The sequence below is a fragment of the Perognathus longimembris genome, chromosome 1 (assembly GCF_023159225.1).
Source record: "Perognathus longimembris pacificus isolate PPM17 chromosome 1, ASM2315922v1, whole genome shotgun sequence".
Taxonomy (NCBI): Eukaryota; Metazoa; Chordata; class Mammalia; order Rodentia; family Heteromyidae; genus Perognathus; species Perognathus longimembris.
The window spans coordinates 130,089,452-130,147,342 of record NC_063161.1 but is presented as its reverse complement, the minus strand read 5'-3'; the positions used below and the strand labels follow the sequence as shown (position 1 = coordinate 130,147,342).

At 45.5% G+C, this 57,891-nt stretch overlaps 2 protein-coding genes and 1 non-coding gene across 11 annotated transcripts; all 3 read right to left on the bottom strand.

Annotated features, from left to right (window-relative positions):
* Positions 1-8,387: 8,387 nt before the first annotated feature.
* Positions 8,388-18,824, bottom strand: Dnajb5 (DnaJ heat shock protein family (Hsp40) member B5). Of its 8 annotated transcripts, none has more exons than XM_048367562.1 (5): positions 18,694-18,808; positions 17,706-17,850; positions 15,196-15,440; positions 9,906-10,507; positions 8,388-9,794 (listed from the first exon to the last, which is right to left on the bottom strand). In XM_048367562.1, the coding sequence occupies exons 2-5, from the start codon at positions 17,771-17,773 to the stop codon at positions 9,561-9,563; spliced, it is 1,149 nt and encodes a 382-aa protein (XP_048223519.1). In that variant the 5' UTR covers positions 17,774-17,850; positions 18,694-18,808; the 3' UTR covers positions 8,388-9,560. The 8 variants fall into 8 exon arrangements, with proteins under 8 accessions (XP_048223519.1, XP_048223452.1, XP_048223633.1 ...); XM_048367676.1 differs by lacking the exon at positions 17,706-17,850 and adding an exon at positions 17,907-18,028 and having other exon boundaries at positions 9,323-9,794; positions 18,694-18,793; XM_048367644.1 differs by lacking the exon at positions 17,706-17,850 and adding an exon at positions 17,907-18,176 and having other exon boundaries at positions 9,323-9,794; positions 18,694-18,752.
* Positions 18,825-30,802: 11,978 nt separating this feature from the next.
* On the bottom strand, positions 30,803-36,425 carry Phf24 (PHD finger protein 24). 2 transcript variants are annotated; one of them, XM_048352324.1, is made up of 8 exons: positions 36,358-36,405; positions 36,028-36,246; positions 34,955-35,140; positions 32,826-32,904; positions 32,336-32,541; positions 31,624-31,784; positions 31,247-31,339; positions 30,803-30,981 (listed from the first exon to the last, which is right to left on the bottom strand). In XM_048352324.1, the coding sequence occupies exons 1-8, from the start codon at positions 36,403-36,405 to the stop codon at positions 30,885-30,887; spliced, it is 1,089 nt and encodes a 362-aa protein (XP_048208281.1). In that variant the 3' UTR covers positions 30,803-30,884. The 2 variants fall into 2 exon arrangements, with proteins under 2 accessions (XP_048208281.1, XP_048208272.1); XM_048352315.1 differs by having other exon boundaries at positions 36,028-36,425.
* A 19,447-nt stretch (positions 36,426-55,872) lies between these two features.
* On the bottom strand, positions 55,873-55,979 carry LOC125341151. The gene has a single exon (XR_007208890.1). It is a non-coding gene; the product is annotated as a U6 spliceosomal RNA (small nuclear RNA).
* Between the last annotated feature and the right edge of the window lie 1,912 nt (positions 55,980-57,891).

Sequence of the window (57,891 nt, the reverse complement as noted above, 5' to 3'; positions counted from 1 at the left end):
TTAAACCTTCACTTGTAATTTATTTTCTTCTACCTCAGCACATGTGGAAGATCACCACTTCTCAGAGGAACCAGAGTTATCACATGGCACTTTTCATCATCAAAAACCATTGCAAGCCTGGTTCTGGTGGCTCACACCTGTAATCCAAGCTACTCAGGAGGTTGAGATCTGAGAATCTTATCACTAATTAAGTACCAAAACCAGCCAGAAGTGGAGCTGTAGGTAAAGTGGTAGAATGCTAGTCTTGAGCAAAAAAGCTTAGGGACAGTGCCTAGGCCTTGAGTTCCAGCCCTAGAACCAGCAAACACACAAAAGAAATAAAAACAAAAAACACAATATTACAGGGCTAGGACATGGCCCAAGTTTGAGGCCCTGAGTTCAAACCCCATTACTGCCAAAAATGAAAATCAAACAAAACAAAATATCATTGCATATCATCTTCCTTGTGCTAATTTTTTTTGTTTAAGTAGTTGTACAGAGGGGTTTCAGTTCAACATGTCAGTTTAACAATATATTTTTTTTGTGCCAGTCCTGGGCTTGAACTCTGAGCTTGCTGAGCTTCTTTTGCTCAAGGCGAGCACTCTACCACTGGAGCCACTTCTAGCACTGAGTAGTTTATTGGAGATAAGAGTCTGAGTAGTTTATTGGAGATAAGAGTCTCATGGAGTTTCCTGCCTGGGCTGGCTTTGAGCCATGATCGTCAGATCTCAGTCTCCTAAAGAGCTAGGATTATAGGTGTGAGCCACCAGCACTGGGCATGAGTATAATACATCTTGATAAATGTCATCCTTTCATAATTCTCCATCTCTTCCATCCTTTCTGCTATGATTAGTGAAAAGGATCCCTCTGGGAGACTTTTGATTCTCTCAAGATAAGGTGCCCTTATCAGACATCTTCCATATAGCATTTTTCATACAAGCATTTCCTACAAGCAGTTTACATACAGCATCTTTTTCTTTTTGCCTGATTGGCTTTGAACTGGCAGTCCTTATTTTTTTCTGGCTCCTTCCTTCCTTCCTTCCTTCCTTCTTTTCCTTCCTTCCTTCCTTCCTTCCTTCCTTCCTTCCTTCCTTCCTTCCTTCCTTCCTTCTTTCCTTCCTTCCTTTCTCTTTCTCTCTTTCACCTCTTCTTTTTCCTTCTCCTCCTCTTCCTCCTCTTCCTTCTTTTGTACCAGTTATAGGGCTTGAATTCAAGGCCTAGGTCCTCTACCACTTTTTGTGCTCAAGGCCTAGTGCTCTACCACTTGAGCTATGGCTCCACTTATGGCTTTTATGGTGATTAATTGGGGATAAGAGTCTTAACAGACTTTCCTGCCTCAAACTGTGATCCTCACATCTCAGCTACCTGAGTAGTTTAGGATTACAGGCTTGAGCCACTGGAGCCTGGAAATAATATGCTTTTAATCAATATTTCTTTTTCAGTGCTGAGGATTGAACATAAAACTCCACACATGCTAGGCAAGTACTGTACCACTGACTTACACTCCAGCCCATCAATACACCTTTTTTTGTGTGTGTGTGTGCTAGTCCTAGAACTTGAACTTACAGCCTGGGTGCTGTCTTTGAGCTAACACTCTACCACTTTAGCCACAGCTCCATTTCTGGCTTTTTTTTTTTTTTTTGTGGTTAATGGGAGATAAGAACTTCATGGACTTTCCTTCGTGGTTGGCTTTGAACCACAATCCTCAGATCTCAGCCTCCTGAGTAGCTAGGATTACAGGCATGAGCCACTGGTGCCCTGATCTAAACATAAAACTTTAAGAAGTTTCCTTTCAATTTCTTTCTTTTTTGTGTGAGCGTACTGGAATTTGCTTGGCTTTTTCATCTAAGGCTAATGTTTTACTACTGAAGCCACACCTCCAGTGTAAGCCTGTGGACTTTTCCTTCTCTGCCTGAGCTTGTTTCAAACCTCAATCCTTAAATCTCATCCCCCTGAGTAGCTAGGGTTATAAGCATGAGCCACTAGAGCTTTTTTTTCTTTTCAGTTTTAGCAAAGATCTACAGAATAGAGAAAAGAAAGAAACATTTCCTACTCCCTATGCAGAAAATAGGAGTTAAAGACTCCTTGATCTTTATTTTTGTTTTGAGGTAAGATCTTTCTACATAGCTCAGGCTGATTTTGAACTCACTGTGTGTCCTAGGCTATTGTGTTTTCTTTTTCGTTGTTTGTACTGGCATTTGAGCTTAGGGCCTGGTGCTTGGTAGGAGTTGTTCTACCACTTAAGCTATATTTTGTGCTTTAGTCATTTTCCATCCACTTCAGTCTTGTATTTTTTGTTTGGGGGCTGGCTTTGAACCACAGTCCTTCTACCTACCTCATATCTGTGGTTACTGTTGAGTATCAGCAAGCCTTAAGTCCCCCCCACCCCCGCCACCCACCTCTTAAACTCTTGATCCTGTGCCTCTGCCTGCTGAGTTCTTGTATTGCCGGTGCATACCACCTCCCAAGCTTTTTTTTTCTTTTTTTTTTAATATGTATCTGTTATGTTTGAGGCCAAGCTGGCCTTCTGGATTCAAGTGATCTTCTTGCCTTGGCCTTCTAAGAAGCTGAGACTACAAGTGCATGTCATCATGTCCAGCTGAGATTTTCAAAGAAGAAAAAGAGAACATTTAATCCATTTTAAATATGAACTTCAGAGAAAGAACATGGAAATTTTATTATCCATATATAATGAATTCTTGCAACATACCTGAAAAGAGGAGAATGAGAATTAGGTCCCAACCTCTCATTCTTTTGTCTTTCAGCATCAGTGCAAAGAGAAGAAGAACAATGAGGGAGCATTTTAAGTAAGTCCAGCTTATTCAGTTCAGAGCTCTCAAGGGCTAACCTTAATTTCCTCTTTCCAGGAGAATGTCAGCTATTAGAGCCATTCTTCTTAGCAAACTTTTATTTAGTGAGGAAACTTGAAGAAATCAGAAACTAGAATCCCAGTCTCTGTTCTGCCCATCTCTACTATTGAGAGATGACCCTTTGTTTTGTTTTTTTCCCCACTAGGTGGCGGTGTAAGATGATGTGAATCCATTATCAGGAGTTAGACCTTTTGTATTTTGTAGGTCTATTGAGGCTTGAATACTAGGGCCTGGAAGTGGGGTCATGTCTTTTAATCCATATTGTCATTCTATCTCTTTTGGTTAGAGGATTGAGTCCATCACCATTTAGTGTTATTATTGAAAATATTTAGTAATTCCTGCCATTTTGTTGTTTTGCAAGGTTGTGTCTTTCCTATTCATCATTTGTTTGTCTACTAATCTGATGGTATTTATTTCCCTCCCTACTTTTCATAGTTATGTTTACCTTGTCTGTGTATAGGATTTCTTGGAGTGTTTTCTATAGTGCTGATTTAGTATCATATCTTGCTTTTTTTTTTTTTTTTGCCAGTCCTGGGGCTTGAACTCAGGGCCTGAGCCCTGTCCGTGCCTTCTTTTTGCTCAAAGCTAGCATTCTACCACTTGAGCCACAGTGCCACTTCTGACTTTTTCTGATTATGTGGTGCTGAGGAATCAAACCCAGGGCTTCATACATACTAGGCAAGCACTCTACGGCTAAGCCACATTCCCAGTCCTTGCTTTTGTTTTTTTATCATGAACATTTATTTATTTATTTATTTATTTATTTGGCCAGTCCTGGGCCTTGGACTCAGGGCCTGAGCACTGTCCCTGGCTTCTTCCGCTCAAGGCTAGCACTCTGCCACTTGAGCCACAGCGCCGCTTCTGGCCGTTTTCTGTATATGTGGTGCTGGGGAATCGAACCTAGGGCCTCGTGTATCCGAGGCAGGCACTCTTGCCACTAGGCTATATCCCCAGCCCCATTTTTTTTATTTATTACTCAGCTATGAATGATAACTTTGGGCTGGGTAGATTAATCTAAATTGGCAGTTGTTTACTTTCATTGCTTCAAATGCCATCATTTTGTAGGACAATGAAAAAAAAACTCCACTGGGAGTGTGGGTACTACCAAGATGTGGTTGAAATAATGAAGGTGAAAGAGGATGAAGATAATCAAAATAGATTATCAGCAAGTATGAAAACAGAACAAGCAAGGTGCTGGTGGCTCACACCTGTAATCTCAGCTACTCAGGAAGCTGAGATCTGAGGTTTATGGCTCAAAACCATCCTGGGCAGGAAATCTATGAGACTCTTGTCTCCAATTAACCACCCAAAAGATCCAGAAGTGTAGCTGTTGGTCAAATGGTAGAGCATCAGCCTTGAGTGGAAAAAAGCTAAGGGACAGTACCCAGGCTCAAAGCTCAAGCCCTAGAACTGGCATATAACACAAAAATAGAATAATGAAATTCCATTCATTCCTTGGAGGCTGAGTATTTAACAGTCCTCGAGCTCAGGTGCTATGAGTCACTCTTGGTTAGCAAAGGTAGGACCTGTGGCATGCAAGCCTCTAGAGTGCTTCAGCTGTCTGTACTAATGCCTCCACCAGGCGAGTCATAAATGCTTACCTCCATGAGCAACTCAAATGGAGCATTGCTCAGTCTCCACAGCATGCTTCCACAGTGTTCCAAATCACTATCATGTGTCTCTGCCATGTGTCTTGAGAAGCCACTTCTGGCACTTAAGGGGAATTGAGCTGCTTTCAATGCCCAAACATGGATGACCCAATTTCAGGCACTTAAGCTGCAGGTTCCCAGGCTTTGAACACTCATACTGTACCTGTTGATGTCCTATTCTAACAGTGTCCAAGCTGCCAGGGTGGGGCCTGTCATAGTTTCCTTCTTTTCAACCACCTATTATGACTATCTTATCCTAGTCTTTGGCAAAATGACTCAAGATTCCTTGGGTCTTAATTGTTCCTTGTTCTTAGTCTCTCCAGTAAGACTCAAGTCTCCAACAATAGGCAGCCTGTTAAGATGGCATCTTAACTATCACTATCCCAGATTTGGGAAGTTGACAGAATGCCTTTCTTCACCAGCAGCTCCTCCAGAGTAGTTGCTGTCTCATCCATGCCCAAACTGGGATTAAGCCTGATCCTTCTGTTGAATTGGTAATCTGTCACTAGGGCTATTTTACCTTGAGTCTAAAGTGTCCCTTCCTTCTCCTAGGAACCAGGCCACAGAGGCTTGGAACTCTCCTTACTGCTTTTCTTCTTTGGCTTGGTTTCTTTGTGGTTTTCTGCTGTTGTGCAATCTCCTTCGTGGTTCTTGATTCTCTTTCTCTCTTGAGAATTTAGTCTTTTCTGTTACTAGAATCTTCTTGTTCATAGAGTCAAAAGTAGATGCTTCTGGGCTGGGAATATGACCTAGTGGCAGGAGTGCTCGCCTCGTATACCTGAAGCCCTGTGTTCGATTCCCCAGCACCACATATATAGAAAGCGGCCAGAAGTGGCGCTGTGGCTCAAGCGGCAGAGTGCTAGCCTTGAGCAAAAAGAAGCCAGGGACAGTGCTCAGGCCCTGAGTCCAAGTCCCAGGACTGGCAAAAAAAAAAAAAAAAAAAGAAAGAAAAAAAGAAAGAAATGATAGGAGGTAGGAAAATATGGTAATTGGAAGCATCTACTTTTTTTTTTTTTGCCAGTCCTGGGACTTGGACTCAGGGCCTGAGCACTGTCCCTGGCTTTCTTTTTGCTCAAGGCTAGCACTGTGCCGCTTGAGCCACAGCGCCACTTCTGGCTGTTTTCTGTATATGTGGTACTGGGGAATTGAACCCAGGGCCTCATGTATACAAGGCAAGCGCTCTTGCCACTAGGCCATATCCCCAGACCTTATCATTTATTTCTTAGCTAGTCTTAATTACGTCCTTTTGTCTCCTTGCTCAGGTTTTACTTTGTTCTTATTTTTCTAGGTGTGTGCGTTCATGTATATGTCTGTGTTTGTGTGTGTATGTGCATGAACCAGTCCTCAGGCTTGAACTCAGGCCTGGGCACTGTCCCTGTCCCTGAGCCCTTTTTTGCTCAAGCCTAGAACTCTACCACTACAGCCACAGCTCCACTTTGTGTGTGTGTGTGTGTGTGTGTGTGTGTGTGTGTGTGTGTGTGTGTAACTGGAGATAAGTCTCATGGACTTTCCTACCTGGGCTGGCTTCAAGCCATGATCTTCAGATCTCAGCCTCCTGAGTAGCTAGGATTATAGGTGTGAGGTACTGGCATTGGCTTATTTTCTAGTTTTTTTTGTGTTTTGTTTTTAGATATAAATTGTTTATTTGAGATGCTTCCTTTTTCTTCTATTTCTTTCACTTTCTTTCAATATAAGCAGTTACAAGTATACATTTCCTTCTGATTACTTATGTTGCATTCCACAAATATGGTATGTTATATTTACATCTTCATTCACATCTAAATATTTTGTAGTTTTACTTGTGGTTTTTTTGACCTACTGGTTATTTAGGAATCTTTCCTCTAGTTTTCATATGTTGGTGTATTTTTTTTTCTTTCTTTTTGTTGCCAGTCCTAGGGCTTGAACTCAGGACCTGGGCACTGTCCCTGAGCTTCTTTTGCTCAAGGCTAGCACCTTACCCCTTGAGCCACAGCACCACTTCTGGCTGTTTCTGTTAGTGCAGTACTGAGGAATCGAACCCAGGGCTTTATGCATGCTATGCAAGCACTCTGCCAGTAAGTCACATTCCCAGCTTGGTGCATTTCTTTTTAATTTTTTTTTTTTTGCCAGTCTTGGGGTCTGAACTCAGAGCCTAAGCATTGTCCCTGGCTTCTTTTTGCTCAAGGCAGCACTCTACCACTTGAGCCACAGCACCACTTCTGGCTTTTTCTATATATGTGGTGCTCAGGAATCAAACCCAGGGCTTCATGTATATGAGGCAAGCACTCTACCACTAGGCCATATTCCCAGCCCTGGTGTGTTTCAACTCCCTTCTCATACTTATTTCTAATTTCATTTCATTGTGGTCAGAGAATACAGATTGTATGATTTCAGTCCCTGTTTATTGTTTTAGACCTTAATATTTGATTACCTTGAGAATATTCCGTGTGTGTGTGTGTGTGTGTGTCCTGGGCTTAAACTCAGGAGTGGGGCATTGTTCCTGAGCTTTTTTGCTCTACTTTCCAGTGACAATCTTGCGGACAATACCCCTGTTTTGACAGTAGGAGGGACAGCCTCCTGCAAAAAGTACCTCAGGTAAAAGGATGAGGATGAAGGGCTTGTTTTTGTGTCTCTATCCTAGGTTGAAAGTTAAGGCAGGAAGGTTACTGTGAAGCCAGTGCCCACCTCTGTATGGAGCCAGGTCAACCTGAAGGTAGCAGTCTTCATGGACTAGGGACAGAATTCAGAAGAGTATAGTGGTTATGGGCCATATCCCAGACATACGGCTGTCATGCTGGGAGGAAAGTCAGCCCCAAGAGGCCAGCCAGGCACTGCCAGCCTACAGACAGGCATTCCTGCTACCCCAGGGCTCCTTTCTGACCGGACTTGGAGGAAAAGATAAGGGGCACACTATGTAGTGTCACTCAGGCTCTGAGGCCAGGGTTGTCTCAGCAGGAACAGGCAGGTCAGATACCATGATAGACATCCTAGGAAAAAAAATGAGATTCAAGAAAACTAGCAACTAGATTCTAGCAAATAGTTCCATGCCTCCCAAGGAGTCATGCCCACAAGCTCAGGCTCTAACAGCATGGTCCAAGGACTCCCAAGAATTTATAGGTACCCTTTCTGCTGCTCAAGCTTTGTCTTTGGGGGTATGTCTCCTACCAGAGGTAGAAAGTCCTCCTCCATCATTTTCTAGGAGGAAAATTCCTCTAATTCAGAGAAACTTTACACAAGCAGGAAAAAAAATCTGTTATATCTCATACCCACATTATTTTTAAAACACTGGAGCTTGAACTCAGGGCCTGGGTACTGTTCCTGAGCTTTTGTGCTCAAGGCTAGCTAGCACTCTACTACTTGAGCTTCAGCTCCACTTCCAGAATAAGAGTCTTATGGACTTCCTTGCCTGGATTGGCCTTGGACCATAATCCTGAGATCTCAGCCTCCAGAGTCGCTAGGATTACAGGTATGAGCTACTGGTGCCAGGCATCAAGATAATTTCTGAAGATGGTTCTTGTTTATCATGAGTGACAAACTCTCCTTCCTTCCTTCTTTCTTTTTTTGTGCTGGTCCTGGGGTTTAAACTGAGCGGCACTTTCCTGCTCTGGCTGGCTTCACCTTGATCCTCAGACTTCAGCCTCTTGAGTAGCTAGTATTACAAGTGTGAGACACTGGGGGAGTCCAGGTCCAAACTCTTTCTTCTAATTGCTGAGTGGTATGTTCTTCGTTGTGGTTTGGGTATGTGTTATGAAATTCCTAGAAGACTTGAGCTTAGAAAAGGTGAGAGTCCACTTCAGTTTACATTGAGTCCTGTTTGTCCTCTCAAAGGTGGCCAGGATCCTGAAGAGAAGTTGACAGAGGCGCTGCATAGCTGCCCCCATCCCGGGTTCATCGCTCCTGCTCAGATGCCATATTTTTAAAATACTTTATTTTATTCCATAATACTGTCATTACAAAAAAATACAAAAAAACTACTATAAAAACATTCAGGGGCTTGTCAAAGTGAGAAAACCTAAAGACCCCACCTCAGGACCAGCTGAAGCAGTCTTCCCCCAGGACCTTTACTATTGACTTTTGTACAACTGAGGGAGTGGGTGGAGTCACAACAGGCATAAAAGGGCTGGAAAATCCTCACACAGCCTCTAAGGGTAAGAAATAAGTAGTTTCACATAGCACAAAAATGGGACTTGGAAGTTTGGGGTGGCTAGGCCCTGAGTTCAGAGGTGTGGGGAGAAACCTGTGACCCTGAATCTCTTTGTGGGAAATAGCTGCCACCTGACCCCAAAGCCCTTTCCCTCCCTGATGATGGCTGGGAGATGAGTCCTGCCCTAGCTCTTAGCCATAATGCCTCAGCCCCCCTTCCTTTCCCTCTACCCTCAAGAGCAGCAGGAAGGACGGAACCTCCAACTCCATGGTGTGTAGGCTGGGCAGCTGTTGGGGAGGCTGTTGAGGGTTGGTTTACCTCCCTGCCCCAAATGAAAGTGTCTCGTGCTCAATGGCCCTGTTCATGGGTTATGGACCTTCCCATCCTATCTCCTCTCCTCCCAGCTCCTGGAGAGGCACAGACAGCTCTAGATGAGTGCTTCATATGTATGAATATGTGTGTAATAACCTTGGACACTGAGCCTGGGGTGGGGGTGGGAGATCAGTGTCCTTTCCATCCTTTTCCTCCTCCAGTGAGAAGAAGCCAGAGGGAAGGGAGAGGAAAGGTTTTAGCAAGGCTGAGAGGGGAGGAGGACATGCTATTTACAGGCATGGACAAGGAAACTATATCTTCAAGTAGCACTCAAGTCACCAGCCACTGCAGTGAGAACTGGATTCAAAGCTAGTGACATGAAAATTGACCCCTGGCCTGGGCTAGCTCTCCCCACCTCCCCCCCCACTTCCCCAAAGCAGCCCAGCTCTGAAAGGGGTCAGGGACAGGAACTTTTTCCTGAAAACCAGTGGCTTTTTTTTTTTTTTTTTTTTTTTTTGCATTTTAGAAAAAGTTGCCAGTGTCCAGTGGACATCAAGCTGGGTGCACATGAGATGGGGTAAGTGTGGGGTATTGCTGTGGTAGACTCTGGACTAGCTGGGGCAGAGCCTAGGAACAGGGTAAGTGCTGCTTAAGGATCTGTCGTGTCTGTGGTGTTAATCTGTCTGGAAATCGAACTTTGAACTCAACAATGAGGTCTCCCCGCTGAGTAGGCACCTTGGGGAAAGGAAGGCCCTCCCCACGGAGTCTCTTCACGGTGCCTGGCTTGATGACATCATTGCAGGGCAACGGTATCACTCGGCCATCAATGGTGGGAATGTTTACGGTGCAGCCACACAGCGCCTGGGGAAAATGAGGCCGAGAGTGAGAAAAAGTGGAAAGGACACACACACACACACACACACACACACACACACACACACACACACACACACAACCTGAGCAGGCACCTACCTCCTTGAGGCTGATCAGTGCACTGTAAAGCACATTGGTGCCATCTCGGCGAAAGTGTGCATGGGGCTTGTCTTTGAGCACGAAGACAATGTCAGCCGGGATGTTGTCAGGTGTGGCATCACCTTCTTTGGGGAAAGTGATCTTGGTGCCTTCCTTCCAGCCACGCTTGATGACAATGTGCAGGATTTTGTCCTCAGTGCGCACAGTTCGCCCATCAGGGTTAAGGCGCCGCCTTGTGATCTTCATGCGCTTGGTGGAGCCATGGTAGATCTCTTCCAGGGACACCCGTAGTTCATGCACCACAGGTGGGTCCTGCACTTTGCGCCGGGGGTACAGTGGTTCTGGAGCGCGTCTTGGACCTCTACTCAGCCCATTGAAGCCAAAGCGGCCAAAGGCACCAAATGGGTCCTCATCTTCATCCACATCCATGTCATCAGGGTCAAAGCCACTGAAGGGTCTAGTGGAGCGGCTGCTGGCAAAGAAGATATCGAAGGGGTTGGAGCCACCGAAGAAGGAGGCAAAGGTGGCATGGGGGTCCCCATGAAAGGTGTAGTGAAAGGAGCCACTGGAGCCACCTGATGTACCACCGCCAGTCTTCAGGCCTAGAGGGGAGGAGAAGTTAGGGGCAGTGTGGTACATCCTGGCCCCATCCCCATCTCTTTTCCCTGACCTCTAGTGCTCACAGTTCATGGGTCTAGAGAAAGAAGCAATCCTTAACTCTTACAGAAAGCCAGACTAAAAGTGTATGAAAAGCTTCTGGCAAAATTAATTTCTACTCTTTTTTTTTTTTTTTGGCCAGTTCTGGGGCTTGGACTCAGGGCCTGGGCACTGTCCCTGGCTTCTTTTTGCTCAAGGCTAGCACTCTGCCACTTGAGCCACAGTGCCACTTCTGGCCGTTTTCTGTATATGTGGTGCTGGGGAATCAACCCAGGGCTCATGTATACAAGGCAAGCACTCTTGCCACTAGGCCATATCCCCAGCCCTTAATTTCTACTCTTAATTACATATGTAAGAATAATGTAGCCATCTGGGAATGTGGCCTAGTGGTAGAGTGCTTGCCTAGCATGCATGAAGCCCTAGATTCAATTCCTCAGTACCACATATATAGAAAAAGCCAGAAGTGGCTCTGTGGCTCAAGTGGTAGAGTGCTGGCCTTGGGCAAAAAGAAGCCAGGGACAGTTCTCAGGGCCTGAGTTCAAACCCCATGACTGGCAAAAAAAAAAAAAATAATAATGTAGCTGGGCACTGGTAGCTCATGCCTGTAATCCTAGCTACTTAGGAGGCAGAGATCTGAGGATCATGGTTTAAAGCCAGACCAGATAGGAAAGTCCATAAGACTCTTATCTCAATTAACCACAAAAATACAGAAGTGGATCTGTGGCTCAAGTGATAGAGCACTAGCCTTGAGAAAAAAAGCTCAAGGACAGCACCAAGGTCCTGAGTTTAAGGCCCAGGACCAGCACAATAAAACAAAAGGAAATGGGGCTGGGGATATAGCCTAGTGGCAAGAGTGCCTGTCTCGGATACACGAGGCCCTAGGTTCGATTCCCCAGCACCACATATACAGAAAACGGCCAGAAGCGGTGCTGTGGCTCAAGTGGCAGAGTGCTGCTACCCTTGAGCGGGAAGAAGCCAGGGACAGTGCTCAGGCCCTGAGTCCAAGGCCCAGGACTGGCCAAAAAAAAAACACAAAACAAAACAAAAAAAAAAAAAAACAAAAGGAAAAGAATAGTGTAGCTGGGCATGGTAGTACATACCTATGGGCATAATACTGGGGAGGCTGAAGCAGGAGGATCATATGTTTGTTTTGTTTTTGTTGCCAGTCCTGGGGTGTGGACTCAGGGTCTGAGCACTGTCCCTGGCTTCTTTTTGCTAAAGGCTAGCACTCTACCACTTGAGCCACAGCACCACTTCTGTTTTTCTATATATGTGGTGTTGAGGAATCGAACCCAGGGCTTCATGTATATGAGGCGAGCACTTTACCACTAGGCCATATTCCCAGCCCCAGGAGGATCATGTGTTTAAGGCAAGCTTGAGCTATATAGTGAGACTTGTCTCAAAAACAATACAGCTGGGGCACCAGTGGCTCATGTCTGTAATTCTAGCTACTTAAGAGACTGAGAGCACAGGACTGTGGTTGGATACAGCCTAGACACAAAAGTTCACAAGACCCTATCTCAAAAATAACCAGTAAGAACAAAACAAAATCAAAACAGGGTAGCTAGGCACTGGTGGCTCACACCTGTAATTCTAGCACCTCAGGAGCCTGAAATCTGAGGATTATGGTTTGAAGTCTGCCCAAGCAGCAAAGTCCATGAGCCTCTTATTTCCACTTAACCAGCACAAAACAGGAAATGGAGCTCTGGCTGAAGTATAGAGCGCTAGCCTTGAGAGAAAAAGCTAAGAGATATTCAAGCCACAGTTCCAGCACAAAACACAAAAACATAAAACAAACCCAACAAAACAGAATTGGTGGTGATGTTGTTCAAGTGGTAGGGTACCAGTCTAGCAAGCATGAAGCCCCGAGTTCAAACCCTATTACTCCCAAGCCTTCAACATGCCCCTCTCCCTTCCCCATAATACAACACAACACAACAAGAAGAATGTACATTTTGAGGTTCAGAGAAACTGGGTTACCCAATAAGGTGGAAAAACCAAGGCTAGAGATCCTAGAGGATGTGATTTTCAGTCTTGTAATTATTTCCCTTACTCATGGCCTAGACATGTTTCATAAGGCCTTGAGTGGCTAGTTTAGTGTCACCTTACAAGTCATACCTGGCTCCCAAATCTCTATTTATTTCCCAAGACACACAGGGCAAGGAGCAATCAAACACGATTTGTCCACACAGGGAGCTAGGATGAGGTAGGACATAATCCAAGAGGAAGCCCATTTTCATTCTGCTCCTGGCAGTGCGTCCTCTTTTCCCCTGACTGCCCAAATGGGAAATCAGAAGAACTCAAAAAATCAGGAAAGCTCATTAACTTGGAGATGAGGAACTGTTTTTCTAGAAAGGGTTTGCAAAAACTTTATTCCTATACTACCTGGAAGTGTCATTTGTAAGTTGTACATTCATCAACTACAATACTACAATGGGAATAAAGCTCCCTGGAGTTACATAATACTACATCCTGTACCCCACACCTAATGTTGGGCAACCTCTAGGTATAAATGGTCTTAAGGTAGTAACCCCAGTTGCTCTGTCTGGAGTCAGGTCCTATTAAGGAATTCAGTTTCTGGATAGTATCTTAACAAATGTGATAGTGGTGATGATGGGGATCACAGGCATTGTAGCAAAGAGATTAAAACTGAGAATCTATCCAGAATATACAGACTCAGGATAGGGCCCACCTAGGGAAAGGCACTTTACTTTGTGAGGCTTTGTTATTTGGGGGGAGGGGATATGGATGGGCATTAAATCCAGGACTTCACACATACTTGGCAAGTGCTCTAACACTAAACTATAATTTCCAGCCTTGAGACATTTTATCTAGAATTTCAATTGGCCAGAGAAGCCTGAGTTTAAATTAGCTGCTTATTTCCTGGGACCAAAGGGAAAATTTGGGTTTAATCAGCGAGGTCAAGTAGCAGTTAGTTTAAGGACTGTGGTAGTAGCTTCTTTACTGTTCTCAAGATCTAGCATATGTTTTCTGTCCTTACTGAGCTAATTATGAAGCAAGTTCAGGAAGCTGGGAAGAACTCTCAGAGGGAGAGAGGGAGGTTAACTGATGATGATGAGGGAGTAATTCTCACTGTGGGGATTCCTGTTCTGCCACCACCCCCTTTTCAAGCTGGGAACAACTTGTCCCAAGCCAGAGTTGCACAGTCTGTGTGCACAATTGTTCTGGCTGGATACTGAGAAGGGGGCAGGGTGGATAGAAATATAAGCAACATTTTCAAGGCTGTTCTTTCTCCTCCAGGCTCTAGAGGTACCCCAAAGGCCATGGTGCATCCTCAGAGGCCTTCCTGGGATGGGGATCTGAGACACAATAGTGTCCAGGCCAAGAGTCTAAAGTATTGCCTTTCATGTGAGTTGATCAGAAAGGAGGAGAGAAGTTTCAGAGGAAAAGGAAAAGGGCCAGCATCCCCTTTTGTAAACAAAGGTGAGGCTGAAGAGGAATGAGTGCATTTCTGAGACAGGTCACATGGAGGCATGGTATCTGCATAGCTTAACTCTTTCCCACCCCTACACTCCCCATTCTTCTATCACAGAAACATTTCCTAGCTGAAAATGCTGGGGATTCCAGCAGCCACCTGGTGTGGGAGTAGGCAAGTCTAGGACTCAGTGGGAGAAGAACGGAGCCAGCTAGCAGCATGAAGAATAAGAAGAGGGAGGTGTGAGAACTGGGGCGAACAGAGGACAGAATCAAAGAAGATAGAATCCGATGCAAGAAAGGAAGGAAAGAACAAATTTTTTGTGTGTGTCCTGCTTTGTGTCAGGTACATTATACATCATTAGTCTATTTCATTTTGAGGATAAGGTAGAAAGGATAAAGAGAGGAATGTGAAAGAAAGGTGGATGTCACTGGGAAAGAAGCATAGTTCCTCCCAGGAAGGAGAGTCCTCAGCTATGACAATGTCTCTTAATATAGCCTGACAGGTGCCTGTAGCTGGCGGGTGGCAGGCGGCCCTGAGGGGCAGGACCAGAATTAGCAGCTACATCATGCCCGTGGGATGTGCTGGGAGGGGCTACCCTCTTAGAGGCTTTATTTGGGCCTTTCCTGCTGCCTGCCTTGTGCGTGGCCACCAGCTGCCCCAGGGCGGGGGTAAGATGCCAGCAGCAGTTCCCTTTCTACTCTTGGATCCCTGCCACTTCCTCTAGGAGGTACAGCTCCACCTCTGTTCTACTGGCCTCAGTGGACAAGGATGGGGGAAGGAACAGGACAACCATTTCCACTCAGAGCTCCGGTGGTTAATTCCCAGGCTGTTTAAGGGCCAGATTTTTATGCTGATGAATGTAAATGTTGTGTCCTCAGAGAGCCACAGGCTCCCTCTTACCAACCTTTCGCATCAGCCAATGGAGCTGCCGGGACTAGAGGCAGGACTAATAAGGCTGGGAAAGAAAGAGGGAGGGGAAAAGCCTCTTTCTGGCTCTGGCTTCAAATCTTTCTAAGGCCTGAACTTGAGGAGGGGGAGATAGAGAAGTAAGCTAAGTAGTGAGTAGTCTCCTCTACCAACATTTGCCTCCCTCACCCCTCCTTTTGCATCGGTTTCTTTCTATGGGAACTGGATTACTCAGGGCTTCAGACACACACAGGGGTCTGGGATTAAGCTGCACTGCAGCCCTCTTACCTTCCTCCCCGTACTGGTCATAAAGGCTCCGTTTCTTAGGGTCACTCAGCACATCATAGGCCTCTGCAATCTCCTTAAACTTCTCTTCAGCATTGGGTTCTTTGTTCTTGTCTGGGTGGTACTTCAAGGCCATCTTCCGGTAGGCTTTCTTGATCTCATCCTCGTTGGCCCCTGACGGGATCCCAAGAATTTTGTAATAATCTTTTCCCATCACAGCCACTGGACCGGTGCTGGTCTCCTTGTTTCTGAAAGAAACACAGGGCCAATCCTTGGTGCCCTTGTTCTCTACTACCCAGCCCCACTCTTGCTGAACCTGTACTCCCTAAATGATGTCCTATGTGACCTTTAGCAGGTCATGCCTGTTCTGTGAATCTCTGTCTTCTCATCTGTAAAATGAAAGGTTTGGACTAGATGATTTCCAGCTCTGACATCTTAGGATTCGGAGATTCCTTCCTCAGTTCCTGGGCATTTCTTAGCAGAAAGCTGTAGGCTATGGCTCTCTCTCTGGGCTAGGTAGAGGCCCAGGCCCTTTGGCCAGACTGAGGACCCTTGAGAAGCCCTTCCCAGTGAAGTGGCCCTGTGGACTGACAGACTCATGTACAGAAGCTGGCGAAGGTCAGTGTGCTGGGTGAGGTCACCTGAACTTCGTGGTCTCCTACGCCACACCTCAGGCATGGTGCCCAGGCTGAGGACAGCTGGGGCAATGGGTACAGGCCTGGGTCTTCAGCCAGCTGTCTTAGCAGCCAGCCAGGCTGAGTCAGGGTATGGCTGTTTTAGATTGAAGACCCCAGGCCTCCCTGCTCCTATCCCCCAGGGTAGGCTAAGCCTCACATGTGACTCAGATCACAGGGTGACTCACAGTTTTTGGAAACTGCTGTTTTTAACGCCCTCATTAGCAGGGGGGTGACTTGGTCTTTACCTCAACCAGGGCAACAGTTGCCCTTACTCATTTCTCAGTGTCTACACACAAAATTGTATGAATTTGTCTTTGCTGCCTAAGCACCAATGTAGTGAATAAAAGCATCTGGAAGCTAGGACCTTATTCAGCTTTAGTTGCTAGGAGATAGTTGGGTACTAACCACTATTATTTCCTACATCTTCTCTGCAAGTCCCTTCCTTCCTGCCCCTGTGAGTTAGGATCTGTCCCAAAGCTAGATCCATTCTCCCTTATGACCTCTTCTAAGTGGGGGTGTTGGACATCTGTTAAATGAAAAAGATTCTTCCACTCTAATCTCATCAATGCATTGTACAGGATGTGAAGGAAAGGGGACGTTGCCTATTTCCGGGAATGGCCAGAAGCCATTTTTTTTTAGCCCTTCTGAGGTTTAGCAAATCTATTCCAAAGCTGGGAGAACCAGAATCTTTCTAGCAATGTCCGGGCTGGCAGCCACAGCTGAGCCTGCTTTTCTGTCTGTGACTGCTGCACAGCAGTTGTGTGTACAGAGTATTCTGGCAGGGGTGAGGGCTATGATTATTAAAGGGATGCCTGTGAGGCCCTAGGTAGGCAGAGACAATGACCCTACCTCCTGCTCCCACAAGGCCTGCTGCAGGTGACTAGGTTGACTCATGGTACTGGGAGTCACCTCAATGACAAAGAGAATGTACCATAAAGGCGGGTACTCCCCCATCTCCCCACACCAGTATGTCATGCCTGTGGGGGAGACTGGAGTTGGGGGAAGCAAAGAAGAAAGAGCATTTGGGGGAGAGCAGCCATTTTCGGAAGCAGCAGTAAAAGCTGTCTGAGAGGGAGCTAGGGTGGCTGGCTATCTCTGCCCCCACAGAGGACTGGGTAGGAACTCTAGCATGCCAACAGGGTGCCCGGTGAACCCTAGCAGCTTCTAGGGCGAGGACAAGTGGAGCAGCTCGCCAGTCTACCCATCCTCCTTTTGCTGTCCCTGCATTACCTCTTTACCCAGCGAGCTTCCTCCCTGCACCCACCTGCTAGCTATTATAAACTCATAATTCTCTTGCCTCCACAGACACAGGGCAAACTCTTTCAGACCTGCCTCCCTTTCCTCCTTTTCCTTTTCAACCCTCCCTCCCTCCCTCCAAGCCACGTGGTGGAATGACAAAGGATCCCCATGGCATGGCCCTGCCTTTGATGAAGAATGAAGGAGGATGAGAATATAAAGACAGGAGTGGAAAATGGGGCAACACAGCAAGAGGAACTGTCAGAAGAACAGGCAGGGGAGATGCTTGATATAGAAAATGAGGTGCTGATAGAAGGGGATGAGAGATGACAGGTGTAAATGGCCGAGGTGGAAAACCAGTTATTCGAGCGGGAGCACTGTAGAGATTTGAAACACTGGAGATGTTTGGGGGGGGGGGGAGGAGGGTTGAGAAATGATGAATGATAAACGGTACAATTCATTGAAATACATGGGTGGAGCTTGCATGTAATTGATGAAATGAAGATGGGATGGAGGAAGCAAGTAGACAATGGAGGACATAGCTGAGGTGGAGAAATTGACTTGGGATGGGTATGAGTGCCCTTCTCAGGAGGGACTTACCGAAACTTTACAAACCCATTCAGCGTCCACGCTCGAAGTTTTAAGGGCTCCAGCTGAATTTTAAACATCAAGCTGGCTAAGAAGTCTTCTCCCCAGAAGTGTGGGAAGCTCCGGAAAGCTCCTCGAGCCTGTAGTGGGGGTGCTGCTGGGGGTGGGCAGGAGAGCACTGTGCGCTTAAACATGCCCAGCCAAGCCCCTCACCTCTGATCGCTCCACCGGAGCCTGCTTGGGACGCTGCAGTTCTGGAAGCCACCTCCTCAGATTCTCAGAGGCCCTTGCCCCAGCAAGGCCTGTCTGGTGCTGCAGGAGTTCAGGAGCCGGACCTGATCCCCAGGTGCGGAGAGTGAAGGGAGAGAGAGGGTCCAGCGGCCACCTGCTCTCAGGCACGGCCGTGCCTGGCTGACAGTGAGTGGCTGTATGGCAAGGTGACAGGGAGTCTGGCAGTGTGCTTGTAAGTGGCAGTGTGTGTACCTGTGACTGGGGGGATTGTGAAGGCCTCCGAGCTCCTCCTGCCAATCTCCGGGGAGGACCCAAGCCCAATCCGCGAGAAGCTACTCAATGAAGTCACTGACAGGGAGTCTCCTCCCCCGCAGAGGGGCGGGGTGCGGCGGGGCGGAGCAGACCCAGCCGGGCCGGGACAAAAGGCGCGGCGGGCAGTAGCGAGGAGGGAAGGGGGTTTGGGCGGGGGAGGGGTCGGTGATGTCACCGGAGCTGGCGGGCCGACCTGCTCAGAAACGCCTACACCAGACCCAACCCAAACCGACCCGACCCGACCCGACTCGACCCGACCCGGCTCACACGCTGGCTTACCGGAACAGCCCAGCCCCGGCCGCAGACACCCAGCATCTGCCCGCCCCGAGACCCTCAGTCCCCGAACCCCGGCACCAGAAAAGGCAACGGGGCCCACGGTGTCCCAACCCCCGACAAGACCCCTGGCTTCTCGATGCCCCGCTCCCGAGACCCTTGAGTTCTGGCTAGGCGCCCTCACCGGAGAGGAGCTGCGGGCGTCGCCGCGGTCCGTCGGATAGCCGCTGCCCCCTCCCCCGGCTCCGGCTCCGCCGCCTCCACTCGGGACAGGAGTCGCCTGCCCGCCGGCCGCAGACAGCGGGACCGGGAGCCCGCCCCGTGGCTCCGCCTCCGCGCCGCCCATTGCGCTGTCTGCCTGTCACTCAGCACAGCCTCTACTGTGATTGGGCATCTTTCAACGAGCGGCTCGGCAGTAGCCGCCCCTTCTCCGCCCCTGTCACCCGGCCACACGGCTCACATTCCGGGCAGTGATTGGTGTGGGTGTGATTGGTGCCCTTTGGGATCAATCAGCCACACCTCTTCGCCATCTCCCGGTATAATTGGTGAGACGGGCAGAGGGTGGCCACACCACGCGCCCTTTGATTTTATTGGTTCATCTGTGGGACCAGGGCAACTATATTAGTCCAATCTCCGGCTTGAGAAGGTGGGGCGTACTGGCCAACCCCTTGAATCCAGGGAGAACCTTCTGGAACCCATGCAACGTCAAAGGCAGCCTTAAAGGAAAACTGCGCCTATCAGTTAGCTGTGGCACTAGACTTTCTTTCTATTTTGGGGAGTAAGAGGGAAAGAAAGAGAGAGGGAGGGAAGGAGAGAGAGAGAGGAAGAAGGGGGGAGGAAGAGAGAAGTGGGAGAGAGAGCGAATGAGACAGGAAGAGAGGAGAAAGAAAGAGAGCAGAGAGAGAAAGGAGAGAGAGAGAGAGAGAGAGAGAGAGAGAGAGAGAGAGAGAGAGAGAGAGAGAGAGAGAGAGAGAGAGAGAGAGAGGAATAATGCACTCTGGGAGGTGTAGTCCCTAGACCAGAGCCAAAAGGTCACCGGTTACTACTTCCTTGTCTTCTATCCAATTGTGAATCAGCTGTCACCTGACTTGAGTTAGTTTTACTTTGCCTTGAGCTGGGGTTGACCTGACATGGCCTAAAAATCTCAAAACATAGCTCGATGGACAGTTTTAAGTACCCTTGTGGTCTTTTTGTCAGTAACCTGGTACCTGTCCCCAGGAGTGGCACCTCCATGATTCTTTCCAGCCCCTCTTTCCTTCCTCTGTGTAATTCCTTCATCCTAGCTTTCAAATGAGCAGTCTCTTCTCAGTAATTTACCAGTCCCTCTTGTAATCAGTCTTAACATCCCCCTTCTTTCTCCTTGTCTACTGTCTCTCCACTTATGTCTTGTCCCTATAGCCTCCTGTTTGTACCCTATGATTCTCTCTCATCCTGTTCTTTGTCCTTCCTCTACATCCACGATCTCCCTATTATAGCTCCCCTTTAACCCTTCATCTTGACAGCCCATGACCCCCTTTCTTAACACCTTCAGCCCCCCTTCTTCATTAAAACATTAGATCTCAGCCCCAGTGTCCCTGATGCTCAGAGCAGGCAGGGCTGCGGAGGCGGTTGCCAGCGGAAGCCGCCGCTCCAGCAGACACAGAGCCTGGCGCCCACATTACTGTCTCCCAGGCCCATCTGTGCTGGAGGGAGCGGGGGTAGGGAGGGGGTAATCTGGGGGTGAAGAGGGGGAAGGGGTTCGATGGCAGAGAAAAAGCCTGAGAAGAAGCTCTCAGTTGCCTCTTTCTTTGCTGGTTCTCAGAAACAGTTTAGACACCGATGAAGTCATGTGAGCTGGTCAGGGGTGTAAACTGAGGCTTTGGAGTACCTAGGCCACAGTGTGGAGCAGGAAAGGGGCCCTGGGATTGGGCTCTGCATATCCTTCATTACCTGCCATCTTTCCAGTACTCACTACCCGGCTTCTAGTAAAGAGTTATGAATAAAGGAAGGGAGAGAATTAGGGTGAGAAGATGAGAGGAAGAGGGGTGGAGGGTTGAGGAGGAAGGACAGATGGAGCGATCGGCATGGAGGGTCGAGGGGGTAGGGGACTGTGAGGAGGTGGGATGGGGAATGGAGAGAGAAGGGGAAATAAGGTGGTAGGTGAAAAGCATGGAGGAAATGAAAGGATGAAAAGGGAGTAAGGCTAAGGGGTAGAGGAAAAGGGGAGGAGGCCTGAACAGAAAATCCATGGGACAGGAAGAAGGAGAAGGGAAGAGAGTGGCTGTGATGAGCCAATGGAATAGTGTGGCATGGAGGTGTTGAGGGGGCCTAGAACTGATGCCAGCTAGCAAGTCCGGGGGCTTTCCCTCCCCCTCCTCCTGACTGGGGGCAAGGGCTGTGGGTGGCTCTGCTTCTTCCTATTCCAGTTCTGGCTTTTGCCTCCCCCAGCCTTGCTTGTGCCAACACAGAGGCAGAGTTTAGTCACCACCCCTTACCTGGGTCCTGTTAATGCTAAAGTGTAGCCTTGAACCTTTGGGGCTTCAGATTGTACCCTCAGGGGCTGGTGGTCCTCTGTCTCGCTGTGCTGGACATCATATTTGTGAGGAACCATGGTGCACGGTGTGGCATTGTCTGTAAAAATGTACGACCAGACTATAGACCTTAGTAGGCTACTTGCCACACCTGAGTCTCATTTTGTTCCTTGTAGTTGGGGCTAGGCAACAGCAATACCTCATCTGGTTGTTGTGAGTTAACACATGTAATATACTTAGTTCTAGCCTGGCATGTAGGTAATGCTCAACTAAGTTAACTTTTGGTGCTCACAGATTTCTGCATATATGAATGTGTCTACAACTGTGTGAGCCTGGGAGTAAATTTATACGGTTGCATTTGAGATTCAATCTGTGAGTGAGAGGGCATCTGTATCATTTTTTTGTATGGTAGTAAGCTTGATTCGGTGTCATTTACCCTAGGTATATGATTTTGTGTCAGCATACATGTGTTATTACATGGCTGTACAGGCATGCGTCTACATGACAAAGAGTTGAAGTGTGTGGCTGTTAAGAAGTTGACATCATGTTTGCTGGTATATTCCTGTGTCTATGAGCATGTCAGCTCCAAACACCTCCACTCACCCTCCCTTCCATGGAGACGTCATAACCCTAGGTGTCCCTCATTTACTCGCCCTGAGAGAACCGGAACCTGTGGGCAGGGGTGGGTGTGGGTGTCAGTGAGGAGGTGTTTAGACAGGAGCACATGTTCCCTCCTAGACTGTGTATGGGAGGGGGAGGCTCCTCTCTTGCATACGTCCCCAAGCCTCCTGAGGAAGTGCTCTCCCCCAGCCTGTTCTCAGTTCCCTGTCTTGTCACCATGGCAGCAGTTGCCAGGGGCTCCCATGGTTGCTAAGATCTGGGTGTGGGAGGCTGCCAGGCCCTGTTGCCAGTAGAAACAGGATCCTGGAGGAAAGACTACCCCCACAGCTGCCAGCTCTATGCAGCAACTGGCTCATAGGCCTCTTCTCTTCCCAAACTGTACCTGTGGGTTATATATGGTGTTACCAGGGAGGCTTTAATAGGAAGCTGGAACTAGAATACTGGGATCTACTTTCTAAAGAGAAGAAAGATTCTTCCATCTTCCCATTGCCATCTTTTAAAGTTAGCAGAGTACTTTGAAATAGCAACTCCTTGTTCTGCCCCAGGACAAAATTCCAGTTTGATTTCTCCAGTGACTGGTTGCTCATTAGCTGATGCTTTTGTGCAGTCACGGGAATGCTACATTAACCTATTACTTTGAATGCAGACTGATTCCTTCCTATGGCCAGACCCTTGGCATCTCCCCTGATATGTATTTCATGCTGGTATCTGAGTCTAGGATATAGTCCTACACTGAGTCCAAACTTTGGTATCAATGGAGACACTGACTCTGGTTAGATTCCTGGTCAAAACAGTTCCCCCAATCCAGCCTCAACCTAAGCCCCCTTTCCTAGACATACTACACCCTGATCCTTGAATTCATCATAAGATTCAGTTCTAATCTTTTTTTTCCCTCAAACTCAGGGCCTGAGCACTGTCCCTGGCTTCTTTTTGCTCAAGGCTAGCACTCTACCACTTGAGCCACAGTGCCACTTCTGGCCGTTTTCTATGTATGTGGTGCTGAGGAATCGAACCCAGGGCTTCATGTATATGAGGCAAGCACTCTTGCCAGTAGGCCATATTCCTAGCCAAGATTCAATTCTAATCTTTGCACACATGGACCAAGAACTGACTAGGGCTCTAACTCACTGTTACTTGTTGGCTTCTTCTATGTTCTGAACCTACACTAATTAGAACCATTTTGTTTAAAGGGGTTAGTTTTTACTTTGGGATGAGACAGCAGTACCAGGGATGACCAGCAGAGGGAGAACAACATCAGGTTTCACAGGCAAACCTCCAAGAACCCACCTGTGAACTAAAGAAATAGAACTTCTCCAGTTTTTAATGCCAGAACTTTAGGGCTATGTGTTTTGTTTTGTTTTTGTCAGTTGTGGGGCTTGAAATTAGAGCCTTGGCACTGTCTCTGAGCTTTTCTGCTCAAGGCTACTGCTCTACCACTTTGAGCCACAGAGCCACTTCAGGTTTTCTGGTGGTTAATTGGAAATAAGAGTCTCACAAAGTTTCCTGCCTGGGCTGGCTTTAAACTGTGATTCTCAGATCTCAGCCTTCTGAGTAGCTAGGATTACAGGTGTGAGCCACTAGTGCCCAACTATGTGTTTTCTTAAAGCTATAGTTTTTATCCCTGTAGTTTTTTTCCAGTTCAGAAATGGGTGAGAAGGTGCTTGTTGATAAGGATCTCAGATCTCAAGAGGATTTAATATTTGTTAAGGTATCTCATTTCTAACTCAGCAGTTCTGTCACATGAATATATAGCCTCACACCTCTCCTTGGCACCTAGTTTTGGGTTTGTTTAAAAAAAATTTTTTCCCCATTAAGCAGTAATCCACCTTCCTATAGTATCCATCTTTCATTTTAGTCCTGAACATATCAACCTCATTGGCCTCATCAACCAAATGTTAGCCATTTGCATCCCTTATGCCTGTGCTCTCAGGATTCATTCCTTCATGAGTTCCCCTATGTCTTATTTGATCTAACTACAAGGATCGTGTTTCTTTCACAAGCATGGTTTGTGGTGCCTGGCACTAGTTTTTCTCAGGAGTGCTGGTGCAGCTATAAACAAGACAGGCTGCCTCTTTTCTCTGATGATGAACTTCATTCCTCATAGCCTCAGATTACATCACTTTACTTTCTGGTAGCCACCTCATGCAGTTCACTCATACCAAGATCATAGTCTCTCTGTCTCTATCTCTCTCTGCCAAATCACCCACTACAATTTTGAAAGACCAAAGATATTTGAAATAAGTGCAAAACATTTTGATGATACCATCTGAATTTTAGGGCCATCTTTGAGCTTGATGTTTACGTAAGGAAGAGATAAAGAAGAATGGAAGGTCTCCTGGCTTGTCTGTGACTTCAGCACTGTGGACAGAGGCTATTTGGCGGTACCCTGCAACGCCTGGGACTATGGAGGGTAGAAGATAACACAATTTCAGATGGAACAGGAATCCTTGTTGCTTAGCAAGGTCCTCCGTCTCCTTTTACCAATCTCAGCCCATCCTCACTCAACGACCAGCAATAGGGCAGGGACTGTTCTCCAGATTTCTACAGATGAAACACGGGTTCAGCAAGGTCAAACTCTAAGCAACCTTTGGAATGAGTAAGGTGGAGAGAGAGCCTGAGTGTCTCCACTTTAGGAAATTTAGCAGCCACTATCTCCTTTTGGGGAATTATTTTCCCTAGAGATAGAGGAATGCACTTGAACCAGAGGAGGACAGAGTGTGTGGAAGTATGTGTAGCTGAGACTCCAGGTCAGCTGGGCATGGCAGTTGGTGGAAGGAATGGTGCTAGGAGAGACTTTCAGTCAGGATCTTGGACTTAGGGTGGGAAAACCTTGTTCTGGTCCAGTAAGGTTCAATATTCATGCTTATGTTTTCTGCCCCAGTGCACGAAACCTGGAGACAAGGAGAAGGGGTCAGGATGTTATTGAGCTATTGCTGAGTCCAATTGGTTCCCCAACCCACATGAGAAAACCCCAGGGAGGAGAGGTTTGGGAGCCCAGGGAGCGAATGGGGTGAGTTGTGCAGTTAGTAAGTCATCTGGGACAACTGTAGACCTCATCACCTGTTTAGGTCTTTTCCCAGGAGTGGAAGGGGAGGAGCTAGACCACCTGCAGTAGTTCCCTTAAGGTGTGCTTTGACAGGTAGCACAATAAAGTGACAGTGAACATGGTGCTAAAGGCAGACTAGCTAGTTCCCTTTCTAGATGTGTGGAGATGTGACACTGGGAAATATGGCATCTGTTCCTCACCTGAGGAATGTAGCCTTGCTTAGGACTTAATTTTTTTACTTGTCCTGGGAGCTTAAACTCAAGGCCTGAGCACTGTCCCTGGCTTCTTTATTCTCAAGGCTAGCACTCTGCCACTTGAGCCACAGCGCCACCTCTGGCCTTTTCTATATATGTGGTGCTGAGGAATCAAACCCAGGGCTTCATGTACGCTAGGCAAACACTCTACCACATCCCTAGCCCCACTAAGGGCTTCTTAACGCATAGTAAGTGCTCCAAAATGCTCACAATTACTTGTACTTGGGACCTCTGTAGCTTTGGAGGTTGTGTCAGATCCATACTGTATGTATGTGTGTGTTGATGCTGGGACTTAAGCTCAGGGCCTTGTGCTTTTGCTTCACTTGCTTGTTCGTGGCTGGTACTCTACCTTTTCTGCCATGCCTCTAGTCTAGATCCATAGCTTAGAGGTGCTTCTGTTTTCATCAAATAAAGCCATGAAAGGGGATTTCATAGCCCTTCTAATGAGTTTTCAGACTTACTCTAGCATCATAAACAATCTGTGAAAATAGAGAGGAAACTCTCAGGCTAAGGAGCTCCCAGAAGACTAGGAGAAAAGAACCTACTTGTGTCTCTACTTTGCATCTCAGCAGGAACTGGAAGAAGTGTCTAAAGCAGCTCCTAAGGAATCTTTTAACTCCCATTTCCTGCATGCTGAGCAAGAAATGTTTCTATTTCTCTATGCTTTAACTGTTTTACTAAAATGAACCTTTGCTAAAACTTAAAAACAACAACCTGGCCCTTGGTACAGAGAGGGACAATACATAGCAAGTGCACTGGGAAACCTCTTCCTCAGTTTCTTTAACAGCTATGACCCCTTCCTTAAGAGCCCCCTCATTTTCTTTCTGTACCTGTGATTGATACAAAGATAGCTGTACCTCTTTATGTGTATGTGTGGTGCCCCCTAGACACACCTACCACTGGACTCTTGGGAGGGGACAGGGTCAAGAAAGTTCTAGAAAGAGAGCTACAGTGACCCAACTTATCTGTAGACCCAGCAATGAGCCAATGAAGGGAGGCCACAGAGAAATCAGAAATAGCATCACAATCTCTTTATTAGGATTTCTGCTGTGCGCAGCCTCTGGGAACTCCTTCGTGGAGCACAGTGAAGGCTGAGCCGCAGGGTGGAGCATGCAGCTGTAGAGAGGCAGGCATGGGGACAGTCCCCTCAGCTTTCTGTCCTTACTTTCTGCAGAAAAGTACGTGGGAAGGGCACAAGAGACGAGAGGGCAGATGATTCTGTTACTCGACTGTTCTCAGCTCCACTCTACCCCCAGCATGTGCTTGACTGGAAGACAGGTCGTGGTGATCCCATAATAACTGGAAGTTAAGCTTGAAGGCCTTTGTTTACCATGGATATGGAAAGACCAATCCAGTGCCATACAAGCTGGAATGTGATTGAGCTGATTAGTCATCGGTCCAGATGTGACCTGGCCCTCTTCTCCATGCTTTGCATCATTGGTGCATGTGGCCCAGGAGGAAGTAGCTTTTCCTTGGTGTTGGTTTGTAACCTGTTCATTTTCTTTTTCTTTCAATGTTGCAAAAAATAGTGGTAGCAAGAAATCAACAGCAGAGAAATGCCTAGTCTCATCTAGTTCCAGGATTGGGTTGTTGGGAATCAGCACGATGCACTGGTAACATGCACTCAACAAAAGCTCTGTTTTCTGGAGTTATCCAGTTGCCCCGAGACATATCCTGGACCAATTCAAACTCAGTGGCAAGGGCCAAGTATCAGTTTTATTCCACTGTTACTAGTGGGTTAAAAAGGGACGACTGTTACAGGATGTCCTGAAATTCTGGCATGAAGGTTGTTCTGCCTTCCAGTGCCAAGTACAGAACTGCCATGCATGACATATGACATTACAAACGACAGTGGGTCCAATTTGATGGTGGTCCTGTCATAGCTGCGTTAGTGTTGTCTAACTACATGCTATGATGTTTGAACTATGAAGAAATTGCCTAATGATAGTTCTCAGACTAAATCTCTGGCTAGGTAGTGCATGACTATGTCTCTGCCTCTATCCTGCTGGTCTGAAGGGGGCATGCTTGGAGAAACGTTAGTGCTTGCTACCAGTACTGTGCTACCTATGCTATTCTTGGCTTTGGAGTGGTCATGGCTGATCTTGGCTCTTCTAGATGGCTTCTGCTAAACCTCTTAGCTTTAGGGCTTCTTGGCACCCGTCCTATTTAGCTGTGATGCCTGCAACAGCTGAAGTTGTGCTTTGAGCGAAGAGGCATGGGCAAACCTTGGGGCTTGCTCCCCAGTAGAAGTGCCCTCTTTCCAGGCAGTTTGATTCTGTGCTTTCTAATAGGTAATAGAAGTGAGTGTGGGGGAACCCCAAGACTTGGCCACTTAACCTAGGCCAGGATGACCTCCTAAAGGGAGCACCATGGCCAGATAAGCAGGTGTCTGCCCTGCCAGCCCATTGCTTGGGCTGAGGGTACAAAGAGGCAATGTTTTCATGGCTTCTGCTACAGCTATCCTCAAAGGAAGAGCACTTGAGAGCTGGATCAGTGCTTAGGAGTGGGAAAACTGGGGGACCCATGGGGACCACTGCTCAAATGTTCTGCCGGGGAAGGCTGGCCTCAGGAGAGAAAGCCAAGGAGCAGGCCTGGAGAGGAATGAGGCCACAGCAGCTACCGCAGTGACCCTGTCCCCACTGCTCTGTCATGTCACGCAGATGCCATTTTAATCTGAACATGAAAAGAGGATGGATGTGAAAAACAGGCTTAGGGTAAGAGGTCTTGAGAGGAGTCTCTGTGTAACCCAAGTCGTCTCCATTGATTGGAAGTTAAGGTGAGTGGTTCTTGGGAAAGCACTGATCTCAATTCTCAGCAGCAAAGAGGAAAAGACTGAAGCATTTTCTCATACTCTTAGTAGAGCCAGTCACTAATTTTTGTACTTGGCAGAATTTCAGACAGTCACAGTGATGGAGAGGCTTTAAAGGCATGGGCCCAACTAGTGCATCTCCATTAATACTGCATAGGGGCTCCAAGGTTAGGACACTGTAAAGGGAAATTCTAGGAGAGAGGGTTATGGTGAGATTTCTGCAACTCTAGGGAGCAATGGGCCCTCCTTTTGGCAAAAGCTAGATGATTATAGAGAAGAGAATGGTTGCTCCTCTGTGCTTTTCTGCTTCCCAGCACTGTTATGCATCGAGAACTCCATGCTTTGTGGAGGGCAGTGTCCCCCGAGCCTTCTGCAGCACTGTAGGAAGCTTGCTGCCCTGGAAAGGGACACAGGTGACACCAAATAGTCTTGTTCCCATTATGGAAGAACTGCAGGGCCTGCTCTGCAGGGCTTAGGATGTAGCCAGCCTGATCTGGCCTGCAGTATCCCACTGCTCACCCTCAGAGAACTAGAAACAGCAGTTCCAGAGCAATGGACAGCACCTTGATCTATGAAGGATCAAGGAGCATGAAGGATTTTAGTCCTCGTGACTAACGTAAAGGCAGGAAAAAAGAGCTGTTCAGCTCTCAAAGCCCACAGCTTGTCTGCACTCAAAATGTCTTGCCTGTGAGATCCAGGAGCTCAGTGTCACTGGTATAGATGGAGACTTATCAGGACTGTGAGAAGAGCCCTGGTATTTAATGTGCTTTAGTCTTCTCAGTACACAAACCCAGGTCTTGCTGCTTCAGATGCAGTCTTTAAACCCAGGAGCTACATGCTTTCTTTTCTTTTCGCTCTTTCTTTTTTTTGACTAGATTCAATAATCCCTCTTCCTCTACACATGCACACTTGTGCGCGCGCGCGCACACACACACACACACACACACAGATCAATCCTGGGCGAATGGCTGAGAAGTATTTTAAAAGAACTGCAGCCAGGTGCTAGTGGTTCATACCTATAGTTCTAGCTACTTAGAAGGCTGAGATCTGAGGATCATGGTTCAAAGCCAACCTGGGCAGGAAAGTCCAATTATCCACCAATTAACCACCAAGAAGTCAGAGGTGGAGCTATGGTTCAAGTGCTAGATTGCTACTTTTGAGCAAAAAATCTCAGGGACAGTGCCCAAGCCCTGAGTTCAAGCCCCGGAACTGGCACAAAAAAACCAAAAAAATTAAAATAAAAACAAAGACAGACAAACAAACAAACAAAAGCAACCCTGTGATTTAAAAATGTTCAGAGCTTTTCAAATGGACCCACATTTCTCTCCTCTGCTTCACTAAAGTCCTAAATATACCATCCCTAGCAGCTTATCACCTTGCTTTTGGGTCAGGCTGTTCCTAAAGAAGACTATCTAGGGCTCTTACCCACGGCTTTCCTCAACATCTCAACATTGAGTGCTATGCTCTTTGTTCTGTAAGTATTCAATTTAGTGCAAGTGCCTCGAGCAATAGAGATACGTTAGCTTTTGCATGGCTGAGCTCAATCCCCTCTCTAATAAGTCTTAGTAGTCTTACAGATCTGGCTGTGTCTAAGTCATTTAGTTGGAGACAGAAATCTAGAATGTAGACTTGACAACTGGAGGAGGGCTGAGGCTTGCACATCAAGCTTGGTGTACTTGGAGCATCCTCGGCTTGACCCCAAAGTCCTCCCATGCTAGGCCTAGCACAAAGGAGAAGGACATGTAGTGAGCAGCAAGGAAGGAGCAGCAGCTGAGGCCACATCTCAGAAACAGGGAGAAAAGGACCTTCCTCTTTCTGTGAGGCTTTACCGGGACTTCTGTGAAAGACAGGTGAGATGCAAATCCTCTTCTTAAGCTCCAGTCATCTCCAATCCTCATTGTCAGAATGAGTGAAAGGAATTCCTGCTTAAGGCTTCTGCAGAGCTGTTCTCTCTTGGGCTGTGAAAGAGGCTGGCTCTGGTTTTCACACACTTTTCTGGGTCTACAGTTGAGATGAGCTGGAACCATGAAAAAGCCTGATTCCTGTCCTTTCTTCTTCTAATGTAGACCTTACCTTCACTGGCCTCTGTGGTGGCTGACTTCGGTGAAGCATTGGATACAGAGGGCTGGGACTCCTGCCACTGTATTTGTGTCACTCAAGTCCCTTGGGCTTTCACCCATGAACTACCACCTGAAAAACAGGGGCCAAGAAGGCTCACCTTTGCTTTTGACTGTTCTGCTGAAGACTTTTGGACTTAAGATGACGGGGCTGACAGGTGGGTCTCTGGGTGAGGCTGCATCTCTCTTTTTCAGTTAGGCTTCCACAAGCTAGTTGCCTTTTCTGCCATGAGGAGTTAGAAGTAAAATACTAGTTAAACTGCGGTGATGGCATGTCAACTCTTTCCACCACAATATATTAGAGGAGCATAATTTACTACCAACAGTGGCTCACCACAGAGGGGTTTTCAACATGGACAGAGGGGCCCATCTGCATTTCCAGGAAGGAACGTGAGTCTGGTATGCTCCTTTATTGAGAATCACTTGGCCAGAATCGAATATATTTGAAATTGGAACTGGCCAGTAGAAGTAGTGAGGAGAGAACCCCCCTCACTGATAGCGGAAGTGAGGAGAGAACCCCTCATTGATAGCAGAAGTGAGGAGAGAACCCCTCATTGATAGCGGAAGTGAGAAGAGAGCCCCCTCACTGATAGCGGAAGTGAGGCGAGAACCCCCTCATCCATCTATACCATAAGTTTCACAAAGGGATTTTGGTCCTTTTTTCAACTTAAAAAGAACCAGGCTCTTGAAGTCACAGGTAGCTAGGCATGTATGCAGACATGTGTGTGCACACACATGTAGGCGAGTGGTGGCAGGTTAGCCTGTGATGTGCTGGGGGAGTGGGAGGTTGAGAGCAGATGCTGCCACAGGTCTCAGGGCTTCTCCCTGTGGTGATGCCAGTACTGCCTCTGTGGTGAGGGGAATGGTGACTTCAGTGCCACAAAACTGAATGACAAATTAAGATACCGGCAGTGCCCCATCCCCATGAGTCTCAGTGCCAGAAGTTGGTGGAGGAAAGAAAGAAAGGAAAGAAGGGAGAAGATGCCACCATTCTCAAACCAAGCCTCTCCGCTCCATGCTATCCTGGGGGTTTCAGGTGAATGGCTGTGCTGTTGGGGCGAGCAGCTAAGATGTAGATGACATTCTCTCTCAGGAAGGTGGGCCAGTCCACAGTCCTGTGGGAGGAGAGAACAGGCCTGTAAGGCTGGGTGCAGAATGTGAGACTTGGCCTAGATGAAACTCACGGAAGTCTAGGCTCAAGCCTGACTTATAGTTGGCTGTGCTACCAAGCCAGCGGCTCAGCAGCTTGGCCCTCTTGAGCCTGGATTTTGGAGGGCATACTTGTGGTTTGGGAGTTGCTGAGGAGGGTTCCATCTCTTAATTATCTGTGTATGTTAGGGAGACAGAGGTATGCCAGTTAGGGGAGAGGGCGCCACTCACCTGGACTCCTGTTCTGCAGGCAGCACGACCTTGTCCTGACTCTTGCTGCTGCTGGCTGGGCTGCTGTCCGCTATGGGGCCCACATGGCTGATGCTGTTGGGCACAAGGATATGGTTAGGAGTGGAACAGTGAAAGGCTTAACCTCTCCCAAATTTTAGTGAACCTGTGGCTCTGGACATGTGTGTTCAGGCTCTTTGACATTGAGCAACACAGAATTTAGAGCAGAGGCCACCCTATGCACTAGCCAGCAGGAGTAACTGTCCTGATGCACAGACAGAATCCTCTGGCTGTTCAAGGAGGCCTTTCACACTGAGGACCACCAGCATGGAAACAGGAGGAGGAAGGCTGAGCGGGGAAGGAACTACTGAGGGGCACACCTGACAGCGCAAGAAGGGGCCTTTGTGAGCCGTTTGCAGAACCAAGAGTGCTGGGCGCGGCGGCACTCTGCCTCACTGATAGCATTCCCACGGCTCTGTGCCAGGAAGGTGGCACGGGCTCGTTCCCGTTCCTTGACTGTCAGGAGCCTCAACAGAGAATTCTGGGAAAGAAGAGACAAGTTAAGATCTTAAAGGTGAAAATACCTTGTAAACTGTCAAGCTTTAGAGAACTGGACTTCCTTTACCTAGCCACTGCTCCTTTTGGTAGCACCAGCATTGTCTTTTCTTTTCTTTCTTTTTTTGCCAGTTCCAGGCCTTGAACTCAGGGCTTGAGCACTGTCCCTGGCTTCTTTTTGCTCAAGGCTAGCACTCTGACACTTGAGGCACAGCACTCCCTCTGGCCTTTTTCTATATATGTGGTGCTGAGGAATCGAACTCAGGGCTTCATGTATAGGAGGCAAGCACTCTTGCCACTAGGCCATATTCCCAGCCCAGCACCAGCATTTTCAAGGGAGTCCAGTACAAGCCAATCTTCCTTGGGCAGTTTCCCCAGCCTGGGCACTGATCATCCGTCACTGGGTAGAACTTAATCCCCATTCCTGATAGCTGCTCTTCTTCATACAGTTCCCAGGACTCCGCCAACCTGCCCAGCATGCTTCCCAGGCCTCTGTCACCCAGCGGCCCATGGATATCCACCCCAGCTGCCCCTCACCTGGGGACGCAATTGCTGCAGAAGTAGGAGGGACTCATGGCACAGGAAGTCAGGCCACTCTATGTGGCCTCGATGTTCGGGGTCCAGGGCTGCGAACTGGCGGGCTGCCTGCTCCTCTTGCTCATCACTCAGGGCTCGGTGACTGTCCCCCCGCTTGGCTGCTTGGTGGCGGTAGCGCAGAAAGTCCTCCAGCATCAGGGAGCAGTCTGTGGAAAGCACCCTTGCTGGCCATGCCCACCCTTCCTCAGCTCTGTGCCCCTGTACCATCTTCAGGGCACCCTCAATGCTTTCTATATACATAGCTCTTGTCATATAGCCAATGTAGCTCTGACTGTGGTGTGAGTGGGTAACTGATGGCCAACAACTCCAGAATAAAGACTTATTTATCCTATACTCCCCAAATCCCAGAATATGCCTTTCATGTTCATCCTAGAAAGGATGAGGGGGAAGTCTGGTCCCTTTCCCTCCCAACAGCACGGGCCAGCCTTACCAGGGATGACTTTACACTGCTGAAAGGTCTCTGTGAGGCTATACATTTCCTCCTCAGTAAGCAGCAAGTTGAGATTGTCCTGGAAAAAAAAAAAAGGAGGGCTGAGTCAGTGGTCACACAGGCCAGCAGGAAAGAAAAGCCAAATCAAGAGAGATGGAAATTTCAACTGAAAGGCAACTCAAGATCGCAGTGTCCCAGCCTCACGCCTACTGGCAAGGTGACAGAGGTGGCAGAAAAGGGAAAGGACTTGTTCACTGCTTCTCACTTTGAGGCAGAATCTTCCCCAGAATTCAGACATCCTGACAATTGCTGCATCTCTGGCCTAAGGATTTCTTCAAAGTGCCTTAGGAAGCTGCTGCAGGCGACAGGGACTACTGAGTAGGCAAGGTTGTAAATCTCCATCAACCAGACCGACTTCATCTTCATTCATTTTATGTACCTGTCTTCTGTTTCAGGTGCTAAAAGAATATGTATTAATTCTAAGCTGGGCGCCACTGGTAGCTCATGCCTATGTTCCTAGCTACTCAGGAGACTGAGCTCTGAGGATCGAGGTTTGAAGCCAGCACAGGAAAACAAATCCCCAAGACTTTCATGTCAATTCACCAGCAAGAAGCCAATCATGGAGGTATAGCTCAAGTGGTAGAGCCCCCAGCACTTGAGAAGCAAAAGCTTGAGCCCCAAGTTCAGGCTTCCAGTACTAGCACAAAACAAACTAGAAGAACAAGGAGAAATCGAAGACGCAGTAGGAGTGACCTGATTGTAAAGGGAAGGAAAGATAAAGGATGAACTTGGAAGAAGCATTTGTATAAAGCCTAGTGGAGTGGTGGGAAAGAAGCAGAATCCTTCAGGAAGCCCAGAGGGAATGGCGTATTTCTGGGGGACAGGAAGGAGAGGCCTGTAGCTCAGTCCCACAATGGTAGCACACTGAAGAGGAGAGGTGCTGTGAGAGAGAAGGATGGTATCCTAGGAGAGGGGGTGACTGATACTAGAAAAAGTATCTGTAGAGCAGGATTTGCTGTGGTGTACTATAGGATAAAAATAATTGCTCTAGATTTCATTTTTCTGGACAAGCCATGGAGGAGTTAGAAAGTAGTCAATGTCTGTTTTCTTATAGGCAGAAGGAAGCAAAGGAGGTCATCAGATGCTCTTTACACTGAAATCAGAGAAAGCTATGAAGGACAATAGATTAAAACAAAAAGAGACCTAAGTTTCCTTCAGGTATGATAAGAAATGAATATGAATCTGGCCTTCAATGAAACTTTAGATCTTGTCCTCTGTTAAAAGTTGGAAGGCATTTATACATAATTTGAAAAGTTCTGAATCAAAGCTTTGCTATGCTATTCACATAAAGATCACTTCAGGAAGCTGGGTGCTGGTGGCTCACGCCTATAATCCTAGCTATTCAGGAAGCTGAGATCTGAGGATCATAGTTCAAAGCCAACCTGGAAAGGCAAATCCAATAAGACTCTAATCTCCAATTAACCACCGGAAAACAGGAAGTAGAGCTATGATTCAAAGCGGTAGAGTACACTAGCCTTGAGCAGAAAAGCCCAGGGACAGCACCCAGGCCTTGACTTCAAGCATGGTGACTAACAACAATAATAACAAATTACTTCAGAGATGAGCAGCAAATGCTTCTAATGAGTCAGACAGCAAGTTAACTAGGCAGGGAATTGCAGGATAAAGCAATTTTATTGTGATAGACTCTATTCCCATTGGAAGCAAGCTAGTTAGGATTTCAGGTTGTTCTCAACTGAGTACAGTGAATGACAACTACAGAGTTAGAGAAAGCTCTCTAAGTAGAATTATTTTTGAGAAAATAGGCCCCATTCTATCCAGTCTATCCCCTCCCTTCCTGGTTCTCATCTAGGGATGATTTTTCTGTCTCCATAACTCATCTAGGAATGCTTTTGGGTATGTGCTCCTGGCATCTAGTGTTATAAACACCAGAAATGTTGTAAACATCATATAATACACCTTGCCCCCCTAGCTAAACCTAAATGTCAATAGAACTGAGTTGAGAAACCCATCTTAGTTCTAGGGCCCTAGAACACATTAGAACTGATGTTAGAAGACTGGGCCTCCAAGTAAAGTGACAATAGCCCATTGTCCCTGAAGTCCAGGCTCACACAGTAGTGGCAGCTCCAGCCTGTTTCGGTGTGAGCCATCTCCGTCACCTCTGCTGCACCGTCTCCTTGGATGTAGCCCATGCGGCGCAGGCAGCCATCATGGAAAACTCTGTTACAGACTCTGCATGGAAAGAGGCTCTCAGCTGTCCAGACCTCGCAGATATCACACATTTCATCATTGACAACCTGGTGAAAGATGGCAGAAGTGAATAGGAATGAGAAAGTCAGGCAACAAGAACCTATGGCCAGTTAACATGACTGAGTAAGATGACAGAGTTTTCTTCCTAGTAGACACAAACCAGATGGCTCTTCTAGCTGCTCAGGCCTTTGTACTGCATCTCAGGCACTTTAGTTCTTTTAGCATCTCTTAGCATCAATAGGAACCCCAAGTCACTGTGATCTGCCTAAATTCCCTCTTAAATTTCCAATGCCTCAACTCTCTATAGCTGAGCACCAATGGACGGGAAGACCTACAATATTACCATTCATAATTATCCACCACCCCCAGGACTTTCATTATAACTAATCCAAGATGTACCTGATATTATTATTCTGATGCAGTTTTTTTTTTTTTTTTTTTGGCCAGTCCTGGGGCTTTAACTCAGGGCCTGGGCACTGTCCCTGAGCTTCTTTTGCTCAATGCTAGCTCTCTACTGCTTGAGCCACAGTGCCACTTCTAGCCTTTTCTGTTTATGTGGTACTAAGGAATCGAACCCATGGCTTCATGCATGCTAGGTAAGCACTCTACCACTAAGTCACATTCCCTGTCCTTGGAATTTTTTTTTCAGTACTTGTGCAAGCAAGACAAACACTCTACCTTGGGCCACCTCCCCATTGTTCTTTTGGATAAAAACTGAAGATTGCAGGGGTACATTGCATATTGGCATACATGTATAGCAATGTCACAATGGACCGCCCCCCACATATGCTAAAACAAAATTGAAGACTGTTCTGCATTCAACTCCATCTTTCCAGTTTTGAATCTCACCTCAACCACAATCACCTCTCCTTGTCTTCCTGTTCCTTGATCCTCAGGAAAGCTAAAAGTGTAAGATTTTTCTCTAAACACTTACAGTCTCTCTGGGCTCCAAGAAGATGTCTGCAGGCTTGTCATCATCCAGCTTCCGGGTGGGGCGGATAAAAGCAGGAGGTGTGAATCGACTGGTCCTGTCAAACTCTTCAGGCTCTATTCCACGCCCATCTCTGAGCCGCTCCCAGGCTGCACGCTTGACACTACTCTCTTCCTGGACCACTGGGTTGTCTGCCTCGGCTTCTTTTTCCTCATGCACCTCCTGGACAGAGCCTTCCATTGTGCCACGGTGGGACCCTGATAGCTCACCCGTGCGCCGAATGGAAGGCCTGTCCCGCAGCCCATCCTTGAAGGCAGACACAGCCAGGCTCACCTTTTGTACCTGCTCCACTGTCTGCCGTTTGGACATCAACACCCCCATGGCTCTGTGGACAAAAAGAAGAGGGCAAAGATTGAGCCAGTGGCCCTGAATATTGAGCCTATCATTCACCATAAAGGCAAGTACTATTGGTGGGAGAGAGGGATGAAGAAAAGGAAGGGAGGGAGAAATGGAAAGAGGGTATAACAGTGCAAAGCCCTCTATATATGTGAAGTGGTATCTGTTTTCCTTCTTATCATAAGCCAATTTGGTCCAAGAGTCCAAGTTTTCTGTTATTTTGAAATAGTTGAAGACTTCAGAGCTCAAGTTTCTCCTCTTCTCCTTGAGAGGACCCAAAGCTCAAAGCAAGCCTGCAGCAACAACCTTTAGACCTTTGACTGAAGAAAAGCACCTTCAGTACATACAGGGCACAGCCAATTCAGGGATAATTCTCCTTAGGTACCAGCTACTTTTTCTTTCTTGTTTCCAGTCCTGAGGCTTGAACTCAGGGCCTGGGCATTGTCCCCTAGCTTCTTTTGCTCAAGGCTAGCACTCTACCACTTAAGCCATAGCACCACTTCCAGCTTTCTCTGTTTATGTGGTACCAAGGAATTGGACTCAGGGCTTCATGCATGCTAGGCAAGCATTCTACCACGAAGTCACATTCCCAGCCTGGGACTTTTTAAAGCCAGAGTTAAGAAAACCCTATTTTTACAAGACCCAGGGAATCAAGAAACTTTGTCACTCGTATTCATGTAGTTAAAGCCACATGCCCTCGTCTCTTCTAATAGGTACCTATGCCTCTTTGTGGGTCTCTGGCCTATTATAAACTCCATGGCATTCTCTCTCTCTCTCTCTCTCTCTCCTTTATTCATCCTCTTTCTCTTTCTCTCCCTTCCTTCCTTTCTTTTTGTGCCAGCCCTAGGGTTTGAAGTTAGAGTTAGGGCGCTGTCCCTGAGCTTTTTTTGCTCAAGGATATCACTCTACCACGTGAGCCACAGCTCTACTTCTGGCTTTTTGGTGGCCAACTGGAGATGAGAGTCTCATGGACCTTCCTGCTTGGACTGGATTTGAATCACGATCCTCAGATCTCAGCCTCCTGAGTATCTATGATTATAGGCATGAGCCCTCTGGCACCTGGCTCCAAGGAACTTTTCTAAGACTTTGCTAATGTCACTACTTTTTCAGCTTTGATTTTTCTGATTTTAACTGTTCACATGTTAAAAAAGGGAATGTTACTATAGTCCTCTCCAGATGTGAAAGTGGGCTGGTGAATGCTTGTTCTAAGCAGGGCAGAGCTCAATTCATCCTAATCAAGGCTTACTGAACAGTGTTACATGCAAGGCACTAGCTACTCTTCATAAGAAACAGAAGACAGGAGAACAGTTGTTTCACAACTCAAGCTGTTAAAAACTGGAATTCAAAGAAGTCAAACAAAATGCTGGGGGAACCTGAAGGAGGCAGAGACTTTATTACTAGGGGTCACAGTGGACACTGAGGAATGGGGAGGAAGTTACCCTCTGTTTGTTTTGGGGAAAAGGTGACCATGAGAGAAGTGAAGACAATTAGAGGCTACTATAATACCCAGGCAAGAGGTAGCATGTTTCAAATAAAATAATGAGAGCAGGAATGATTTGTTACCATGGAAACAGAATTAAGGAATTTTAGGAATAAAATTATAATTAACTTAGATGACAAAAGGACAAAAGGAGAGAGGATAGTTTTAAATTGACTAGAAGAACAGTACTGCCAGTATCAGAAATTGGGAAATAAACACTGAGGGACAATTAAATTGGATTTTGTACGTGTTGAATTAAGGATATCTCTGGAACATTTAGATGCCATCTTATTTTTGCTTCAAATTATTCAATGGATTCCTTACAGCTCTTAGGATAAAGCTCTCCAAATTTATTTATTTACTGTGACTTGTAAGACCCTGATAAATCTGATTTCCCTCTTTTGTCTGTATCCCAACACATTAGTTTTGTTTCAGTCTTTACTTTGCATGCTCCCTTTACTTTGGAGACCTTTATACTGTCCTTCCCCCATTAGTCATTAGTGCCTCTTCATCTGGCAAACTTGGGGAGTTACTGCTGACCCCCGTCTAGGCTGCAGTCAACAGCCTGCTCTTCTCCTCTTGTGCACTTACCTGAATCATCACATATTTTAAGGATGATTTTCTAATCAATATCAGTTTCCCCTGTTTGATTATTTTGCCCTGCACAGCATCTATTTCTATTGCATTTCAAGAACAGAGGCTTAACAACCATTTTATAATTAACCAATTAATTGTAGAGATTAAGTTTTAAAAGTAAAACCGTAAGGGGTCACATTGTCCAAAAAGAAATGTATTCTTTACCTCACTTATGTAACTGCAACCCCTGCATCACCTTTATAATAATTACAAAAACTTTAATATATGTTGTATGTGATGACAACATACTTTCCAGAATCATTGCCAGTAGTACAAATTTCTACACTGACATTTATTTATTTATTTATTTATTTATTTTTAAATTCTCTCCTTTCTTCATCACCTTCCTTTATTCTTTGTTTTGTTTTTGTTGCCAGTCCTGGGGCATGGACTCACTGGGAAGCACTGTCCCTGGCTTTTTTTTGCTCAAGGCTAGCACTCTGCCACTTGAGCCACAGCGCCACTTCTGGTCGTTTTCTATATATATGTAGTGCTGGGGAATCGAACCCAGGGCTTCATGTATACGAGGCGAGGACTTTACCACTAGGCCATATTCCCAGCCCCTACACTGCCATTTATTGAAACCCATATTCTTTAATTTATAAACTTATTTAATAAGACACACTTTTCATTTGTAAATTTGCTTAAAAAATTGAAGTATGTAACTAAAGAATATTTACTTTGAATAATTAACTGTCTTACAGTACAAAGGTTTCTTGTACAGTTAGGAAATTATGTATCAGTGGACAATTAGTAATACATGAAGATTTAAAAATAATTTTTATCATTCTATCAGAAACAATAAATTATGGTATATGGAAAGACTAAACAATATAAAAACATTAGGGCATAATTACTAATATAAAAAGATGTTTAAAATATGTAGACATATTAATGAGTTACAAAAGTGCTGCTATGATCTTATTTTTGAAGGAGTTAGAAGGTATATGCATACTTTAAATTTCTTTGTAATTTTGTATTTTCTAATTTCCCTACATTGTAATTATCTATCTATCTATCTATCTATCTATCTATCTATCTCTATATAAGTGGCAACTGGTTACTTTTTTAGATTGGAACCTGCTGTTTTCTGATTCAGAACATGTTTCTTTATTGCTTAGCTTCAGGTTTATATCTGTTAAACTGTTTGGAGAATAAATTCTTAAGTATTTAGAATGCTCATGTTCTTTTATAAATAAGTCCACATGGCCTAATCAGGGTGGTGGGTGAGGGAGGTGGTAAGGTAAATTTTTTGCTGAGGCTAAAAAGGCTCCCCGGACAGTGCCCAGATGGCTCTTGGACAATGGTTGTATTCAATTGTTAGGCAAGGAAGGCAAGTCCTCAAAGCATACCACAAGGGAGAATGTACGTCTGACACTTATTCTTTCAATGCACATTTTCATCATGAGCAATTACATTTTCCAGAACCATTAGATTTTCTTCAGACACTTTATATGACTAGACAAGCATTCTACTACTTGAACCACATCACCAGTCCTTTTTGCTTTAGTTTTTTGGTTGTTGTTTGCTGGTCCTAAAGCTTGAACTCTGGCCTGAGCATTGTCCCTGAGCTCCTTTTGCTCAAGGCTAGCACTCTACCACTTTGAGCCACAGAACTGCTTCTGGCTTTCTGGTGGTTAATTGGAGATGAGTCTCATGGACTTTCCTGCCCAGGCTGGCGTTGCACTACAATCCTCAGATCTCAGCTTCCTGAGTACCTAGGATTATACACATGAGCCACCAACACCTGGCTTAGTTTATTTTTTGTTTGCTTTTGCATAATATCTCATACTTTTGCTGAGTCAACCTTAGACTGCAATCTTTCACCCTCTAAAATAGCTGGGACTACAGGTGTGAGCCACTATAAATTGCTGTTTTTCAATTTCACATTACTGTGACCTAAAATAAGAAAATATTTGATGTGATGATTCTGTATACTGAACCCAGTTTTATAGAACTATCCTATTATCACTATATATGATGCTCCCCATTTTCTATCTTGTTTCATTAAAATACTCTCATAATAATTCTCTAAAATGACTGTGTGGATAGATATAAAGCTGCAATTTGAAAAAATCTAGCCTTACACTATTTACAATTTGTTTTTGTCAGTCCTAGGGCTTGAACTCTGGGCCCGGGGGCTGTTCGTGAGCTCTTCAGCTCAAGGCTAGTACTCTACCACTTGAGCCACAGCACCACTTCCAGTTTTCTGGTAATTAATTGGAAATAAGAATCTCATGGATTTTCCTGCCCGGGCCGGCTTTGAACCGTGATCCTCAGAGCTCAGTCTCCTGAGTAGCTAGGATTACAGGTGTGAGCCACCAGCACCAGTTATTTACAATTTTTTATTTGAACTCTGCCCTTGACTGATACCATGCAGAATAAACTGTTTACTCAAATGACTTAAAAATCTATGTGTTTGAAACCAGGTACCAGTGGCTCACACCTATAATCTTAGCTACTCAGGAGGCTGAGACCTGGAGGAACTTAATTTGAAGTCAGCCTAGACAGAGAAGTCTGAGACTCCATCTCTAATTAGCCAGCAAAATGCCAGACTAGAGGTGTGGCTGAAGTAGTAGAATGCCAGCTATGATAAAAAAGAGCCAAATGAGAGTGGAACCCTGAATTCAAGTCATGCTATCAACACACACACACACACACACACACGTGTGGCTGGAGAGTCTAGCAGAGATACATTACTACTAACACTGACTAAATATCCTGATTATAAGGAAGAGCTGACTGGCCATTGCTAGATCTAAAAAGAGAGGGGTCATGAGTCAAGGAATGCAGATGGATTCTAGAAGTTGGAAAAGGGAAATACATAGACTCACCCCTGGAGCTTCTAGCTAAGTGGCTTTGCTGATACCTTGAGTTTGAGCTGGATTATGAACCCCCAAGAGTTATAGGATAATAAGTTTGGGTTAGAAGAAAGCAAGCCAGGTGCCAGTGGCTCATGCCTGTAATCCTAGCTACATAGGAGGCTGAGATCTGAGGATTGCAGTTTAAAGCCATCCCTGGCAGGAAAGTCTTGGAGACTCTTATCTCCAATTAACCACCAGGAGACTGGAAGTGGCCTGTGGCTCAAAGTGGTAGAATGCTAGCCTTGAGCAAAAGGAGCTCAGGAACAGCACCCAGAGCAGAGTTCAAGCCCCATGGCAAAAAGAAAGGAAGAAGGTTGGGGGGAGGAAGGAGGAAGAAAGGAGGGAAGAAATGAAGGAAAATGTACTCTATATAAGAAGCTGATCTTCTTTAACTTGCAGAGCATACAGTGATAAAAAGAAATAATTTCAATAGGAAGTTACTGAACAGCCTACGAAACACTCAAGCTACACTCAAGCTATAGAAAGAAAGAAATTGATTTAATTCTCCAGCACAAAGACCAGAGAAATGATTCTCAAACAGTGAATTGCCTGGATCCTTAGTCAGGTTGTAGTGTAGGTTTATATCAGAAATTCTAGGAGCAGTGGAGTGGGTTGAAACAGCATATAAATTCCATCAGCAAACGAACCACAGAAACCTTCGAACACATGATAGTCTTGCTTCAACCCCTTACTTACTGTGAGGATACCATTATTCTCTTTAAGGGAGACTAGGAATTGCCATTAACCTACCTCAATTGTTAATGAAGTCACTGCAATAGTTTGCAGTGGCTAAACTGGTTTTGCACTGGCAAAACAATTAAACCAATACAAAAAAATTACACATTTAAAAAAATGACAATATTTTTTACTCCAGACCACAGGTTCTTTGAGCACTGCTATTCCTTTTGCTAGAGATGCTTCAATTTTTGGGACCACTTTATGCCTCAAAGGGCAAAAATATAGAGAGAGAAGAATCACTAAAAAGGAACTATCCGACATCCAAACAAGACCTCTAGTCCTTTTCCATTTGCTGGTTTGTATTTTTTCTTTCCCATCAAAATGATGGGAATTGACATAGCTTTGATTTGACTGCAATCTGTGAAGACACAACAGAATTGAGTCTTAAGAGTGAGACTAAATCCCTCAACGCTTAATGAAGATGACTACAACCCATATACAAAAGGCACCTTGATTAAAAGTGAGTGTGCTAAAAGCTCCAAGATGTGCACCTGTGGTATTTGAGAAATGAACACAATCAGCTGTAATTTCTAGAGAAACAAGTGGTACTGATTAGTGGTGGCCAAAACAATGCCTGGAGAGAAAATGCTGGCCTCTCCTGTGCTGAAAGAAGCCACAGGAAGAAGAGCAAGCTGAAAGGAAATCAAGTTACAAAGATCCCACCAATCATTCTTAATGACCACTTCATTGGCTGGCAGGTGGTAGAAATGGGGGTTTCTGCCTCTCTAATGAGAATGAAAACAACATAAAAGATGTTGGTCTGAGAATGATGTATCGAGAATTTGTGGTATATAGGGAAGACTTAGGGGAAAAATGCCTTGAGGATAGGAGCAGGTGATAAAAAATAAGAGTCAAAAAGAATATGGACATCTGACTGTATGAACTGGAAGAAATGAAAAGCAGCAACAACCAGAATCTTTGTGTCACTAAGAGAAAGCAATCTGGATGTGTCTGTCAGGCAGCAAGACATACGTGGGCAGCTAGGAATGCATGTGCAAGACACACCCATTCTCTATGGAGCACCTGCTTAGAATGCAGTGGGCTTAAATGCAAGGGCAAAGTAGTGAGAGTAAAGAGAGGTTTTGCTACACAGCAAGAACTGGGAAGAAAGAAGGATGGTAAAAGCAGTTAGGGAACCTCTTTTCTCAGGCATTGTCTACTAAGGTTTGTCGCTGTGGAAAGCCTGAGAAGCAACCCTCACAACAGGCAGGATTTCCTCTTGTAGCATGCTAAATGTAAAGTACATTGACTCACTCAAATCTCTTTCTTGATATGGAAATGACAGCTGTTTGAAAGGCTCAAAAGCAGCTAAAATGCATTTTCTGGAGGTTGTGAGGGCTTTCCTAGGCAAGAACATTTCAAAGAAAACCTTCTAAGTGGAGGAAAGGGTAAAAAAAAGGAATGGGTTATGCAGGTGAACAAAGGAATCTCAGTTTTTATATGGGAATGAGGGAAAAAAGTGGGGGTGGTCCCCACCGCCTTCCACAGAACATGTGTTCTATGAATGTTGTAGACGTTGATTGGACAGCATAAAAAGTTAGTTTGAGATCAGTGTCTGTATCCTTTCTCCTCATCAAATTGGGCTAGAGAACTGATCCCACCAAATCTCTGGAACTCAGTTCTAAAAACTGTGCAATCAGCTCATTTCATCTTATTTCATCTCATCCGCTCTGCTTCCTCAGAGCTAAAGCCTGCACGGTGAGTCAGGGCTTGCAGAACAGGTGCCATACAGTAACCTAGGCTCGCCACAGGAAGAAGCTAACATGGGAGTTTAGCAGTTTCCACAACTACACTGGTATATATCAGAGTCCACAATTCCCTACATTTATGGCTGTGTTCTGTGGATTGCAACTGAGCTTAAAGGAGGAACAAGCACTTCCCAGGGGAACAAGCAGGAAACTCGAAAAGGCATCTCCTCTGTCCTGCATTTGAGCTGGAGAAATTCAGCACAAATAAGAAGCATCTGCACATGCAAGTGAAAATTGTCAAGACAGTTAACAGCTGGCTACTGGAAGCATATATGTTTGGAGGATCGTGTAAGAGCCTTCAGGAAAGCCTCTTAGATGCTTAACATAGACGGAGACCTGCCAGCCACTAGAATATGGAAAACCAACAGAACCAAAGCATGTGAAAAATGTACAATGCACAGCACAGACCTAGAACTCACTCTGCACAAAAGCATCAACTACAAGACTTCCAACAAAAATAATCAAAAAGAATTCCCTTACCCTCTGCTGATCTTTGAGGAAATCCAAACCCCAAGTGGTCCGGTTGTTCTCTACTGACTCACAGTCACTTTTGGGCTTCTGCACCTCACTATAGTGCCCCTACTGTTCTGTCAGCTGGCAGTAGCCTACAGACTACTGGAGGCTGTGGACTCAGAAGGGGTCTGGATCTACCTAGTACCTACCATTTCTCCCCATCTACCCCTGCTTGTCTAGAAAGACAGTCACCCTAACTGCAAAGGGCTTTCCAAGGAGCAGACAAGCTAAAGATGAAGACAACTGTCTCCCTGGCTTCAGCTCAAGACTGAGTTGTGAGAGAGGTCTTGCTGCTATTTAATAGTTTCTGAAAGCTTACAAGGCGCTCATTTGCAGGAGCACAAAATTATGATATGATCTTTAGCCCCTGAGGGACAAGCTGAATCTTCATTAAGAGCTACAGTGAAGACTTCCCACAGAAGCAGAGCAACAGTTAAAGAACATCACACTATCCGTGATTGGCTGGTGAGATTGCACTTAGCAAGCAGAGCTTTTCTGTAAGATGGAGACACTCCCTGCTTTTTTGCTCTTAGGTGCTCAAAGCACATATTTCCCCCTGTTTATGGATTATTACTTTAATTGTCAGCATTTCCTTGTTTTTGGATTCCACAAGCATCTGTGGAGTGTAACCTACTATGGGTTAGGCAAAAATCAATTGTTCAGTGACCAGTGGCAGGATGAACAAATAGAACTTCACACAGCCTGCGAGAATGCAGTGAGTATATGCATGTGTAGGGGGCATAAGAGTAGGATTTTTTTAAAAAGGTGTTGCTTGAGCTAAATTTCGAATATGAGTGGGAGTTACACCAGTAAGAAAAAAAAAGCACTCCAGGAAGAAGTAAAAACACATGCCAAGCATGGAGCTATATGGGGACTCCATCATGACTTACCAGCCTGGGTGCTGGATAGAAATAGGCGAGGAAATCTGCCTTCACATATGAATTAGCATCAGCCCAAAGGACTGGTTTAGGATAGTATGTTTAAACTATTGGTTTAAAAGGAAATCTTCACTTGGCTTTCAGAGAGTTAAAAAAAAACCCAACAACAGGGCTGGGGATATAGCCTAGTGGCAAGAGTGCCTGCCTCATATACACGAGGCCCTAGGTTCGATTCCCCAGCACCACATATACAGAAAACGGCCAGAAGCGGCGCTGTGACTCAAGTGGCAGAGTGCTAGCCTTGAGCGGGAAGAAGCCAGGGACAGTTCTCAGGCCCTGAGTCCAAGGCCCAGGACTGGCAAAAAAAAAAAAAAAAAACCCAACAACAACCCTTTAGCGCTTTAGTATCCCCGAGACCAAGAAAAGAACTTGCCCTGGTAAGTCTCAAGCCTGATAGATGAGAACATTGCTTGGCCTTAGAACTCAACAGGACAGTCCTTTTCATAACCTAAGAGCTGGTAGGTGATAACTGTAGTGAATTATTAGGGCTTTCTCTATGGGCAACTCATAACCTCATAAATAAACAAATGAGTCAGCTAGCCCACTAATACTATTTTAGTGAGAAGGCTACAGTAATATAAACATTTTCTTAAATAGTGCTCATGTATGTCCAAAGGCTTTGTAAATGGTAATGTTATCTGACTATACAGTTGTGGAGTTAGGCACCAATGGTTCATGCCTGTAATCCTAGCTACTCAGGAGGTTAAGATCTGAGGATCGTGGTTCAAAGCCAGCCTGGCAGGAAAGTCTGTGATACTCTTATCTCCAATTAACCACCAAAAAAGCCAGAAGAGGAGCTGTGGCTCAAGTGGTAGAGTGATAGCCTTGGGCAAAAAAAACTCAGAGATAGTTCTCAAGCCCTGAGTTCAAGTCCTAGGACACAATATTATATCTATATTATTAAATATATGTTTGTATATTATATATTATTATATATAGTGTGGCTGCCAGAAGAGGCACAGGAGAGTAATGGAGTGCCAGTGGTGCCCAGGAACAAGCATTCTCTGCATTGATTGCTGAAGATACTCTATAAAGCTATATTCCACACCCATATTTTCCTGCTGTTTATAATAAATGACTAGAAATGTAGACTGATTCTATGTGAACTCCTCAAGGGCAAGAACTATCATATTTACATGGTATAGTGCTGGCAAATAAACAGCACTTAGTATTTATATGGGTCTCTGGGGATAGGGAGTGAGGAATTGAAAGAGATGTTATAATGGAAACAATAGTTATGCTTCTAGCTGGATACTGATAGTCTAGGTTACTTGGTCCAAAGCTAGTAAGAAATTCTGGTCAGAACTTCATCATTAAAATTGAGGGGTATAGTAGATGATATTTCCATTAAAAATGGATAAATATATTGAGAAATGCAAAAAGTAGAAACCAAACAATATTACTGGGGAGAAGCAGGTGGGACTGATAATAGGATTCTGTAGCTAAAGAGATGGGAAACCATTTGCATAAATATGATCCATTTAGGAACAGGTGTACTGGGAAAAAATGCAGTGTCGGAAATGGGCCCTGGAAGGTTTTACTGTTCATGTTCTAGGAAAAGGAAGCATTTATTAAAAACAGCAAGAAGGAGGTGGTGGTGGGGGTGGGGGTGAAGGAGGAGGAGTAGGAGGAGGAAAAGATGGTGGTGGGAGTGGTGATGGTGGTAGCAAGAAATGACCAGAAAATATGTGAAAAATCAAAGGTTGATAAATTCAGATAATAAAGTCCAGGTATAATTGTACAAACTGCCATTATCTTTTTACTTACCTTTGAAAAAAGCATTAAAAAAAGATTAAGGCCACCTGGTGATATCTTTCAGACACATTCTTCAATAATTTGATCTGCAGACTCAGGTTGTGATTATAGCGGAGTGAGGCACTATTCTGAGGAGTTTTAGAATGTAATGTCTACCCAATGCTGGACATCAGGAGATGATATCCACAGTCTAAGATTTGGGGAGTACCTGGATCAATCAGCAACATATTCAGGATTACCAGAGAGTAAAATGCCAAGAGCCCTCAATGAAAAGACCAATTTAGGAATCAAACTCCAATGACAAATCTTTAAGATCATATTTTCAGACTTGATCCCTTTGAGTTTCCTTTAAAACAATACCACTTGTTGGTCTACTGAGCTGGATCTGAACTGAAAGGGATGGTAAAAAGAAAAAAAAACAGAAAAAAATTTTTTACAGCCAGGAGGTACTAACCTCCATAAACCTCTTTCAAGTCTACTCCATTGAGCTGAACACTGGTGCCACACCCATCCTTCAGGCAGCCATCAAACTAAGAAAAAAAAAATCCCTAGCAATTGGTAAACTAGCCTGTTCTGTTTCCTCACTAGCGTGGTCTCTCTCCTCACTGTAACCCCAAGAGCCCAAGAAAACTAGATTTATAAAGGCAGATTGTCACTAGGTTTGGCTGTGTGGAAGGATGGATAAAGGCAAACAGGAAAACTCTTCCAGAAGAGTTTTTCTATGGTAAATCACATGGCTCAGTACTCTAATCCCTCTGTTTTTGGACAAGAAGATAAAATCTATTCTGGACCCAAGTCAAAACGTTGAATTGAGCTGGAATGAAACACGGAGGGTGTAGGACATGGGACACTGCAACATCCAATACAGAGAGCCTTTACTCTTCTCACATAATACACTCCCAGTAAGGCTTCCTTCCTCCTCTCATACAAAGGCACTGTTGGGCCAGAGGCATTTATGGACCAAAGTCCACTGGTGCCCTCAGTCAGGGGGCCACAAAGACTGTGTGGATTATGCTTTTTCCAATGTGATCAAGACATTATAGGTGACTCTCCTTCCTTTCCTTCAAGGGCTCTGCAGTAGGGAAGGTGGCCTCAGGACATTGCATTTTGGGTTGCCTCTGTAGTTTCAAGTATGTTAAGTCCTGTCAAAGACCATACCAGAAGTCTGTCCCTGTTCCCAATCAGGTCTGTCCCAGACTCACCTCTAAGCATGGACCCCTGTAGGGTTTACTTCTCCAGTGGGGCTGCCAATGAAGGAAGGAAGCAGTATGCTGAAATCTGGAGAATCAATGGGGATCGGTTCCTGCAGCAGTCTCATCTCCTATTAAATTGAATTTATCCACTAGTGTAATCATCACATTCGTTGAACATATACTGTGGAAAGCTCTAAGCTTGCATCTTAAACACAATTTACTAACACATACTTTTTTTCATCTGTCTCTCCTTCATGCTTTTCTCCACATAACATTTAAAGAGTTCATCCTCCCAAGCTTTGTGATCTTGGGAAAATTGCTAAATCTCTGAATCCTAGGTATTTAATGTTTATGAGGCTGTTGTACAGATTATGAGATGTTTAAACTACCTAACATAGTGCCTAGCCCACTGGTACTCAAGGATCTCATAACATTTACTCCTTCTTTCAAAAGACTTTTGGTCCAGACCCGTGCCAAAGTCAGTCATTCCTGTTACTGACCTGTTTCTATGGCCAAGCCAAGGGCATAGATGTCCTATCTTGGCTCCAGAGGCCTCACTGGTCCTCCTTTCCTTGGGGCCTTGTGCTTTTGGAGTAGTTTCTGCCTCCACTAAAGTCCAGCTTGGAGCCGACGGGGCTAGTGAGGAGGTGGGCATAGGAAATGAATGAAGGCCACGGCCCCACCGATCCCCTCCTGGACCACGCTGGTGGGAATCAAATGCAGGCACATTGAGTCCTTGAGAATGTCCCAAGGCCAAAGTCCTTGGGAATGCGGGACGTCACTCACAGGAGCTCCCTAGCCAGAGGTTCCTGGCAGGCAGTTTTGGGGTACAGTCTAAGGTTGACTCAGCGAAGGGCTCCCGGGAGAGGAGTTCCACCATTGCCGCAGGGGCTCCAAGGCTCTCCTATGGTCCCAGACGATCTTCTATGGAGCCAACTCGAACCCACCCTGGTGCTCAGTTAACACAGGTCTTCCTGGGGACGGTGCTCCCACTCAGTGCCCCCATTTTGCCCTTCTCATAGGGATGCTTCCACCTATGGTGCCTTCCCCATAGGGGCGCTCCTCCCCACGATGCCCTCCCCGCGGGGGCGCTCGCCCCACTGTTCCCTCCCCATGGGGATGTTCCCCCTTCCCACGGTGTCCTCACCGCAGCAGCAAGTGAGGGCGCCTGGGCGTCTCCACTCCCACAGGGTCTGAGTGGGGGCGGCTCCACACGCCGCCCCAGGCACTTTCCCTAGGGAGGGACACAGAGTCACTCGGGGGGCTCACCCACTTACCGGGGGGCCCCCGTGGGGAGCGGCTCCCCAAGCACCTGCATCCCGGAGGTTTGTCCTGGCCCGCAGACCCGCCCCTTAAGGTGACTGCTAGGACCCCGCGGCCCTACGCTTACCGGGACCGTCCGGGTGCGGGACGCGGGTCCGGGTGCGCGACGCGGGTCCAGGTGAGAGACGCGGATCCTCAGGCCCACGCTGCCCACGTCCGCTCCGGAGCCGACGTGCTGGGCCGAGCACCGAGAGCGGGCGGCGCGGGCGGCGCGCGGGCTGAGGCGGGGCGCGCGCTCCCGGAGCTCACCCACCAGCCCGCGCGATGCGGTGCGTGCGCCCGCGCCAGGCGCCCTGGGCCCGCCGGGGGCGCGCGCCCCGCCCCGCTCTGCCACGCCCGCCACACCCTCCTGCACTGTGGCGGCGGCCTGCGCCCCTGAGCGCTCGCGGGGCGTGGGGCGCTGTGAGCTCGAGAGGGGTCGCTCGGGGGCGGGGGGGTGTGGCCAGGCGGCGGCGCCGAGAACCCGCGGCCGAGGTTCCCGGGGCGCTCACGGGAGCCGCTGGCACTGCGGCGCGGGGACTGCAGCAAGGTCAGCGCTGCCCGCGGGAGACGGCCTGAGGGGCGCTGCGGGGCGCTGCGGGGTCCTGCGGTTGCTCTCCATTCTGGCCGGGATCCGAATGAATGTGGGGTTCTGGATGCCTGTGGCCACCAGCACGTGACTCACCTGCGGGACCCTGCAGGCTCCGGAGCCTAACACTGGTGCACTTACCTTGTCCAAATGAGCCTCACAAAGTCCTGGGCCGTCCCAACACTCCCCGGGTGCTGTTTCCTGACATTATTGCTCTTCCACCTCCAGGAGCAAAACTGTACTGTCATGTAAGTCGCTTTTTTTTTGTTGTTGCAGTAACCTCATCCCTCAGACTAGCCAAACAGCCAGCTTGTCAGCAGGCCACCAGTTCTGAGGACTATAGCCTGCATTACAACAAAACCCACGCTTTGAAAGGGGCAGGAAAAGGAAGATCGACTCATAAAGCACCACATTATAAGGAAATAACTGAAGATAGGCACCTATGCCTAGAACCTTTTACATCAGTGAATTAGATTTGCATTTTAAAGATATCTTTATTTTCTTGTGCGTTCAACTTGTATCTCACAAACATAATTCACGCCATTATTTTTTGAACATTTGGTCCCTTTCCTCCCTCTTTACACCATTCCAAGTATTATGGGGCAATATAAAAAGGAACTCACTTTGTCCTTAACTAGATTCACCAACAGGGAATATAGGTAAATTTGGTGCCATATATTGGAAGTCACTTGAAGGTGTTATTTTAAACACCCTAAATACATTGTCGCTCCATTCCTCTGAGGGACTGGACTGTTAATTTCTGTTCTCTGCTGATAAACTGAAGCAGAGAGGTTAACTTGCCTGAAGTCTTTTAGCTACAATGATAAAGAGACATTTAAAGCCAGGCATTCTGACTTCAGAGCCCAAGCTCCTTACCATTTTACTAAGTTGTCATTGAGAAAGGAGAGGCTCCATTCATCAACACATGATGTTCTAAAATTAATGCTTGTTTTCATGAGCCATTATTCTTTTTCTTTGCTTTGTTGTAAAACTTAACAGTAAAGAGCACACTGTGCTTTCCATGTAGTCTGGGGATTCCCTAACCTTTAGAATTACATCAGACCAACATTCAGATTGAACTATTTTTAGCAAGTGTTTTATTGCTAAGCTGTTTCATAGGCCTATATGGAAGAACAGGCTGTAATAATATCACCATAGAAATCACTATTGGTTAATTCCTTCCTTCATTAAAATAAAAGTGCTTTAGGCATCTTTAGTATGCCAGACATTGTTCTGAGAACTAGAAGAGGTGACCGAGGGCACTGTAATAATCTTTTAAAAAATCTTAATCACTCTCTTGCATCCTTACCTAAAAACACCATAGTCAGAAAAAGTTTCCAAGCTTTTAATGCTTTACGATGGGGTTAAATGTCAACACGAAGCCTTGGGGATGTGCAAACCATAGCATCTACTCATACGTGCTAACCATAGTATCTACTCACAGCTGTTTCTCTGACAAACCAATCCATGTGTAGCCATTTTTGCCAAAGAAACAGAAGCATTGGACTGCTTTGTTATTAATATTGGCATTTGAAAGTCATAATATGAGATTGTGGTGGTAAAAAAAAATAAAAAAATCAGAGCTTTCCTTATGGAGTTCAGTGTTTTCCATTTGGAAAACTTTATACTAAGAAGGCCACAGGACTTAATCTATACCTATTTATATTCTCTTCCTATCCTAAAGTCTCAGGATTAGGGAAGCCTCATTATATAGATTGTAACTCCTTCATCTGTACTTTTGATCCTGTTTTCCTTTGTTCATCCCTTTGCTTAATCTGTCAGCATTCTGAACACTGGTTTCCTCATTTACTGGTTTGTTTTCCTTCCATCTATAAATAAGATAAAATTTCTTCTATTCTAAAAGCTTTTATATTGACTCATTATTTTATTCTAACTACTGCCTGCCATAGCTTGAAAGTGTTTTCCCTACCTCCCCCTCCCCTGCCACAAACTTCTGTAATTTCTGGTATTAGTAGGTGATTAGGTTAGAAGAGATCTCCTCATAATGTCATTAATGTTAATGTCATTCTCATGGGAGTGTGTTTGTTGTCAAAGCAAGTTCATCTGGGCACCACCACCACAGCTCTCACTTGTAATCTTAGCTACTTAGGAAGCTGAGATCTGAAGATTGCTTTTCAAAGCCAGACCAAGCAAGAAAGTCCAATTAACCTCCAGAAAAACTGGAATCGGAGCTGTGGCTCAAAGTACTGGTAGCCTTGAGCACAAAAGCTCAGGGACGTTGCCTAGGCCCAGAGTTCAAGCCCCATAACCAAAAAAGAAAAATAAAGCAAGCCCAATTCTTTTTGCTGTTGCCCTCTGTTCTACTTCTGCCTTCCATGCCATGACGCCACAGAACCCTTGCCCTCACCAGATGCTGATGCCATCTGTGATCGGGGATGCCCCAGCCTCTAGAACCAGAAGCCAGATTTAATGTCTCTTCACTATACATTGTCTTACCTATGACATTCTGTTACAGCAACACCAAGAAAATGGCTACAGCGCTTTCCATTTTAGTTGGTAATATTGGACCCTCTTCCTATATGATTCAGAGATGGCCCATTTTATGCCCTTTTGTTTCACTTTAAAATAATACCTGTTTATTATACTTCTGTAGGTCAAGAGTTCAAATGAGTTCCATCAGGTTCTGTTTAGGGTCTCATAAGGCCAAAAACAAGGTGTTGGCTTTTTGGAGGCTCTGAGGAAGAGTCTACATCCAAGCTCTTTGAAAAGCTCAAGTCCTTGTGATTGATGAACTGATTGATGGCTTCCTTTCCTTCCTGGCTACCAGCCAGATGCCACTCTGCTCCTGGTGGCTGCTCTCCAGTCCTGCCTCTGGCCCTCTGTATCTTAGCAAAGCCTCCCTCAAAGTAAATCTAGCTGATGCTTTCATCTGACGGTCTCATTTATCCTATGAGTCTTGAAGGCTGCCAGTGGGGTAGCAGGTTCCTTTTTGGGGGACCTGTTGTCTGGTACCAGTACCCAGTGTCCAGTACCAGCAACGGTACTAGTGTCAACTGGAGGATTCCAGGGCTGGATGACGGCAGTAGCAACATCTTCATCACTGCCTGCTTCTCTAGAGTGATTTTGACTATTTATAGTGGCAGCTTCCCTTTGTTCCTGTTTGCTGTTGAATCTTCACCTTTCAGCCTTCCCAGGGATTCTCTGTATTACATAGCACCATTTTAAGAAAATTTTGAAAATTATCTTTAGGTAGTTGCACAAAGGAGTTGCCATTTAACAAAGTAGTTTATGAATACAATATACCTTGATCGATGTTCTCCCTTTTAACATTTACTCATCTCCCAGACCTTCCCTTGATTTTCTTAATCTTGTAGGATATACATTGAATTCTTGACTGCATTCTATGCCCTCATTCCTTCCTTCAAAAGACTTTTTTTTTTTTTTTTTTGGCCAGTCCTGGGCCTTGGACTCAGGGCCTGAGCACTGTCCCTGGCTTTTTCTTGCTCAAGGCTAGCACTCTGCCACTTGAGCCACAGCGCCACTTCTGGCCGTTTTCTGTATATGTGATGCTGGGGAATCGAACCCAGAGCCTCATGTATACAAGGCAAGCACTCTTGCCACTAGGCCATATCCCCAGCCCTCAAAAGACTTTAAAAAAATTTTTTTTTCCCCAGTCCTGGGCCTTGGACTCAGGGCCTGAGCACTGTAGTGCTGGGGAATTGAACCCAGGGCTTCATGTATATGAGGCAAGCACTCTTGCCACTAGGCCATATCTTCAGCCCCTTCAAAAGTCTTTTTAAATTGTAGGCTGAAGCTGAAGGATGGTGAGTTTGAGTCCATGCCTGGCTACATAAGGAGTTCTAGGATGGCCTAGGCTACACGATGAGACCTTATCTCAAAACAAACAAATATCAAAATAAAACAAAGCCCTCAGTCCTCTTTGTTTTCTACTTTAGCCACAGTTGTGTTGTGAATTGCCATCTAACCTGTCTCACACCTCTGCTTTGCTTTACCTCATAATTCTGCTATTTAAAGGCTTCTTTTTGAAGTCAAGCCAGATTATTTTTCTACCCAAGTTAGATAAGTATAACTCCTCTGGATTTACTAGCATCCTATGCTTATTTCTATCATTATCTCTCTGTCTCTGTCTCTGTCTCTGTCTGTCTGTCTGTCTCTCTCTCTCTCTCTCTCTCCCCGCCCCCATCCTGGGGCTTGAACTCAGGGCCTGAGCATTAACCCTGGCTTCTTTTTGCTTAAGGCTAGCACTCTACCACTTAAGCCACAGCACCACATCTGGCTTTTTCTATATATGTGGTGTTGAGGAATCAAATGGAGGGCTTCATGTATGCAAGGCAAGCATTCTACCACTAGGCATATTCCTAGCCCAGTGAAGATTTTTTTTTTAATGCCATGTTCACATATAGATGCAATATACTTTAACATTATTTACTCTTTATTTTTTGTTTGGTTTTGTTTTTTTGCCAGACCTGGAGCTTGAACTCAGGGCCTAAGCACTGTCCCTGGCCTTTTTTTTGCTCAAGGCTAGCACTCTGCCACTTGAGCCACAGCACTACTTCTGTCTTTTTCTGTATAGGTGATGCTGAGGAATCGAACCCAGGGCTTCATGTATACGAGACAAGCATGTTACCACTAGGCCATATTCCCAGCCCCTGTTATTTACTCTTTATCATTCTCTTTTACTTCCCATTCTCCCTTGTCACTCTAAACAATTCAGCTATAATCAAACATATATGCATATATGTTATGTTATATATGTAATATACATATGTGTTATATAACTTATATATAACTTATTAATATAGTTGTATGTCTTCAAAGTCTAGATTCCAGAAATAAACAAAAACATGTGGCTATTTGGGCCTTGGGTTATCTTGCTCGACATGATGATCTCCAGTTCCATTCACTTTCCTGCAACTGACATAAGTTCATTTTTTTCTTTATGGCCAAGTAATATTCCATGGTATATATATACAAAATTTTCTTTATTCATCCATTGCTGGGCACCTCAGCTGATTTCACTGTGGTTATTGTAAAAGAGTTTCTCTTATATTGATTTATACCCTTTTAGATACAGGCCCAAGAATGGTGTGGTGGGGTCATAACCTAGATCTATTTTTAGTTTGTTTTTAGGAATCTCTGTACTGATTTCCATAAGGGTTGCACTAGTTTACATTTCCACCAACAGTGTATGGGTTCCTGCCTTCTTATCCCATTTCCTCATCAACGTGTTTTTTTTCCTTGTAGTTTTGTTCATTTTCTTTTCTTTTCTTTTTTTGGCCAGTCCTGGGGCTTGGACTCAGGGCCTGAGCACTGTCCCTGGCTTCTTTTTGCTCAAGGCTAGCACTCTGCCACTTGAGCCACAGTGCCACTTCTGGCCGTTTTCTGTATATGTGGTGCTAGGGAATTGAACCCAGGGCCTCATGTATACGAGGCAAGCACTCTTGCCACTAGGCCATATCCCCAGCCCCATTTTCTTTTCTTGTTGATGGCCATTCTGACTAAAGTTAAAGTTAAATGGACTTTTTTTTCCAATCCTAGGGCCTTGAACTCAGGGCCTGGGCACTGTCTCTGAGCTTCTTTTGCTCAAGGCTACCACACTACCACTAAGCCACATTGCCAGCCCAGTGAAATAGAATCTTAATGTTGTTTTTATTTGCATTTCCTTTATGGGACATGAACATTTGTTTATGCATTTTTAGATATTTGTATTATTTTTTAACATGGAATGCTGCATGGATTTGCATGTCATCCTTGTGCAGGGGCCATACTAATCTTCTCTGTATTGTCCCAATTTTAGTATATGTGTTGCTGAAGTGGGCACTGTATTTATTCTTTTGAGAGTGGCTTGTTTGATTAGCTTGCCTATTTAGTAACTGGGTATTTATTCTTTTACAATTTAATTTTTTTAGTTCTTTGTATATTCTGCATAATAACCTTTATCCATTGAATAACTGGAGATATTCTCTCATTCTATGGGCTATCTTTTGTCTCTTAGTTATTGTTTCTTTTGCTGTACAGAAGCTTCATAATTTTGTTTGGTCTCCTTTGTCTCTTGTTTTCTGGTCAATTAAAAACCTATTCAGAAAATAATTACCTGTGTATCTCTGTCTTCCAAAGTTTTTTCTATGTTTTTTCATAGTCATTTTAGATGTTAGTTACATTTAGACATTTAATCCATTTAGACTTTATTTTTTTTACAGGGTAAGAAAAGGAATCAATTTTCAGTGTCCTATATGTAGAAAACCATTTTTCCCAGCACCATTGGTTGAAAAGACTGTCTTTTCTCCAGTCCATATTTTTTACATCCTTGCCCAGTATTAGATGGTTGTGATGGGCACTGGTGGCTCTAGCTCCTCAAGAGGCTGAGATCTGAGGAGAGAGGTTTGAAGCCAGCTGAGTAGGAAAGTCCATGAGACTCTTATCTCCAGTCAACCACCAAAAAGTGGGAAATGGAGCTGTGGCTCAAGTGGTAGAGTGTTAGCTATGAGCAAAAATGCTCTATTTATTGGTGAAGTAGGATATTAAAGTCACCCACAATTCAATTCATGATATCGTGAAGGGTTTGTTTAATGAACTTGAGGATGCCAACATTTAATACAAATACATTGATGATTGTTATTCCTTTTGATGTATTTTTCCCACTATTAATATGAAGTGACCTTTGTCTCTTCTAATTTTTTTTTTACCAGTCTTGGGCCTTGAACTCAGGGCCTGAGCACTGTTCCTGGCTTCTTTTTGCTCAAGGCTAGCACTCTGCCACTTGAGCCACAGTGCCACTTCTGGCCATTTTCTATATATATGGTGCCGAGGAATACAACCCAGGGCTTCATGTATATGAGGCAAGCACTCTTGCCACTAGGCCATATTCCCAGCCCCTGTCTTCTAATTTTAGTTTAAGACTTACTAAGTTTCAAGAGCCAGAAAAAGATGACAAGTCTTGGAAAGAGACTGAAGAAGAGACTGGACAGGAAGAGGAAAGAACCCGGAGAACAGGAAACAAGAAAAAGAATAGAACAAGGCAGCAGACAGAGAAGACAGAAGAAACAGAGCAAGGAGCAGTTAGTCACAGGTTTAAATTTTTAATGGCAGATATTCATGGGATATATTAAAATATTCATTGAATTAGGCTCTGTGGGTATTGATGGAGACTTTTCAAGAGTAATTTCAGTAGAAGAGTTGGTGGCAAAAATCAGACTGGATTGGCAATGGGAAATTTTATGATGTATCTTACCAGTATCTACTATTAGTATGATCTAGTCATATGATAAATGTTCACATTAGAAGGAATTAGTGGGTACATAACAATCAAAGCTTTCCACATGCCTACTGGATTTTTGTTTGAAATGTCTCTCATCAAGATTATAAATGACGGGGGCTGGGGATATAGCCTAGTGGCAAGAGTGCCTGCCTCGGATACACGAGGCCCTAGGTTCGATTCCCCAGCACCACATATACAGAAAACGGCCAGAAGCGGCGCTGTGGCTCAAGTGGCAGAGTACTAGCCTTGAGCGGGAAGAAGCCAGGGACAGTGCTCAGGCCCTGAGTCCAAGGCCCAGGACTGACCAAAAAAAAAAAAAAGATTATAAATGACAATGAAAATTTATATTAAATGTTTTGGAGATGGGAAGAAAAATGCTCAGCCTTTTCTTGATCATAGTCTAGATACTGGGGACCTGCTTTTTTCCCTTTATTTTATAGTTATTTTTATAGTTACTCTGGACAAAATGTGAAAA

Bases quoted from the DNA above. Each gene is read 5' to 3' on its own strand.
- Dnajb5 (XM_048367495.1), bottom strand. From the start codon at position 17,887: ATGTTTAAGCGCACAGTGCTCTCCTGCCCACCCCCAGCAGCACCCCCA. The intron at 15,441-17,705 runs GTAAGTCCCTCC...TGTTTCTTTCAG, and splicing joins AATGGGTTTGTAAAGTTTCG to AAACAAGGAGACCAGCACCG. The intron at 10,508-15,195 runs GTAAGAGGGCTG...CCTCCCCTCTAG, and splicing joins TGACCAGTACGGGGAGGAAG to GCCTGAAGACTGGCGGTGGT.
- Phf24 (XM_048352315.1), bottom strand. From the start codon at position 36,405: ATGGGGGTGTTGATGTCCAAACGGCAGACAGTGGAGCAGGTACAAAAG. The intron at 35,141-36,027 runs GTAAGTGTTTAG...ATCTTTCACCAG, and splicing joins TCTTGGAGCCCAGAGAGACT to GTTGTCAATGATGAAATGTG. The intron at 32,905-34,954 runs GTGAGCCTGGAC...TTTTTTTTCCAG, and splicing joins GCTGGAGCTGCCACTACTGT to GACAATCTCAACTTGCTGCT.